General features: G+C 39.9%; 3 protein-coding genes across 8 annotated transcripts; 1 reads left to right on the top strand and 2 right to left on the bottom strand.

Annotated features, from left to right (window-relative positions):
* Window positions 1-342: 342 nt before the first annotated feature.
* Window positions 343-4,306, bottom strand: LOC130886992 (uncharacterized). Its single transcript, XM_057789260.1, is given in 4 exon segments — window positions 343-393; window positions 395-920; window positions 1,134-1,862; window positions 2,076-4,306. Coding segments are annotated over 4 exon segments (3,537 nt in total).
* Window positions 4,307-25,725: 21,419 nt separating this feature from the next.
* Window positions 25,726-36,645, bottom strand: LOC130886993 (NEDD4-binding protein 1-like). Its single transcript, XM_057789261.1, is given in 6 exon segments — window positions 25,726-26,572; window positions 26,575-27,904; window positions 30,994-31,024; window positions 33,692-33,724; window positions 33,816-33,845; window positions 36,578-36,645. Coding segments are annotated over 6 exon segments (1,842 nt in total). The 3' UTR covers window positions 25,726-26,222.
* An 11,627-nt stretch (window positions 36,646-48,272) lies between these two features.
* On the top strand, window positions 48,273-59,698 carry Mc2r (melanocortin 2 receptor). 6 transcript variants are annotated; one of them, XM_057788791.1, is made up of 5 exons: window positions 49,080-49,297; window positions 50,746-50,857; window positions 52,097-52,223; window positions 55,629-55,756; window positions 55,893-59,698. In XM_057788791.1, exons 4-5 carry the CDS (start codon window positions 55,690-55,692, stop codon window positions 56,879-56,881), a joined length of 1,056 nt encoding a protein of 351 aa, XP_057644774.1. In that variant the 5' UTR covers window positions 49,080-49,297; window positions 50,746-50,857; window positions 52,097-52,223; window positions 55,629-55,689; the 3' UTR covers window positions 56,882-59,698. The 6 variants fall into 6 exon arrangements, with proteins under 6 accessions (XP_057644775.1, XP_057644779.1, XP_057644774.1 ...); XM_057788792.1 differs by lacking the exons at window positions 49,080-49,297; window positions 50,746-50,857 and adding an exon at window positions 48,273-48,324; XM_057788790.1 differs by lacking the exon at window positions 50,746-50,857.
* The last annotated feature ends 4,826 nt before the right edge of the window (window positions 59,699-64,524 follow it).

A 64,524-nucleotide genomic window follows, 5' to 3' on the forward strand; every position in this document is an offset into this window, starting at 1 on the left:
AAAAAGGCTAAACATATTCACTTGTCAATTTTTCTACAAGTCTAAGAAAATAGTTTTAAAAACATAAAGTTGAAAATACACTCAAGAATAACTGCTGATACACAGTTCTGAAAAGGCAGAAAATGCACTTTCTTTTTACAGAAAAGGATAAATCTGTATTAGCAGCAAATTTTATACATAGAAGTAAAGCTGGCTTGAAAAATCCAGATTTGTGTAAGCATAAAAGACATTCCTTTCATTTGTTAGGAAATCCAGAGCAGCCCCGTTCACTTTGGAAGGCTTCTTCCCACCATGGTTATCCACAGTTGGCAGCTCACTCGGGTCCGCATCAGCCTTGGGCTCTCAGCCCAGACTTAGGTCCAACACGACGCCTGAAAGGACGTTTAGGTCCTTTCAGAACTGGCTGAGCTACCATGATCTTGTCAATCTTCTGTTTTTGCTCAGAATCATGGAAGGTCTTCAGCGGGGCCTCCCTCAGCTCTCTGGTCTCAGCAGAATATCTCTGTGCTGGCATGAGACCATTCTCCTGTATACCTGGAATGCTGGCCAGGGATGAGAAGTGGCGCTGCTGAGGAAGCCAAGGGCCTGAAGAGGCTCCCAGGTTCCCATATGGAGGCTGGTGCCTGGTGTTAGCTGCTTGGGTGTTACGGCTCCGGGAAAACCAGTCCACATTTGGCAGGGCACTGAGTAGAGGCTGCATGTCTCTAACAAAGCCCTCCTTTCCAAGGAATTCTTCTAGCCGAGGCCCCTTTCTTCCCAGAGGGTCATCGGGAACCATAAATATGTCCCCCACGAACGTGTACTGTAGCGATCTTTTGGCAAAAATTTCTCTCCAGGACACTGACTCATTCACAAACTCTCTGAAGTTATCATTGCTTACAACGACACCCCCAGTCTGGTCTGCTAAGTGTAGTAGGAACCTGTCATCATGAGAAGCAATTCGTTCTCCAAAGGCCCTCCTGGAAGGAATTAAAAATAACAATCGAAGCTCCTGGAGCTGGGTCAAGAAGTGCTGTTCTGTGACATTAGGATTGCGCCTTGTTCTCCACTGAGGCACAAACACAGTGATATTTCTGTGTCCAAGCTTCCAAAAATATTCAACGGCAATTGCTATTCCACGGCAACTAAAAAACTTTTTCAGACCATGGGAAAATGCGACATTACATCCGTCTATAACAATATGTTTCAAATCTTTTCTGCCGGGTTCATTTTTTAATTCCAGCTTGTATGGTTTTTTCAGCATCTCTCTAAATCTCTGAACCCCCGTAACTAGGGATTCAGTTTGATGCCCAGACTTAGGCCCAACATTAGACCTGAAAGAACGTTCACGTTCATTCAGAATTGGCTGAGCTACCATGATCTCATCGATCTTCTGTTTTTGCTCAGAATCAGGGAAGATCTTCAGTGGGGCCTCCCTCAGCTCAGTGGTCTCAGCAGAATATCTCTGTGCTGGCATGAGACCATTCTCCTGTATACCCGGAATGCTGGCCAGGGATGAGAAGTGGCGCTGCTGAGGAAGCCAAGGGCCTGAAGAGGCTCCCAGGTTCCCATATGGAAGCTGGTGCCTGGTGTTAGCTGCTTGGGTGTTACGGCTCCGGGAAAACCAGTCCACATTTGGCAGGGCACTGAGTAGAGGCTGCATGTCTCTAACAAAGCCCTCCTTTCCAAGGAATTCTTCTAGCCGAGGCCCCTTTCTTCCCAGAGGGTCATCGGGAACCATAAATATGTCCCCCACGAAAGTGTATTGAAGTAACCTTTTGACAATAATTTCTCTCCAGGACATTGATTCATTCACAAACTCTCTGAAGTTATCATTGCTTACAATGACACCCCCAGTCTGGTCTGCTAAGTGTAGTTGGAACCTGTCATCATGAGAGGCAATTCGTTCTCCAAACACCATCTTGGAAGGAGTTAATGCTAGTATTCCAAGCTCCAGGAGCTGGGTCAAGAAGTGCTGTTCTGTGACATTAGGATTGCGCCTTGTTCTCCACTGAGGCACAAACACAGTGATATTTCTGTGTCCAAGCTTCCAAAAATATTCAACGACAATTGCTATTCCACGGCAACTAAAAAACTTTTTCAGACCATGGGAAAATGCGACATTACACCCATCTATAACAATGTGTTTCAAATCTTCTCTGCCGGGTTCATTTTTTAATTCCAGCTTGTATGGTTTTTTCAGCATCTCTCTAAATCTCTGAACCCCCGTAACTAGGGATTCAGTATGATGTCCAGACTTAGGTCCAACATCATGCCTGAAAGAACATTCACGTTCATTCAGAATTGGCTGAGCTACCATGATCTCATCGATCTTCTGTTTTTGCTCAGAATCAGGGAAGATCTTCAGCAGGGCCTCCCTCAGCTCGCTGGTCTCAGCAGAATATCTCTGTGCTGGCATGAGAAATTTTTTCTCTCTACCCGGAATGCTGGCCAGGTATGAGAAGTGGCGCTGCTGAGGAAGCCAAGGGCCTGAAGAGGCTCCCAGGTTCCCACATGGAGGCTGGTGCCTGGTGTAGGCTACATGAGTGTTATGACTCCGGGAAAACCAGTCCACATTTGGCAGGGCACTGAGTAGAGGCTGCATGTCTCTAACAAAGCCGTCCTTTCCAAGGAATTCTTCTAGCCGAGGCCCCTTTCTTCCCAGAGGGTTGTCGGAAACCATAAATATGTCCCCCACGAACCTGTGCTGAAGCAATCTTTTGGAAATAATTTCTCTCCAGGACACTGACTCATTCACAAACTCTCTGAAGTTATCATTGCTTACAATGACACCCCCAGTCTGGTCTGCTAAGTGTAGTAGGAACCTGTCAACATGAGAGGCAATTCGTTCTCCAAACACCATCCTGGAAGGAGTTAATGCTAGTATTCCAAGCTCCTGGAGCTGGGTCAAGAAGTGCTGTTCTGTGACATTAGGATTGCACCTTGTTCTCCACTGAGGCACAAACACAGTGATATTTCTGTGTCCAAGCTTCCAAAAATATTCAACGGCAATTGCTATTCCACGGCAACTAAAAAACTTTTTCAGACCATGGGAAAATGCGACATTACATCCATCTATAACAATATGTTTTAAATCTTCTCTGCCGGGTTCATTTTTTAATTCCAGCTTGTATGGTTTTTTCAGCATCTCTCTAAATCTCTGAACCCCCATAACTAGGGATTCAGTATGATGTCCAGACTTAGGTCCAACATCACGCCTGAAAGAACATTCACGTTCATTCAGAATTGGCTGAGCTACCATGATCTCATCGATCTTCTGTTTTTGCTCAGAATCAGGGAAGATCTTCAGCAGGGCCTCCCTCAGCTCGCTGGTCTCAGCAGAATATCTCTGTGCTGGCATGAGATATTTTTTCTCTCTACCCAGAATGCTAGTCAGGGATGAGAAGTGGCGCTGCTGAGGAAGCCAAGGGCCTGAAGAGGCTCCCAGGTTCCCATATGGAGGCTGGTGCCTGGTGGTAGCTGCTTGGGTGTTACGGCTCCGGGAAAACCAGTCCACATTTGGCAGGGCACTGAGTAGAGGCGGCATGTCTCTAACAAAGGCCTCCTTTCCAAGGAGTTCTTCTAGCCGAGGCCCCTTTCTTGCCAGAGGGTCATTGGGAACCATAAATATGTCCCCCACGAAAATGTATTGAAGTAACCTTTTGGCAATAATTTCTTTCCACGACACTGACTCATTCACAAACTCTCTGAAATTATCACTGCTTACAATGACACCCCCAGTCTGGTCTGCTAAATGTAGTATGAACCTGTCAACCTGAGAAGAAATTCGTTCTCCAAAGACCGTCCTGGACAGAGTAAAAGGTGACATTCGAAGCTCCTGGAGCTGGGTCAAGAAGTGCTGTTCTGTGACATCAGGATTGCGCCTTGTTCTCCACTGAGGCACAAACACAGTGATATTTCTGTGTCCAATCTTCCAAAAATATTCAATGGCAATTGCTATTCCACAGCAACTAAACAAGTCACTGCCGTTTGAGGTATATGGTTTAGAGTCTGTAAATGGGAACTGGGGAATTTTTTCTTCAATATTTTGCTCTGTGTGACTCTGTGTGTTCTTGGAAGTGGAATCTCCTGTGAGGTCATTTGTGCTGCCCCCAACACCTGCACTTCTGCTCTGAGCAGCATCTGGACACACAGAGCAAGGGGCACAAGCACTGTGTCCTTGGAGCCTTTGGTTCTCTTTCTCAATTTCCTCCGGGAGCAATAATGGTTGTGTAGAAGGCCCATCCATCTGGATGACGACTTCCTTAACAAACCCTTCAGAATTGCCCATGTTACTAAAGAATTTTACAGCGATGATATACGTCATTTCTTCTGTGCAGACACTCATATTTTGTTAATGTCTGCACCAACTTGACTTCCTGTATCAAATTGAAATGCCTGCACAAGTGAAAAAGAACAGGTAGGTCAACACATTTATCCAGTTCAGCTCATAATTGACCCTTGTCAGTCAATAAAATCAATTGGCCAGAACTAGTATTCAATGTTACTATTGACATGATTGTAGGAGAGAACTGGCAGCACTGATTATACTCAGTGTGTTATGGAAAGAACAAAAGAACATGATGTTTGCACAGGATGAGATGGGGCAGTCAGTCTGGGAGGTGATGGAGGTCTGATGGCAGGTTGATAAGATGAAATACATCATTTATATGTATAAAATGACCACAGAAGGAATCAAAAAGAGAAAAGGGAGAATTTTGGAGTCTGGTACATAATGAGCACACTGTTTCTGCAATAGACAGGAAATGCAGTGTCCTTTAGAAAAAAAAAGTGGTGTGAAAAGCAAAGGCTGGCAAGGCCAGGTAAGTGCATCAGGATTACACAGCTTCCCAGGCTCGTATCTGTGATTCACAAGCACACCGTCCCGCCTCCTTAGACTGTCTCGTCAGTCCCTGCTTAATCCCCACTCTTTCTAGACACCAAATGTAAGCTTTTACCATTTCCCTCCTTCTAATCATGATTACTTTTTAAGATCTATATGTTTCATAAAATACTATACACCCTTCATAATTTAAGCAATAAAAGAAAGACATCTACACACAAGGCAGATGGAAGAGTAGGTACTTTGACATTTGAATCCCACAAATATACATACTTTGAATATAGTACCGTCTTAGTATTCGGCCATGCTGCACTGATAAAATGATGACGTAAAGCAACTTATGGAAGAAGAGACTTCCTTATGTCAGCTACAGATTAAAGTCTACCATCAAGGGAAGTCAAAGCAGAAACTTAACACAGGAGTCTGGAGAAGAAACTGAAATCAGAGAGTGTAGAGCAATGCTGAAGATCCAGAAGGCAAGGAAGCCAGCTCGCCATTGGCTCTTACCTCAACCTCAGTCTGAAATGACGATCCTGCCTCCAAGAGCCACAGCATGAGACTGTGTATGGAGAACTGTTTTTTCTGGATTTATAGTCCTCTCTAGGGCTGGTATGAAAGGAGTGTACCACCCTATTTTATGGAAAATAGTGTGGCTACTGCGATTAAAGGTGCGTATGATTGTGTTACTGGGAATAAAGGTGCGTGTTACCATCATCTGGTCTGGAAGGCTGACCAGTGGGACTGTTTTCCTCTCAGAAGAGATAGGGAAGGATACTACATAGTCATCAAAAAAAATATTTACCAAGACGACATTTCAGTTTTTAACATCTATGCCTCAAACACAAGGGAACTCATATTTGTAAGAGAAACACTACTGAAGCTTAAATCACATATTTACCCTCACATACTGATCGTAGGAGACATCAATACCCCTCTCTCACCAATAAACAATGATCCAAACATGAATGAGTAGATAGATAGGTAGACTGACAGATATAATCGACAACAGAAACAAGAAAAAGCATACAGACTCATGGAAATTGAACAGCTCTCTACTGAATAAAAAATGAGTCAAGACAGAAAACTAAAAAACTGAAGACTTTTTTGAATTGAAAGTAAATGAATAACCAAACTGTGGGAGACAGTAATGGTGGTTCTAAGAGTTTATGAGTTCGTAACACTAATTACCTACATAAAAAAACCTGGAGAGATCTCATACTACCAACTTGATAAAACAACTGAAACCTCTCTAACAAAATGAGGAAATCACATTACAAAAAGTAAATGGCAAGAAAAAAATCAAATCCAGGTCTGGAATCAACAAAATAGAAACAAAGAAAGCAACGCAGCCAATGAAACAAAGATTTGGTTCTTTAAGAAAATCAAAAGGATAGGCAAAACCTTGTCCAAATTAACTCAAGAGGAGAGAATATCCAAATTAAAAAAAAAATAAGAAATGAAAAGAGATATAATAGACATCAAGAAAATCCAGGGGACTAAATAAAGAGGCCATAGTTTAAAAACCTGTATTCTATCTATTTTGAAAAACTAAAAGCAAGGTGAAGCATGATGAATAAAAACTTAAGGTCAGGAATTTGGGGTTCAACCTGAAGATCTAACAAGTAAAGCAGCCAGCCAGTCACTGGCTCTTACCTCGACCTCAGACTGAAATGGCGATCCTGCCTCCAGGAACCTCAGCATGAGACTGTGTGTCAGAGCTGTTTCCCCTGTCTTATATTCTTCTCTAGTGCTGGGAATAAGGGCGTGTACTACAGTGATTAAAGGCTTGTCCCACCCGATTTCTATGCTAACAAGTGTGGCTACTGGGATTAAACCTGTGTGTCATTGTGTTACTGGGATTAAAGGTGTGTGTTACTATAATCTGGTCTGGAAGGTTGACCAGTGGGACCATTTTACTCTCAGAAGAGATAGGGAAAGATACTAAATAGTCATCAAAAGAAAATTTCACCAAGATGGCATTTCAATTCTTAACAGCTATGCCTCAAACACAAGGGAACCCATATCAATGACAGAAAAAATAATGGAGCTAAATCACATATTGACCCTCACACATTGATAATGGGAACCATCAATACCCCTCGCTCACCAATAAAACATCATCTGGTCTGGTAGGCTGACCTGTGGTACCGTTTTACTCTCAGAAGATATAGATAAGGATACTACATAATTACCAAAAGAGAAATTCACCAAGATGACCTTTCAATTCTTAACATCCATGCCTCAAACACTATTAATCTCTATACCTCACATGGCTCATGCTTGTGACCTCATTTTGTACACATCCTGCTCCCTGTACGTTGGCTGGCAACTCCTCTGACTCCACACTTTCTCATCCCATCATTTTCGGTTGGCTTTTTTTTACCTTCCCTTATTCTATTTAGCTATTGGCCAGTTAACTTGTTTAAAAAAACCAATCACAATGACATATATTTACACTGTATACCGAAAGATTATTCCGCAGAGCACACACACACACACAGAGAAACAGAGACAGAGAGAGACGCTTCAAAGTAACATCCTACAGAAGGGTCTCTTTCCTGAGTACCAGGTACAGTACTCAGATTCATCATTCCCTGTCTTTTTATGCCATTCCCGTATCTCATAGCCACTTCTGCACTATAACTGACTTGCAGGGTTTTCTCTCTGCACACTGTCCTATCAACATATTCATTTACCAAAGAAATCCTTTTGATAAATATACTGCCCCATGCTCAGTATCAGGATTCCATATATGATAAATGAAAATTCTCTGTGCTTCCTTCATTGTTTTCTCAACAGAATATCTTTAAATTCTAGTTCAGAGACTTCAGATAGCAGGAGGTCGGTTACAAAATGCTGAATACAAAAGCTTTCGATTATGTATGAACACGCTGTGGGAATCCTAAGGCCACTGCAGTCAGGAAAACAGGAAGGCAAACTGCAGATCTTCACTCTCCCTCCTTTCCTCCAAATCCAATCCCCAGCCCCATCTCCAGCTCCTTAGCAAACTACCTGCTGGGGTCTTCTCTTCCTCTCCCATGTTTCCCTCCAACCCTCCTCCACACTCACCCTGTTACCCTAGCCCCCAACCCCAGCAGGTATATCCTGGAAGCCAGACAGTCAAGTCTGCCAGAGAAGCAGGTAGGCCAGCAGAGCAGAAAGAAGAGCCCCACATCTTAACTCTCCCTCCTCACCTCCATATCCAATCCTAGTCTCCTCCCCAGTTCTGTAACAACCAGCTACTGTGCCTCTCCTCACACTTGACCCCCATTCCCAGGGAACTACACAGATCCTTGTGACACACACAGATCCTGCCTACCGCACACAGACTTCCTCTCAAGACTATCCCATCTCTAAGTACCGTCTCCCCGAAGTAAAAATATATTTTTCTCAAAATCCCCAGTGACTCAATCTAGTAGGATCCCACACAGCCAACACACCCTCCTAAGAATCAAAGAGAGCAATAGAAATCAAGGGCTGAAACACGCACCCAACAAGGACAAGAGTAGATATCAGCACCTAGAATCACAGCTAACTCAAGCCAAGATAACTATCTGCCCATTCAAAAATATGAATCAATAACAGTCAGGACAGTATATCTGCACTAGAGCCCACTCACTCTTCCACAGTCGGTGTTGAAAATTGCAACATGGCTGAAGCATAAGACAAAGACCTTAAGACAGCCTTTATAAATATGATAGAAGTCTTTAAGAGGAAATGAATGAGTCCCTTAAATAAATATATGCAAATACAAATGACAACTAAAGGAATTGAGTGAAACAGATCATTGCCTGAAAGTGGAAATAGAATTAATAAGGGAAACCAAACTTAGGAAAATACGGAAATGAAAACTTTAGGAATTCAAACAGGAACCTCAGAGGCAAGCTTCATGAACACAACACAAGAGATGAAAGAAAGAGTCTAGGGCCATGAAGACACGATAGAAGAATCAAATACGTTGTAGGAGGCCGCTCGTTTGTTCCCAGTCTCTTCAACCAGAAATAGACACACAGAAACTATCTTATTTGATCACTGCCTCGACAATCACTTAAGTGTATTTGTGCCTTCCTCTGATACCTTAAATTAACCCATTTCTACTAGTTTGTATTTTACCACAAGGTTCGTGGAATACTGGCAAGGTTCCATCTAGCAGATTGCTTCTTTTCCCTCTGGCAGCTACATGGCTTCTCCTTGACTCTGACTCTGCCTACTCTCTCTCTGTCTCTCTCTCTGTCTCTCTCTCTGTCTCTGTCTCTCTCTCTCTCTCTCTCTCTCTCTATATATATATATATATATATATATATATATATATATATAAAATATCTATCTATCTTCCAGCCTGGCTATATTCTGGTAAGCCATTGGCAAAAGCAGTTTCTTTATTCATTTTCCAATAAAAGCAACACGTATGCAGAAGGACTTCCCTCACCATAATTACCTCAGTCAAAGAAAATGTTAAAATTTAAAAATCCTGGGACAAACCTCCAGACAGCAGATTCCATGCCTGGGAATGTAGGCATGGCTGTAGGCTGGTGGCTGACTGTAGATCTTCATCTCTCCCTTGTTCCTCCAGGCACAATCCCCCAGTCTCACCCCAATTCTACAACAGAATAGCAGCTACAGGCCTTTCTACCCACTGCCCTCATATCCTATGGATTCCATAGATCTTCCACCCCTAAGCTCCCTCCCACAATTTGTTGCTTCATCCCAGTCCTCAACTCCACCAAGTACTCCCTACAAACACACCAGCATAGGAGGCCAGGATAACAGGAGACAGAAATCAAGGAATAGAACACCCACCAAACAAAGACCAGATATCAGCACCAGTAATTAACCCCAGCCTGGATGCATAGATGCCAGTGTAAAAAACAAGTCACTGCCATATCTCTCCACCACAACCTCATAACCGTACCACAGCAGGAGCTGATTTTTCAACACAGCTGAACCACATGAAAGGAACCTTAAAGTCACCCATATAAAGATGATAGAGAACTTTAAAGAGAAAATTAATAAATCTGTGAAAGAGATCCAGAAGGTGCAAACACTAGGAAGAAATGAATAAATCTTGAAGCACGATTAATAAAAGCTCAGGGTCAGAAAATAGGGTCCAATCTGAAGATCTAAAAGTAAGGAAAACAGTCAGCCACTCACTCTTACCTTGAAATCAGTCTCCAGTGGCGATCCTGCCTCCAGAAACCTCAGCACGAGACTGTGTGTGGAGAACTCTTCCCCCTTCCCAGATTTATATTCCTCTCTAGGGCTGGGATTAAAGGATTGTACCACCCCATTTTATGGAAATTACTGTGGCTCCTCGGATTAAAGGTGTGTGTCATTGTGTTACTGGGATTAAAGGTGTGTGATACCATAATCTGGTCTGGAAGGCTGACCAGTGGGACCATTTTACTTTCAGAAGAAATAGGGAAGTCATAGTCATCAAAAGAAAAATTCACCAAGATGACAGTGTAATTCTTAATATCTATACCTCAAACACAAGGGAAGCCACATTGTAGTGACACCCTGCTGAAGTTTAAAACACATATTGACCCTCACACACTGAAAGTGGGAAACACCAGTACTCCTTTCTGACCATGAAGCAATCATCCAGACATAAATGGGTAAGTAGATTGATAGATATATACATAGATAGATATATAGATAATATTGACAACAGAAACATGAAAGTGCTTACAAACTCATGGAAATTGAAAAGCTCTATATTGAATAAAAAATGAGTCAAGACAGAAATAAAATTTTTAAAAAAAATTGAAGACTTTCTCAAATTGAATGTAACTGTGGGACCAAATTGTGGGGCACAATAAAAGGGGTTCTAAGAGTTTACAAGTTCATAGCACTCAGTGCCTACATAAAAGACCTGGAGAGATTTCATACTATCAACTTGACAGAACAACTGAAAACTCTAAAAGAAAAAGAAGAAATCACATTCAAAAGGAGTAGATGGCAAGAAATATCAAATCCAAGGCTGAAATCAACAAAATAGAAACAAAGAAAACAATATAGTCAATGAAACAGAGATTTGATTCTTTGAGAAAATCAACGAAATAGGCAAACCGTTGCCCATATTAACTCAAGAGCAGGGACAGAATATCCAGACTAAAAAAATCAAGAAGGAAAAAAGGAATATAACAGACATGATTGAAATACAGAGGATGAAATCCAGAAGGCATATTTTAAAAACCTGAACTCTATCAATTTTGAAAATCTAAAAGAAAGGTGAAGCACAATTAATAAAAACTCAGGGGCAGAAAATGGGGTTCAACCTGAAGTTCCAAAAAGAAAAACAGTCATCCAACCACTGGCTCTTACCTCGACCTCAGTCTGAAATGGCAATCCTGCCTCCAGGAACATCAGCATGAGACCTTGTGTTGAGAACTGTTTGTTTCTGTCTTATATTCATCTCTAGGTCTGGGAGAAAGGCATGCACCACCATGATTAAAGGAATGTACCCCCTGATATCTATGGCAACTCATGGGGCTACTGTAAACGTGCATATCAGGTGACTACTGGAATTAAAGTCTGTTTCATTGTGGCTACTGGGATTAAAGGTTTGTGTTCAAGTGGCTACTGGATTTACACAAGTGTGTTACCATAATAACCTGGTCTGTAAGGCTGACCAATGGAACTGTTTACTCTCAGATTTTTAGGCAGTCTTTATTTCTTAAAAAACAATTGAAATGCCACTTCAGAAAGGGATTCTTTCCTCAATAGATACCACTTAATAAAATTAAATAATGATCAGGTAAGCAATATGCATACACCTATAACCCCTTGTGAAATAGATAAATAAATAATAAATAGATGAATAAATAAAAGTCCCCCAATAAAAAAAGAAAGAAGAAAGAAAACAAGGAGTTCCTTTGTTTCACTGGCCTGCCTGCACCAAGCAAGGTAGGCGCTTTGTTTACGAACTACCCAACCAGCACAGAGATCTGCTCTCGGCACCAGGAGAGCCATCATTGGGGTGAGTTTGTGACCCGCGGCAGCAGCCTGGGACAGGGAACTAAGAAGTTCCTCATCCCCCCTATCCTTCCTGGGCTCCCTGCAGGGACTCTACTCCCCGCATACCGCCTCTCTCTTCCTATCCCACCCAGCTTGCATCCAGAACCCTCCTCCCTTCTGCCCCCTTCCCTTTTTCAGGCACATAACAACACTCAGCTCAGCCTGTCTGGGAGTTGGGGGCGAATCCTCAGGGCAAGCAGACGGGCAGGAGTTCCTTTGTTACTCTGGCCTGCCTGCACCAAGCAAGGTAGGCGCTTTGTTTATGAACTACCCAACCAGCACGGAGAGCTAATCTCGGCACCAGGAGAGCCATCATTGGGCACGGAGATCTGATATTGTCACCAGGAGAGACATCACTGGAGCACCAGGAGAACCATCACTGGGGAGTACCATTACTGGGAAGGTACATCAGTAGGCAAGGAGACCTGATCCTCTAAAAGAAGATCCATAGGAGAGCATTTGGAGGAAGAGATGGGCAGGCACCAATGCAAGATTTCACCCAACAATCTGAAAAATAATATGAAACCACCAGAATCCAGCGACCTCACAACAGGAGGACATGAACACCTTAATCATGAAGAAGTAGAAAAAATTGACTTTATGAAAGTGATTGACGCCCTTAAACAGCATGTAAAAAATGCCCTTATAGAAATGGATAAGAAGTATAACAGAAAGTTTGAAGAATTGAGTAAATCAATGAATGATACCCTAGGAAACCAAGGAAAAACAATCAAACAGATAATGGAAACAGTTCAAGACTTGAAAACTGAAATGGAGGCAAAGAAGAAAATACAAACAGAAGGCCGGCTGGACATGGAAAATCTAGGTAAACGAATAGAGACTACAGAAACAAGCATAACCAACAGAATACAAGAGATAGAAGAAAGAATCTCAGATTATGAAGATACCATAGAGAAAATAAACACGCTGATCAAAGAAAACAGCAAGGCCAACAAACTCTCATCACAAAACATTCAGGAAATATGGGACACAATAAAAAGACCAAACCTAAGAATAATAGGAGTAGAAGAAGGAGAAGAAGAAGCACAGCTCAACGGTCCAGAAAATATATTTAATAAAATTATAGAAGAAAACTTTCCCAACCTAAAGAAAGATATACCTATGAAGGTTCAAGAACCATACAGAACACCGAATAGGCTGGATCAAAAAAAAAAAAAAAAAACCAACATCCCCTTGCCATATAATAATCAAAACACAAAGCATACAGAATAAAGAAAGAATATTAAGAGCTGCAAAGGAAAAAGGCCAATTTACTTATAAATGTAAACCTATCAGACTTACACCTGACTTCTCTATGGAAACCATGAAAGCCAGAAGGTCCTGGATAGATGTACTGCAGAAACTAAGAGACCGTGGATGCAAGCCCAAACTACTATACCCAGCCAAGCTTTCGTTCACTATAAATGGAGAAAACAAAATTTTCTAGGATAAAAACAAATTTAAACAATACGTAGCCACAAATCCAGCCTTACAGAAAGTAATAGAAGGAAAATCACTAACCAAGGAGTCCAACAATGACCACAATAACTCAGACATCTAGAGACCCTTCACCAGCACAACTCAAAGAAGGGAAACACACAAAATCTACTACTAAAAAAGTGACCAGAGTTAACAATCACTGGTCATTAATATCACTTAATGTCAATGGACTCAACTCACCTATAAAAAGGCACAGACTAAGAGATTGGATACGAAAACAGGATCCAACATTCTGCTGTTTACAAGAAACACACCTCAACCACAAAGACAGGCACCTACTCAGAGTAAGGGTTGGGATAAGGCTTATCAAGTAAATGGACCTAAGAAACAAGCAGGTGTGGCCATACTAATTTCTAACAAAGTTGACTTCAAACTTAAATCAATCAGGAGAGATGGAGAGGGACATTTTCTACTCATAACAGGAACAATTCATCAGGATAAAGTCTGAATCCTGAATATCTATGCCCCTAATATAAAAGCACCAACGTACGTAAAAGAAAAATTGCTAAAACTCAAGGTAGCCATCAAACCGCACACATTAATAGTAGGAGACTTTAACACTTCTCTCTCACCAATGGACAAGTCAATTAGACAGAAACCTAACAGAGAAATAAGAGAATTAATGGAGGTAATGAATCAAATGGACTTAACAGACATCTGTAGAATATTCCACCCAAATAGGACAGAATATACCTTCTTCTCTGCAGCTCATGGAACCTTCTCGAAAATTGACCACATACTCGGTAACAAAGCAAACATCCACAGTTATAAAAAAAAATATTAGTAACCACCTGTATCTTATCAGATCACCATGGATTAAAGCTAGAATTCAACAACAATGCTACCCCCAGAAAGTCTACAAACTCATGGAAACTGAACAGTCAACTACTGAACCATACCTGGATTAAGGAAGAAATAAAGAAAGAAATTAAAGTCTTCCTTGAATTCAATGAAAATAAAGAAACAACATACTCAAACCTATGGGACACTATGAAAGCAGTCCTGAGAGGAAAGTTCATAGCACTAAGTGCCCACTTAAAGAAAACAGAGAAAGCACACATTGGAGACTTAACAGCCCACCTGAAAGCTCTAGAAAAAAAAGAAGCAGACTCACCTAGGAGGAGTAGAAGACTGGAAATAATCAAACTGAGGGCTGAAATCAACAAAATAGAAACACAGAAAACAGTCCAAAGAATCAATGAAACAAAAAGCTGGTTCCTGGAGAAAATCAACAAGATTGATAAACCCCTATCCAAACTAATCAAACGGCAGAGAGAGAATTTGCAAATTAATAAGATCAGAAATGAAAAGGGGGACATAACCACAGACACAGAGGAAATTCAGAGAATCATTAGATCTTACTATGAAAGCCTGTATGCCACAAAACTGGAAAATGTAAAAGAAATGGACACTTTTTTAGATAAATACCATATACCAAAGTTAAACCAGGACCAGGTGAACAACCTAAATAGACCTGTTAGTCGCAAAAAATTAGAAGCTGTTATCAAAAACCTCCCTTTCAAAAAAAGTCCAGGACCATATGGTTTCAATGCGGAATTCTACCAGAACTTCCAAGAAGACCTAATACCTATATTCCTTAATGTATTTCACAATATAGAAACAGAAAAGTCATTGCCAAATTCCTTTTATGAAGCTACAGTAACTCTGATACCAAAACCACACAAAGACTCAACCAAGAAAGAGAATTACAGGCCAATCTCACTCATGAACATTGACGCAAAAATCCTCAACAAAATACTGGCAAACAGAATCCAAGAACACATTAGAAAAATTATCCATTATGATCAAGTAGGCTTCATCCCAGAGATGCAGGGCTGGTTTAACATACGCAAATCTATCAATGTAATCCATCATATAAATAAACTGAAAGAAAAAAACCATATGATCATTTCATTAGATGCTGAAAAAGCATTTGACAAAATTCAACATCCCTTTATGATAAAAGTCTTGGAGAGATTAGGGATACAAGGGTCATACCTAAATATAATTAAAGCTATTTACAGCAAGCCGACAGCTAACATCAAATTAAACGGAGAGAAACTTAAAGCCATCCCACTAAAATCAGGAACACGCCAAGGCTGTCCACTCTCTCCATTCCTTGGGCACCTGAGGATAGGGAACCTGAAATGAACCTATCCTATAGCCATACTGATGAATATCTCACATATCACCATAGAACCTTCATCTAGCGATGGATGGAGATAGAGACAGAGACCCACACTGGAGCACCAGACTGAGCTCCCAAGGTCCTAATGAGGAGCAGAAGGAGGGAGAACATGAACAAGGAAGTCAGGACCACGAGGGGTGCACCCACCCACTGAGACAGTGGGGCCGATCTACTGGGAGCTCACCAAGGCCAGCTGGACTGTGACTGAAAAAGCATGGGATAAAACCGGACTCTCTGAACATGGCGGACAATGAGAGCTGACAAGAGGCCAAGGACAATGGCACGGGATTTTGATCCTACTTCATGTTCTGGCTTTGTGGGAGCCTAGACAGTTTGGATGTTCACTTTCCTAGACCTGGATGGAGGGGGGAGGACCTTGGGCTTTCCATAGGGCAGGGAACCCTGACTGCTCTTGGGACTAGAGAGGGAGGAGAAGAGGAGTGGGGGGAGGGGAGAGGGGCGGGAGGAGGGGGAGGGAAATGGGAGGCGGGGAGGAGGCGTAAAATTTTTTTCAATAAAATAATAATAATAATAATAAAAATAAAAAAATAAAAAGAAAGAAGACAAGGACAGCACAGTATTTTACCAGACTTTCAAGGAATAGTTAGCAATAATACTCCTTAAATTTGTTTTTATGTTTATAAAACATAGCTCAGTTTGTTTTATAATGTCACAGTTATTTTAATACCCAAACCACATAAAGACCCCCCAAATTATAGATAATTTTTTCCTATGAACATCAATGCAAAAATTCTCAATAAATATTTTCAAACTGAATCTAAGAACACATCCAAAGATTATCCACTATTAGCAAATAGTCCTCATCCTAGAGACTCTAGGATGACTCAACATAAGAAAATCAGTAAATACAATTCACCATCTTAAAAAAACTAAAAGAAAAAACCCACATGATCATATCTCTTGGTGCAGAAAAGGCCTTTAACAAAATCCAACACACCTTCATGATAAAAGTCCTGAAGAGATTCGAGATAAAAGGGATATATTTGCCTCAACAAAATAAAGACAGTGTATGGAAAGCCCATAGCTAAAATCAAATTAAATGGAGATAACATTTAATAAAAGCAATTCCACTAAAGTCAGAAAAAAGGCAAGATTGTCCTCTACATACTTTTTCAATATAGTAATTGAAGTTGTTGAGCCCTAAAACCCCACCAAGGAGGAGGTCGCACCAAGAGACACTCTCAGCACAGTTGATGCAATAGCAAGAGGAATTTTTATTCTGCTGCCGCGGCAGAGATCCCTCAGCCTCGAGAGGAGAAGGACCCCTGCTTTCTCTATTACAGGCTCTTTTAAAGAAAAAAAAAACACAATATCAAGGAGGGGGTAGTACAAAATCAAAAGGGAGATTCCAGAAATCATTTGTCAACTATTTTGACTAGTTCATTTAATGGTCAGCTAACTCTAATTGATCAATGCTATAGCAGTTACTGGGTTGGGTAAACAAGGAGGAACACTTTTGGGTTATCTGCAGGTCATCTCACCCCAGTTCCAGAGTCTGGGTCTATTGAAGAAAGACACAAAGGGGATGGAAAGTACTCAAAGATCCAGTGCACATTTGGTTGGTTCCCAGGGTCCCCTGATTCCCAGGAAGTGTGGTGCAGTAATACTAAGGTGCCCCCAAAATCTTTCAAAGTGTTAACTGGAGCAATAAGACAAACAAGGAAGATCAAGGGTAAACAAATTGTAAAGGAAGACATCCTAACATTTTATAACTTCCACTGACCCACAATTCTTTTCTGTGTTAGTCACATGGCTTGGTACTTTTTCAGTGAGGCATTCTCATCTTGCTTCCTCTGTGTCTAGGTGATGAATGCAGACTGAGCCTTTCCTCTTGACTGGTTCTCCTGTTCTCATCACCCCAACTATACTTCCTGCCTGTATTGACCGATCAGTGTTTTAGTAAAACAGTAGGAGTTACAAATCTTTACAGGATACAATATATTGTCCTGAAGGTGATCCCCCCTTTTTTTCAAAAAAACTCAGAATACAATTTCTTTTGTTTAGCTTTCTTCCTAACCATTATTCATAACTATGTATAATCAACTCTCTAAACAAACAAATAAAGCATCTAAATCCATTTGGGTTAATTTGGGTGTAGAATTCTGGGCTGATTTCTGCTGGGGGCCATGATAATCTTATGGAGACCTAAAAATACTAGAATTATGCTTAAATCCTGAGCAGAATGTTCTGTGAGGCTTGTTCATCTAAGCCAGCAGTCTTGAGGCTGTTCTGTATGTTGAACTCAGACATCTGGGTCATTAGCTCTTATCAGAAATTTCTCAGGGGGTCTTCCCTGACCAAACCTGATTTTTCTTAACCAAGAATGAATCCACACCCTCTCATTTCCTGTAGAAACAATAGCAAAACCTCTACTCCAAAGTTACATATCTTTTGACTTAAAGTTTGAAATCAAGGTGATTTCAAAATATATTTGTTGGATGAATCCAGCAACATTTATAATCAAATGTCTTTTAGCACCTGTTGCTTCTTTTTCAATGATCAAGCATTCAAAGACAACACAATAACATAATATCCAGATTTTCTGTGTATTTCCCATCTTTATGTAGCTTTATTTTAAACTCTATTTCTTTTATTTTTAATATTTTGCTTTTTGAGACAGTTTTTTTCTGTGTATTTTTGGCTGTTCTAAAATTCAATCTGTGAACCAGGTTGTACTTAAACTCACAGAGATCCACCTCTCTCTGCCTTCCAAGTGCTAAAATTAAAGGTGTATGCCATAACACCTTGAACTCACAGAGATCTGTCTGCTTCTGCCTCCCAAGTGTTGGGATTAAAGGTGTGTGCCACAACACCCAATTATTCTTCTTTTTTCTTATTTTGTTTTAATGACCTTTATCCTTTTTCTTTTATCTCCCTAGCCTACATACATTTTAAAACACACTCTAAACTGTTTAGAGGTTTTCTTCATGTGAATCTGTATTTACTGTGTAGCTCTCATTTTCTGACCACATAAGTCTTTAATTTGCTAAGCGATAAGGATAGACTAAAGTCATGGCTTTGATTGCTGGCACATTCCTTAGCTTTCTGAGATTCTAGCCTCATGGCAGAGGTACCAGCCTGAGTCGTGTTTATTGCCACAACTCTATTGCATTTCAAGGAGAATTAACAACTGAAGCAAAAAAAAAAAAAAAAAGAATTGACTATTGTTGAAGAGAAATTACAGGAGACACATGTGGATAGGATGAATCCAAATCATAATTATGTTCTAGTCATATTGACTTCCATTGACTTCCAGTATTTCTCCTATAGGAATTTCAGTGCTGAAGGACAATATTATCTTAGAATGGATCTTTTTACCACATAAACCAAGTAAAAAATTAAAAATTTATGTGGAAAATATCTTTGAATTAAATATAAAAGGTAAACTGAACAAACAGAAAAGGATGGAAAATACCCCCAATAAATAGATTGCACAATGCTTATTAACCTTGAATTTTCTTAATGCTAATGAGAAAGGAACAACAGCAGCAGAGAGGCATTAGATAAGGGAAAAAAACTTATGAATTAAATCAACTGGCATATTTCAAGGATGTGTTGACTTCAAAATGGAAACCATGAGATGTGCTATATTGGGGATGGGGTTTTGCTGTTGTTTACACTGGAGAAAAAAATTATGGATACCATCAAAATTGATAAAGATTCACTTTGAAAAGAAGAAACCTCTTGAAAAAGAGAAATGACAGCTCATACACAATGGTGACAATAATACACATGGTAAGGAAAGCATATAGGGTTGGGGCAGGGTTTTGCTCTTACCTTTACAGGAAAATATACATCATCAAAAATTAAAGAGACCCTGGATATTTGAAGGGTGACAGAAGGTAAAATAACTATTCGCTAAGGATCATCTAGAAAACAAAATATGGATTATGAATCCAGGGCTGGATATACATACATTTACACATGCACACACATACATACACATTAATATATTCAGCTGTTTGGGGGGTTGGACAATGGCTCTGTACTTCTCTAAATCCAAGCTGGTTGTTAAAAGGTACATTCAGAGTTTCTGTCTCATATCAGGAGCCATCTGGTATGGAACAGAAGGAAGATTCTAGGAAAATTTTACTTTCTGTATTTCTATTTTGTCTATATTGTATTCTACGTTGAATTATGTTTATATGAATAATGTTTAAGTTTCTACAATGAACAACAGATTCTCCTGAAGATCATTTTCGTACTGTATTCTTTGAAGTTTCCAGGAAAAGATGGGGCCTCACAGCAACAACTCCACCTGGTTGAGATGACTATGTGGTGCTGATAGTGCTACCAAAAGATGAGACTTTTGTGTACCAGCTTCCAAAATGGTGCACCTTCTCATGACGTTCTGACTAGAACTCCAAATAAGAACTTTGTGGGGGAAAACCCTATCGATTACTTGGAAATTGTTTGCAACTATACTAGACAGTAACTTTGAAACTTAACTATAACTTTACTTTTGCAGGTCCCATTAAGAGAACATCACCGCATGACAACAGGAAGCAATTCTAGAGGATAATGCCCCTTAACTCCCCCAAAAATTTGTCCTTTGGGTTTGGAACACGGTTCAAGGGTGGTTGATTGTTATTTAAACTAGATAGAGGGTTGGGGTGAAAACTATATTCATTCTTTTAAAAAGGGAAAATAATAGTGGGTAATAGAGTGAATACTTGGGAGCTATCGGTTTTGGATACTTTACATTGGTATAGTTTTTATATATTGATACAAGTTCAAATTATATATGTTCTTTTGTTTACATTATTTGTTCATATGTACAAATGTATTCTGTCAGATTTATGTATGAACGCTTCTACCTCTGTTTAGGACATTTTGTATATTGTTACAACTTTTAGGATATATTTTCATATTGTATTATATATTACTCCTACATCTGATCAAGATACTTATAGATTGTTTACATTTTGAGGTCATTGTTCTCATTTGTTGCATTTTTGTTTACAGATTATTTAATATTCTGACATGAAGCTTTAGTGTTTAAGTTATACAGGCATTAAATATGATAGGTCAATAGTTGTTCATGTTTGTTGTACATACAGTCAAATCAATTAGGTTCTTTAGATACATAGAGATTGTATTCTGTCTAGATAGGTGATCTTCAACCACTTCAGGGATCTGTAGAACATAGCATTTAAATACCCTAGGGTTCGATTGACATGAGACATGATTGCTCCTGACAGCACCAATTTATTCCTGAGAGAATGTTGAGACCAAAGACACTCCACTCGGAGTTTGTTTTCTTCTTGGCACTGTTGGCTTATTGACAAGAAACTGCCCATACCTCAACTACTGACAAAGTACATGGTATCTGGAAATAGATAAGCAGGACACAAGGAAAAAGACTGTTAAATCTTGCCAAGACAGGGTAAGATGGTAATGAAAAATATTCTGCCTCTGAAAATGGTCTGTCAGAACCCTAGGACTTAGCCAAAGTTGGTTGCTTCAACATTGCAAATGAGACTTTGGGTGATTGCTCAAGTAGCTAATTGTCTCCATCCTATATTGCTTGCTTTGGAAGCTGCTTGATTGTAGTTCCTGCCTGTTCAAGTAATATTATCTCCATTCTCAGGCCTTCTATGAGGTTGAAGATTATATAGTCATAGTAACTGTCCTCTTATGATCTAGCTAAGACGTGTCCTGTATAAGACTTAGACTTCTTAGGATATAATATTTATTAAAACATTTAGCATATGTTCCTTGCTTAATACTGTTTATGCTGGTTGTAATTCTAATCATACTTGATATCTGTTCCTAGTGTATACAGTTTTGTATTGGGTGTGGAACTCTCTGATTTAAATGAAAAAGGAAGAGGCTATGGGAGCACATTCTGCTCCTTCAGTTAATAGCCTTTAAGATACCAGCCCACTTAAACACGGACTCTTACACTGAAAAAACAGCTGTAAAGTATGCGCTCCCTCTCTTTCTTCAGGCTCTCATTTCCAGCTGCTAGAATCTATTCCTGTTCCCCATTCATTCAGAGGACTGTGGTCTAGGACATTAATCTGTAAATTTCCCCAAAATAAATAACTCTTTATTATTCATAATTATGAACTAGTGTGGGATTACTTTGTTACTGCAGTCATCAAAGGATATTGAACATATCCTTAAGTGTCTTTCAGCCATTTCAGATTCTTCTGCTATGACTTCTTTGTTTAGCTCTCTACCACACTTTTCAATTGGATTATTTGGAATTTTGATGTCAAATTTCTTGAGTTCTTTCTATATTTTGGTGATCAGTCCTCTGTCTGATGTGGGGTTGGTGGAGATATTTTCTCACTCAGTAGGCTGCCTTTTTGACTTGACTGTGTCCTTTGCTTCACAGAAGCTTCTCAGGTTCAGGAGGTCTCATTTATTTATCGTTGCTGTCACTGTCTGTGCTCCTGGTATTTATTTAGGAAGTAGTCTCCTGTATACATGCATGCAAGGCTACTCACCACTTTCTCATCTATCAGGTTCAGTATGGTTGGATTTATATTAAGGTCTTTAACCCATTTGGACTTGAGTTTTGTGCATGGGCTAGATATGGATCTATTTGCATTCTTCTACATGTTGACATCCAGTTATGTCACCACCATTTGTTGAAGATGTGTTCTTTTATTCATTCTATATTTTTTAGCTTCTTTGGTTTCAAAGGTGTGTGGATTAAATCTGGTCTTTGGTTCGATAAGATTGGTCAACTTATCTGTTTTTATGCCAATACAAAGCTTTTGTCATTACTGTAGCTCTATAATAGAGCTTATGTCAGAGATAGTGATGGCTCCAGAAGTTCCTTTATTGTACAGGATTGTTTTGGCTCTCCTGGGTTTTTTGTATTTCTTCTCCTACCCTGCCTTATTACTCCCACAACATTTAATGATTCTTGTTCCATTTTCTGCTTTTAACACTTTATACCACTGTGTTCAATCTTCCTTGCCTTGAAACTTTGCTTCGTAATGAATTTTATGGGGACTTTTATGGGGACTACAAACAGAATACATAGATTCCACCTATCATCAACAAATTATAGACAGCGTGTGACATTTGTCTTTTTAACTCTTTTCAGGTAACTCACTTGGAATGATTATTCCCAACTTTAACTCCAATTTTTATAATTTCATTTATAACACATAAATAATATTCCTTTGTGTAAATGTACAACATTTTCACTCTCCAGACATCAGTTGATGACCATCTGGCTTTGGAATGGAGCACCAATAAACAAGGAGGAGAAATTATCTCTACAGTAGGATATTGAGTCCTTTGGGTGGACGCCCAAGGGTGGTACAGTAAGGTCATGTGGTGAATCTGGTTTAGCTTTTTGAGGAAGCTCCACAGTGATTTCCATAGTGATTGCACTACTCACACTCCCACCAGCAATGGGCACGCAGTCATGTCCACCAAATCCTTGTCAGGATTCCTGATCATATTTTTATCTTGCCCATTCTGTTAGGTGAAGCTGAAATCTCAAAGTAGTTTAATTGCTTTGACTTGATGGCTAAGAACAGTTAAAAACTGAACATTTTTTTAAAAAAGAATTTCTCAGTCATTTGTACTTCTTTATAAAACTCCCTTTTTAGTGCATGTTTTCAGCTACTTTCTCTATATACTTTATATATATACTTTCATCTACATAACACGTATGTGACTGGCATCTGAATTTGGCATTGGGAAGAGAGCACCAATGAACAAGGAGAAACAATTATCTCTACAGCAGGATATCGAGTCCTCGGGTGGATGACTAAGGAATATACTGGTATGTCATGTGGTGAATCTGTTCTAGCTTTTTGAGGAATGTCCACAGTGATTTCCATGGTGACTGCACTACTTCACGCTCCTACCAGCAATGGACACGCATTTGCCACCCCCACATCCTTGTCAACATTCTCCACTACATTTTTTATCCTACCAATTAAGTTAGGTGAAGTTGAAATCTCAAAGTAGTTTAATTAGCTAAGGAAAGTTGAAAACTGAACATTTAAAAAGCATGCATTTCTCAGTCATTTGTACCTCTTCTTGTTAGAACTCCTTTTTTACTGCGTGTGTTTGGGTATTTTGTCTATATGTATGTCTCTGTACCATGTATGTGACTGGCACCTGAAGAGGTCAGAGAAGTGTACCAGATCCATGCCTCAATTTTAATTGAATTGTAGTTTTTCTTGTTTAATTTCTTTAGTTCTTTGTCTTTTTTACATATCTACCCACTGTCAGATGCACACCTAGTACACCTTATGGAATGAGACAATAAGGCGCTGTTGCTGACGAAACTGCATACTTGACTCACTGAACCTGCTGAGATGAAGCTGATCCTTACCTGGAGCCTCAACTCCACTGATTAGCTTCCATGATGCTAGAAGGGGCCATGAAACTACTGCAGGAGAAAAGTCATCACTTTGACCCAGCTCTGGATCCTGTGAACACAGTCATTACCACCTGGCAACACAGGTCCACGGGGGCAGTAAGGACAAGTGACACGGGAATGAACAACTACCTGCTGACTCGATTTAAAGTCCACTGTTGAAGTTGGACCGCATACCTGGTGTGTTACAGCTCTGAGAGGAAAGGTTTTCCCAGGTGAAGTATTGTAGCTCTGAGAGTGAAGTTTCCCCACTGCAAGTGTTAATGTCCTGAAAGGAAGGTATCCTGGAAGTGGGAGCCAAGCAAAGTCATAGCTCACAACAAATCTCACACAAGAGATTCATTTTTAGGGAAAAACCCCAGGATGACAGGTACCTTTGCTCAGCCAGAAGCAGCAGAAAACTGAGAAGACAGGGTTTATGTATGGTTTCTTGTAGTTGAAGATTTCCAGGGTAGGGTTGATTGGTGGGTTTTCAATTGCTGAGCTTAGCCAATTGCACCTGGAGGGGATGGGTCTGGCTGTTTGGGAGTTCTGTGGACAGAGCCTGGCATTTCGGGGCCTTTAGGGATGGGGTCTGGCCACTCATGTGTACCTCGAGGTGCTTACACCTGGCATCAGCGGCAGGGGCAAGACGCATCACAGACTCTAGGGAAGAACCTACTACAGCTATTCTGTTAAATAGGCGTACTATTTAACCAATTTCTAACAACTTAACATTACACTCGTAGATTAGCTCACCTCTCAACCCTCATCAGAGAAGCCTCTTTTTGCAGTAGATGGCAATGAACACGGAGACCTCCAGCTCCTCAAGAGACAGAGAAGAAAAGGAAGAACTCTCATCTCTAAATCGGTCAATGATATCACAACCTGCTCTTCCAAGACTCGGAGATCATTGTGGAAGAGAGGACAGAGAGATTGTAAGAGATGGCAAACATGGATTACAACAAGGAAACCATGTTTTTCAGAAACAACAGGGAAGTGGTTCAGATTACTTCACAGCCCTTGTGATTCATGGGAACTGCACATGCTCAAAGTGGACAAAATCCCAGCACTAAGGAATTTTCATGAAGTTGCAACTTCAGTTAAAGTGCTTAGAGCAATCTATAGCTGTGGGGAGAGAAGAGTCAGTTTTAAGGATGTGGTCCCTGCTGGGTAAAACATCTGACCTGTCAATCACACCTGATAGTATCTTGGCAGTACAGATTGGACTTGATGGGTCAAGTAAGACAGCAAGGAGCATGCAAGAGGGAAGTGTTGTTAAATCCTTGAGGAATCATGAGGAAAGGTGAATATAATCAAAAATTGTGTGTGAGATTCTGACAGGCATGGTTTTCAATGAAAAAAAACTTGAAAGATGGTTCCACCTAGAACTATATCAATGTCCAATATCTGATTTATAACTGTATAGCTGTTTATAGATGCTAAAAGTCATAAATTATAACAGGGCCATATACTTGTACATATTCTTAATTATTTTAGTATATTCTCATTATTTTAGTATCAGATATTAAAGTAAACAAAAGCAAAGTCTTAGAATTTTAAAATTGTTTTCTTTACTCAGATGTGATTTAGTGGTAAGAGCACTGGCTACTCTTAGAAATGACCAGATTTGGGTTTCCAGCATCACATGGTGACTAACAATGATCTGTCCAGAACCAGGGAATCCAATGCCTTCTTATGACCCTCACAGTACCAGACACATGTGCAGTACACTTACACACCTGCAGGAAAAAATTAATATTTTTAAATTATTTTCCTTATGTCATGGCTCTTTCCAGTATAGCATATGTTGATAAGTAACCTTTATAATCATTTCCCAACTTCTAGTTTTGGCTCTTACATTTTGTATGATAAGCAATGATAACCTGTGAATCTGGGCTTTTGAATGGCAATATGGAGCAGAACCCTCTATGACCCATATTGTTTTTAGGGAGAGCACAAAGTTGAGTGGTGACACACTGTTTATTTGATTTCATTTAGAAAAGACAAAATTTATTCACTTATCAATTTACTTCAGCTCTAAGGAAAGTTTTAAAAACAAAGTTGAAAGTACACTCAAGAGGAACAGCTAATACACAGTTCTGAAAAGGCAGAAAATGTGCTTTCCTTTTACACAAAAGGTTAAATCTGTATTAGCAGCAAATTTTATACATAGAAATAAAGATGGCTTCGAAACTCCAGATTTGTGTAAAAATAAAACACATCTCTTCCTTTTCTTAGGAAATCCAGAGCAGCCCCGTTCACTCTGGAAGGCTTCTTCCCACTACGGTTGTCAGCAGTTGGCAACTCCGCATCAGCCTTGGGCTCTCAGCCCAGCCTTAGTTCAACACCAGGTCAGAAAGCACGATCAGGTCCTTCAGGTATGGCTGAGCTGCCAGGATCTCGTAAGTCTTCAGATTTTGCTCAGAGTCAGGGAAAATCTTCAGCAGGGTCTCCCTCAGCTCACTGGTCTCTGCAGAAGATCTCTGTTCTGGCATGAGATGGTTCTGATGTATACCAGGAACGGTGGTCAGGGTTGTGAAGCGGGGCTGCTGAGGAAGCCAAGGGCGTAAAGAGGTTCCCTGGTTTTGATATGTAGGCTGGTACCTGGCGATGGCTATTTGGGTGTTTTGATTCCGGGCGAACATGTTCACATTTGGCAGGGCCCTGAGTAGAGGCTGCATGTCTCCAGAAAGCCCTCCTTTCTAAGGAATTCTTTTATCCGAAGCCCGTTTCTTCCCAGAGGGTCGTCGGGAACCATAAATATGTTCCCCACGAACGTGTACTGAAGCAATCTTTTGGCAACAATTTCTCCCCAGGACACTGACTCATTCACAAACTCTCTGAAGTTATCATTGCTTACAATGACACCCCCAGTCTTCTCTGCTAAGTGTAGTAAGAACCTGTCAACACGAGAATAAATTCGTTCTCCAAAGACTGTCCTGGAAGGAGTTAAACATACTATTCCAATCTCCTGGAGCTGGGTCAAGAAGTGCTGTTCTGTGGCAACAGGACTGGGCCATGTTAACGACTGCGGCACAAACACAGTGATGTCTCTATGGCCAAGCTCCCAAAAATATTCAACGGCAATTGCTATTCCACGGCAACTAAGGAACTTTTTCAGACCATGGTTAAATGCGACATTACATCCATCTATAATAATATGCTTTAAATCTGTTCTGCCGGGTTCATTTTTTAATTCCAGCTTGTATGGTAATTTCAGCATCGCTCTAAATCTCTGAACCCCCGTAACGACAGAATCACTATGATCAGAGGCTCCTGTGAATCCTGCATCAGAATCTGAAGGTAAGAACTGGGGCATTGGCAGCGGTGGAGAATGCTGGGAATAATGTGGCTTAGGCTGAGTGGAGCTGTGTTGGCCAGAAGGTTTCTCACAGGCAGCTTGCACATTACTGGGAAGTGAGGGTTCAGCTTGCTGTCGCAAGACACTGTCGGGAAAAGCTGGGCCTGTCTGGTCGTCTGTCTCTCCCGTTGAAAGGAAGCTGTCTTTAGGACTGGAAGAGGCAAAAGTCAGTGAGAAGCCTTCGTTCTCAAGTTCCGTATCACCACTGTCCTCGTCTGAGCCCCACATTTCATGTTTCTGTTCCGCGTTTGAGGTATATGGTTTAGAGTCTGTAAATGGAAACTGGGAAACATTTTCTTCCATATTTTGCTCTGTGTGACTCTGTGTGTTCTTGGAAGTGGAATCTCCTGTGAGGTCATTTGTGCTGCCCCCAACACCTGCACTTCTGCTCTGAGCAGCATCTGGACACACAGAGCAAGGGGCACAAGCACTGTGTCCTTGGAGCCTTTGGTTCTCTTTCTCAATTTCCTCCGGGAGCAATAATGGCTGTGTAGAAGGCCCATCCTTCCCAATGACGACTTCCTTAGCAATCTCTTCGGAACTCTCCATGTTACTAAAGAATTTTACAGCGATGGTTTACTTCGTTTCTTCTGTGCAGACTCTGATATTTTGTAAATGTTCTGCACCAACTTGACTTCCGGTATCAAGTTGATTTGCCTGCACAAGTGAAAAAGAACAGGTAGGTTGTCACACATAACCAGTTCAGCTCAGAATTGACCCTTGTCAGTTAATAAAAACCAATTGGCCAGAACTAGTTTACAATGTTTCTAATGACATGATTGTAAGAGAACTGGCAGCATTGATTATACTCAGTGTGTTATGGAAAGCACAGAAGAACATGATATTTGCACAGGATGAGATGGGCAGTCAGTCTGGGAGGTGATGGAGGTCTGAGGAAAGGTTGATAAGATCAAATACATCATTTATATGTATAAAATTACCACAGAAGGAATCAAAAAGAGAAAAGGGAGAACTTAGAAATGGAGTCTGGTAGGTGATGTGCACACTGTTTCTGTAATAGACACAAAATGCAGTGTCCTTTAGCAAAAAAAGCAGAGTGAAAAGCAAAGGCTGGGAAGGCCGGGTAAGTGCATCAGGGTGGCACAGCTTCCCAGGCTCCTATCGGTGATTCACAAGCACACCGTCTGCCTCCTTAGACTGTCCTGTCAGTCTCTGCCATAGGTTACTATTCCCGTCATCTCTCTCTGCTCCATTTCCATTCTTTCTAGACCCCAAATGTAGGCTTTTACCATTTCTCTCCTTCTAGTCATGATTACTTTTTTAAATTATATTTGTTTCATGACATACTATATATCCTTTATAATTTAAGAAATATAAGAAGTAATCCTTACACAAGGTAGATGGAAGAGTAGGTACTCTGACATCTGAATTCCACAAATATACATACTTTCAATATAGTACCATCTTAGTATGGCTCCATGCTGTGCTGATAAAATGCTGACCTAAAGCAACTTATGGAAGAAAAGGCTTCCTTATGTCAGTTTACAGATTGAAGTCTACCATCAAGGGAAGCCATAGCAGAAAGTCAACAGGAATCTGAAGAAACTGAAAACAAAGGGTGTGGGGCAATGCTGAAGATCCAGAAGGCAAGGCAGCCAGCTCGCCACTGACTCTTACCTCAACCTCAGTCTGAAATGGCGATCCTGCCTCCAGGAACCTCAGCATGAGGCTGTGTGTGGAGAACTGTTTCCTCCCAATTTATATTCCTCTCTATGGCTGGGATTAAAGGAGTGTACCACCATATTTTATGGAAATTACTATGGCAACTGGAATTAAAAGGTATCTGTCATTGTGTTACTGGGATTAAAGGTGTGTGTTACCATAATCTGGTCTGGAAGGCTGACCAATGGGACCATTTTACTCTCAGCAGAGATAGGGAAGGATACTAAATAGTCAAAAGAAAATTTCACCAAGATGAAATTTCAACTCCTAACATCTCTACCTCAAACCCAAGGGAAGCCATATTTGTAAGAGTAACACTATGGATCTTAAACCCTCACACACTGATCTTGGCAAACATCAATACCCCTCTCCAACCATGAACAATCATACAGACATAAATCGGTAGTACCATAGATAGATATCGACAACAGAAACAAAAAGCTTCCAAACTCATGAAACTTGAACAGCTCTCTACTGAATGAAAAAGGCGTCAAGGCAGAAATAAAATTAAAAAATGAAGACTTTCTAAAATTGAAGGTAAAAGAATAACCAAACAGTGAGACATGTTATAAGTGGTTCTAAGAGGTTAGAAGTTCACAGCACTAAGTGCCTTCAAAGAACTTGAGAGATCTCATACTAACAATTTTGACATAATAACTGAAAGTTCTAGAACAAAAAAGAAATCACATTCAAAACGATTAGATGGCAAGAAATGATCAAAGTCTGAAATCAACAAACCAGAAACAAAGAATATAGCCAATGAAACAAAGATTTGGGTCTTTGTGATGATCAAAAATGTAGGCAAACCCTTAAATTAACTCATGAGAGAGAGAATATCTACATTAACACATTCGGAAATTAAAAGAGGTATAACGGGCACAGAGGAAATTCAGAGAACAAGAGTGAGAGGTCATGCTTTAAAAACCTGTACTCCCTCAGTTTTGAAAATCGAAAAGAAAGGTGAAGCACAACTAGTAAAAACTCTGGGTCAAAAATTGGGGTTCAACAAAAAGATTCAAAAAGCAAAACAGACAGCCAGCAACTGGCTCTTACCTCGACCTCAGTCTGAAATGGTGATCCTGCCTCCAGGAACCTCAGCATGAGACTGTGTTGAAAGCTGTTTCCTCTCTAGGGCTAGTAATAAAGTCATGTACTACAGTGATTAAAGGCGTGTACCACCCGACTTCTATGCAAACTAGTGTAGCTACAGGGATTAAAGGTGTGTATCATTGGTTTACTGGGATTAAAGGTCTGTGTTTCCATAATCTTGTCTGGAAAGATGACCAGTGGTATCGTTTTACTCTCATAAAAGATGTGGATAGATACTACATAATCATGGAAAGAATTTTACCAAGATGACATTTCAATTCTTAACATCTATGCCTCAAACAAAAGGGATCCCATGTTTGTAAGAGTATCACTACCGAGTTTCAATCACAATGTGACCATCAAATGCTGATAGTAGTGAACATCAATACTCCTCTCTCACCAATAAATGACATCCAGATATAAATGAATATATAAATAGATAGATAATATGGACAGATAGATAATATCGACAACAGAAACAAGAGAAATCTAACAAACTCAGGAAAATTGAACAGCTCTCTACTGTATGAAAAAATGACTGAAGACAGAAATAAAATAAAATTGAAGATTTTCTAAAATTGAAGGTAAATGAAAAACCAAACAGTGGGACACATTAGAAGTGGTTCTGAGATTTTACAGGTTCATAACACTAAGTGCCTACATAGAAGAACTGGAGAGATCTCATACTAATAACTTACAGAACAAGTGAAATTTCTAGAACAAAAAGAACCAATTCAAAAGGAGTAATTGTCAAGAAATATCAAATCCAATCTGGAATCAACAAAATAGAAACAAAGAGAACAATACAGTAAGTGAAACAAAGATTTGGTTCGTTGAGACCATCATCAAGGTAGGCAAACCCTTATCCAAATTAACTCATGAGAAAGAATATCCACATTAACACAATCAGAAATTAAAAAGGAATATATAACAGATACGAAGGAAATCCAGAGGACGAAGTCAAGAGGGCATACCTTAAAATCCTGTACTCTCAATTTTGATAATCTAAAAGAAAGGTGAAGTACAATTAGTAAAAACACCAGGTCAAAATTGGGATTCAACCAAAGATCCAAAATGCAAAGCATCCAGCCAGCCACTGACTCGTACCTCGACCACAGTCTGAAATGGTGATCCTGTCTTTTAGGAACCTTTTCATAAGATTCTGTGTTAGATCTATTTCCTCCTGTCTTATATACCTCTCTAGGGCTGGGATTAAAGGCCTTCATCATTTCAATTAAAGGCATGTACCACCTGGTTTCTATGCCAACTAGTCATTGTTAATGTCATTATGACTACTGGGATTAAAGGTGGGTGTCATTGTGGCATCTGATTTAAATGTGTTTACCATAACCTGGTCTATAAGATGGCCAGTGGGGACTGTTTTACTCTCAGATTTTTAGGTAGTCTTTATTTCTTAAAATACAATTGAAATGTCACTAGGCAAAGGGATTTTTTATAGATACAACTTAATAAAGTTAAATCATGATCAGGTAAGCAATTTTACATAGTCCTATTAACCCTTGTGAAACAGGTGCAGTCAATAAATGTCTCCCAACCAAAAAAGAAAAAAAGAAAGAAAAATAAGAAAAAAAAAACAGGGCAGCACAGAATTCTACCTGAGTTTCATGGAAGAGTTAGCAAAAATAATCAAATTACCCTACAAAATAGAAAGTTTGTTTTTATTTTCATAAATATAGCTCATTTTGTTTGAAGAGGTCACTGTTACCCTAATACCCAAACCACATAAAGACCCCCCAAGAAAGAATTATAGAGAATTATAGATATGTTTATCCTATGAACATAGATGCAAAAATTCTCAACAAAATATTTTCTAACTTAGTCTAAAATCATATCAAAAAGACCATCCATTATTATCAAACACTCTTCATGCCAGGGACTCAGGGATGGCTCAATATAAGAAAACCAGTAAATACAATTCACCATCTAAACAAACTGAAAGAAAAAACCATATGATTGTCTCTAGATGCAGAAAAGGCCTTTAACAAAATCCAACACATCGTCATGATAAGTCTTGGAGAGATTAGAGATAAAAGAGATATACCTCAACATAATAGAGGCAGTCTACTGCAAGCCCATAGCTAAAATCAAATTAAATGAAGAGAGCATTTAATAAAAGCAATTCCCCTAAAGTCAGAAAAAGGATAAGGTTGTCCAGTCTCTATAATTTATATAGTAATTGAATAATTTCTCAGGGCATCTTCGTTAATCAAACACATTTTTTTTAACCAAGAAGAAATCCAAAACCTCTCATTTCCTGTTGGAACAAAAGCAAAAGCAGTTCCCCACAGTAACATATCTTCCGACTTAAATTTTGAACTCAAGACATTTTCAAAAATGTATGTTAACCCACTCAGATGCACACCTAGTACACCTTACAGAATGAGACAATAAGACCCTGTTGCTGACGAATTGCATACTTGACTCACTGAGCCTGTAGACATGCAGCTGGTCCTCACCTAGAGCCTCAATTCCACTGATTAGCTTCCATGGTGTGGGAGGGGGCCATGGAACTACTGCAGGAGAAAAGTTATCACCACTTTGACCCAGCTCTGGATCCTGTGAACACAGTCATTACCACCTGGCAACACAGGTCCACGGGGGCAGTAAGGACAAGTGACACGGGAATGAACAACTACCTGCTGGCTCGATTTAAGGTCCGCTGTTGGAGTAGGACCCCGTACCTGGTGTGTTAAAGCTCTGAGAGGAAAGGTTTTCCCAGGTGAAGTATTGTAGCTCTGAGAGTGAAGTTTCCCCACTGCAAGTGTTAATGTTCTGAAAGGAAGGTATCCCGGAGGTGGGAGCTAAGCAAAGTCATAGCTCACAACAAATCTCACACAAGAGATTCATTTGTAGGGAAAAAATCCGGGATGGTGGGTACCTTTGCTCAGGTCAGAAGCAGCAGAAAACTGGGCGGAGGACAGGGTTTTTGTACGGTTTCTTGCAGTTGAAGATTTCCAGGGTGGGGATTGATTGGTGGGTTTTCAATTGCTGAGCTTAGCCACCTGCACCTGGAGGGGATGGGTCCGGCTGTTAGGATATTATGTGGACAGAGCCTGGCATTTCGGGGTCTTTAGGGATGGGGTCTGGCCACTCATGTGTACCTCGAGGTGCTTACACCTGGCATCAGCGGCAGGGGCAAGACGCATCACAGACTCTAGGGAAGAACCTACTGCAGTTATTCTGTTAAATAGGCGTACTATTTAACCAATTTCTAACGACTTAACATTACACTCGTAGATTAGCTCACCTCTCAACCCTCATCAGAGAAGCCTCTTTTTGCAGTAGATGGCAATGAACCAAACAGTGGGACACATTAAAAGTGCTTCTAAGACTTTACAGGTTCATAGCACGAAGTACCTACATAGAAGACCTGGAGAGATCTCATACTAACAACTTGCCGAACAACTGAAATTTCTACAACAAAAATGAGATCACATTCAAAAGGAGTAATTGTCAAGAAACATCAAATCCAATCTGGAATCAACAAAATAGAAATAAAGAGAACAATACAGTAGGTGAAACAAAGATTTGGTTCGTTGAGGTAATCAACAAGGTAGGCAAACCCTTATCTAAATTCACTCATGAGAAAGAATATCCACATTAACACAATCAGAAATTAAGAGGGGTATATAACAGACACGAAGGGAATACCTTAAAAACCTGTACTCTCTCAATTTTGATAACCTAAAAGAAAGGTGAAGCACAATTAACAAAAACACCAGGTCAAATATTGGGGTTCAACCAAAGATCCAAAATGCCAGCCACTGACTCTTACCTCGACCACAGTCTGAAGTGGTGATCCTGCCTTTAGGAACCTTAGCAAAAGACTGTGTGTTAGAGCTGTTTCCTCCTGTCTTATATACCTCTCTAGGGCTGGGATTAAAGGTGTTCACTATTTCGATTAAAGGCATGTACCACCTGGTTTCTATGCCAACTAGTCATTGTTAATGTCATTATGACTACTGGGATTAAAGGTGGGTGTCATTGTGGCACCTGATTTAAATGTGTGTTTACCATAACCTGGTCTGTAAGGCTGGCCAGTGGGACTGTTTTACTCTCAGATTTTTAGGTAGTCTTTATTTTTTAAAATACAATTGAAATACCACTAGGCAAAGGGATTTTTTTTATAGATACAACTTAATAAGTTAAATCATGATCAGGTAAGCAATTTACATAGTCCTATTAACCCTTGTGAAACAGGTGCAGTCATTAAATCTCCCAACCCCCCCCCAAAAAAAAAAAAAAAGAAAAGAAAAGAAGGAAGATAAAAGAAAACCAGGGCAGCACAGAATTCTACCTGAGTTTCATGGAAGAGTTGGCAAAAATAATCAAATTACCCTACAAAATAGAAACAGTTTGTTTTTATTTTCATAAATATAACTCATTTTGTTTGAAGAGGTCACAGTTACCCTAATACCCAAACCACATAAAGACTCCCCCCAAGAAAGAGAATTATAGATATGTTTATCCTATGAACATAGATGCAAAAATTCTCAACAAAATATTTTCTAACTTAATCTAAAATCATATCAAAAAGACCATCCATTATTATCAAACACTCTTCATGCCAGGGACTCAGGGATGGCTCAATATAAGAAAACCAGTAAATACAATTCACCATCTAAACAAACTGAAAGAAAAAAACCATATGATTGTCTCTCTAGATGCAGAAAAGGCCTTTAACAAAATCCAACACATCGTCATGATAAAAGTCCTGGAGAGATTAGAGATAAAAAAAAAAAATGATATACCTCAACATAATAGAGGCAGTCTACTGCAAGCCCATAGCTAAAATCAAATTAAATGGAGAGAGCCTTTACTAAAAGCAATTCCGCTAAAGTCAGAAAAAAGACAAGTTTGTCCAGTTTCTACATATTTATTCTATATAGTAATTGAAACGTTAACTGAAACAATAAGTCAAACAAGGGAGATCAAGAGTACAGAAATTAAAAAGAAGTCCTAGTATCTTTATTTCAAGAAATAAAATGATAGTATATGTAAGTGTCCTGAAAAATTCCACTAGGAAATTTCTAGAGCTGACAAATACTTTCAGCAACCTGGCACAACACAAAATTAACTCACAATAATCAGCAACTGTTGACTGAGGTTTCTGTCCCACCAAGTTACACAGCTGTGGTCCATAAAAACACACAGAGGATTACATTAATTATAAACTGGTTCCCCTTTTTGCTCAGGCTTCTTATTAACTCTTATAATTTACATTAACACATAATTCTTTTCTATGTTAGTTGTGTGGCTTGGATCCTTTAATCAGTTAGGCATTCTCATCTTTCTTTCTCATGTCTGGGTGATGACTGCAGACTGAGCCTTTCCTCTTCCCAGAATTCTCCTGTTCTCATCACCCCACCTGTCCTTCCTACCTGAATGTCCTGGCTATCCTTCCTGCCTGTTTACTGGTGATTCAGCATTTTATTAAAACAGTGACACATTTTTACAGGGTTCAACAACCACAGGAGTTCCCCTTTTGTTTTTTGCAAAACAAAATCTCAGAATCTAATCTCCTTTGTTTAGCTTCCTCCTGACCTGTATACATAACAACTTGTTACTACCACTCTAAACATAGAAAAAAATCCATGCTTCAATTCTTGGAAATGTGGGTGTAGTTTTCTAAGCTACTTCCTGCTGATTGGATGCACTGGTAATCTTATGGGGACCTAAAGAAAATTTAGAATTATGGCCAAATCCTGACTAGAATATTCTTGGAGGCTTGATCATTTCAATCAGCAGTCTTGAAGCTGTTCTGGATGTAAAACTCAGACTTCTGGGCCATCTGCTCCTATCAGAGATTTCTCAGGTGTTCTTTTTTGATCAAACATGATTTTTTCATAACAACGAATAAATCTACAACCTCTCATTCCCTGTGGAAACAAAAGCAAAAGCTGTTTCCCAAAGTAACATATCTTTCAACTTAAATTTTGAACTCAAGGCATTTTCAAAATTTATATGTTGGATTAATCCAGCAACATTTATAATCAAATGTCTTTTAGCAGCTGTTGCTTCTTCTTAAGCCATCAAGCAATTCAAAGACAACACAATAACATACAGTACCCAGATGCTTTGTGTAGAATCCTTTTTTATGGGGCTCTATTTTAAATACTATTTCTTTTATTTCTATATTTAATATTGGTTTTTTGAGACAAGGTTTTTCTGAATATCTTTGGCTGTCGTGGAACTCACTATGTAGATCAGGCTGACCTTGAACTCACAGAAATATGCCTGCCTCTGCAACCCAAGTGCTGGGATTAAAGGTTTGTGCCACCACACGTAACTACTCTTTCTCTTTCTCTTTCTTTTTAAAGACATTATCCTTTTTCTTTTTTTTCCATATTTTAAAACACACTGTAAAATATTCAGAAGCTTGTTTCTCTGAATCTATCCTTACTGTATAGCTCTCATTTTCTGGCCACACGAGTCTTTAATTTGCTAAGCAATATGGCTAGGAAGAAAGCCATGAATTTGATGGTGTAACAGCCCCATTCTTAGATTTCTTAGAGTCTAGCCTCCTGGAGGAGATACTTGCAGGTGCCCTCTTTATTGCCACAATTCTGTGGAGTTCCAAGGTCCCTGTTACCACCAAAGACCATGCTGTCAGCTATTCATCAACACCATTTAATTTGTGGTAGAGGCTCTTAAAAGGGCAACAAGGTTTTTGCAGCTAAATCTGAAGCAGAAAGCCTCTCTTCAATGAGATGTGCTTGCCTCTAGCAAATAGAGCCCACCTGTGATAATGCTGCCACCAAGAAGCCAAGCACGGGATAAAATGTGTATATAGATGCACATGTGTATGTATGTGTATATATATATATATATATGCATATGTAAATGTACATATATAGGAATTCTAAATAAAAGTGTCAAATAATCATCATATCTCTTCACCAAATGAAGATTTCAGAAACAATGATATGTTACACTGAATGAGTTGTTGGCCAAAGGGGTCAAATGGGAACCCACACACAACACAGGATGTTGCCAAGATTGTATGCTGCTCTCCAAAACGTGATAGGAAGCTGTCTCTGCTTATAATAATAATAATAATAATAATAATAATAATAATAATAATAATACTATATAATGAATATAGTTGAACAAATGTCCTTGTGGTATAACTGAGCATCTTTTGGGTATATGCTCAAGATTTGTTTTGTTGAGTCCATAGTAGGGTGGTTTACAATTTGCTGAGAAACCACCATACTGATTTCCAAAGTGGTTGTACAAGTTTGCATACCCAGCAGCAATGGAAGAGTGTTCCCCTTACTCCATATCCTCTCCAACATAAGCTGTCATTGGTGTTTTTAATCTTAGCCATTCTGACTGGAGTAAGATGATATCATGGAATAATTTTGAATTGTATTTCCCTAATGGCTAAGGATAATGAACATTTCCTTAAGTGTTTTTCAGCCGTTTAAGATTCTTCTGTTGTGAATTCTCTGTTTAGTTCTGGACGATACTATTTAACAGGTTTATTTGGAATTTTGATGTCTAATTTCTTGAGTTATTTCTATATTTTGGAAATCAGTCCTCTGTCTGATGTGAGGTTGGTGGAGATCTTTTCCTACTCAGCAGGCTGCATTATTGTCTTATTGTCTGTGTCTATTGCTTTGCAGTTCTCAGTTTCAGGAAATCCTATTTATTTTTCGTTGATGTCAGTGTCTGTGTTACTGGTGTTATATTTAGAAAGTGGTCTCTGGAACCCATGCATTGACGGCTAATTCTCATTTTTTTTCTATCAGGTTTAGTATGGTCAGATTTATATTGAGTTCTTTAATCCATCTGGACTTGAGTTTTGTCATGGGGATCTATTTGCGTTTTTCTACATATCGACATCCAGTTATGTCACCACCATTTGTTGAAGATGCTTTCCTTTTTCCATTGTATATTTTTTGCTTCTTTGTCAAAAACCAGGTGTTCATATGTTTGTGGATTAATATCTGGATCTTCGATTCAATTGTATTGGTTAATCTCTCTGTTCTTATGCCAATAACAAGCATTTTTCATTACCATTGTTCTACTATAGAGCTTATGTCAGAAATGGTGATGCCTCCAGCAGTTCCTTTATTATACAGGATTGTTTTGGCTATCCTGGGTTTTTTTTTGTATTTCTTCTCCTACATTGCCCTTTACCCCCACCCCATTTAATGTTTCTTGTTCCGTTTTTCCTTTTTAACTCTTTACACCACCTTGTTCTATCTTCTTTCCTTAAACCTTCATTCTTAATGATTTTCTGACTTCTAGGGGGATTCCAAACAGAATACATATGTCAGAAGATTCCAGCTAATATCCACAAATGATAGGAAGTGTGTGACAATTGCCTTTCTAGGTCTCAGGTACCTCACTCAGAATGACTGTTCCCAATTTTAACGCAAATTTTCATAATTTCATTTTTAACACATGAATAATATTCCTTTGTGTAATGTACACATTTTCACTATACATTCATCAGTTGATGGCCATCTGGCATTGGGAATAGAGAATCCATGAACAAGGTGGAACAATTATCTCTACAGCAGGCTATCAAGTCCTTAGGTGGATGACTAAAGAATAAACCGATAGGTCATGTGGTGAAACTGTTCTAGCTTTTTGAGGAATCTCCACAGTGATTTCCATAGTAATTGCACTACTCCCACCAGCAATAGCCATGCAGTCACCACCCCTAGATCCTTGTCAACATTCTCCATCATATTTTTATCTTACCAATTTTGTTAGGTGAAGATGAAATCTCCAAGTAGTTTAATTTGCATTGCCTTGATGGCTAAGGATAGTTTAAAACTGAACATTTAAAACAGATGAATTTCTCAATCATTTGTACTTCTTTTCTTTAGATCTCATTTTTTACTGCATGTGTTCGAGTATTTTGTCTATGTGTACATCTACATACCATGTATGTGACTAACATCTGAAGAGGCCAGGAAGTGTACCAAATCTATGCCTCAATTTTAATTAAATTGTTTGTGGCTTTTGTTGTTTAGTCTCTTTAGTTCTTTGTATATTCTAGATACTAACCCTCTGTCAGATTCACACCTCGTACACCTTACAGAATGTGATAATAAGACCCTGTTGCTGAAGAAATTGTCACTTGACTCACAGACCTGGGGAGATGAATATGATAGAGGTCCTTAAAGAGGAAATGAATGAGTCCCTTAAATAAATCTATGCAAATACAAATGAGCAATGAAAGGAAATGAGTAAAACAGATCATTGCCTGAAGGTGGTGGAAATAAATCAATATGGAAAAGCTAAACGGAGGCAAATGTGGAAATGAAAACTTTAGAAACTCAAACAGGAACCTCAGAGGCAAGCCTCACAAACAGAATACAAGAGATGAAAGAAAGAATCTAGGATCTTGAAGACAAGATAGAAGAAACACATATGTTGTAGGAGGCCGCTCATTTGTTCTCGACCACTTAGACTAAAAATAATCACACAGACACTATATTATTTGAATCACTCTTTGGCCAATCACTTAAGCATATTTCCAGCTTACTTTTATATCTTAAATTTACCCATTTCTATTAGTTTATATTTTACCACAAGGTTCATGGCCTACTGCAAGGTTCTATCTAGAGCTCGCTTATTTCCCTTATGGAGGCTACATGGCTTCTCCTTGACTCTGCCCTCTCTCTCTCTCTCTCTCTCTCTCTCTATACATATATATATATATATATATATATATGTATGTATGTATATGTATATCTTCCAACCTGGCTATATTCTGGTAAGCCATTGGCAAAAGCAGCTTCTTTATTCATTAAACAATAAAAGCAACACATATGCAGGACTCCCCACACCATCATTACCTCAGTCAAAGAAAACATTAAATCTTTAAAAATCCTGGGAAAAAACTCCAGACAGCAGATTCCTTGCCTGGGAATGTAGGCATGACTATAGGCTGGTAGGCTGACTATAGATCTTCATCTCTCCCTTGTTCCTCCAGACACAATCCCCCAGTCTCACCTCCAATTCTACAATAGAATAGCAGCTACAGTCCTTCCTATCCCCTGCCCCCATCACCTGTGGATCCCACAGATCTTCCACTCCTAAGCTCCCTTCCCCAATTTGTTGCTTCATCCCCATCTCCAACTCCACCAAGTACTCCCTACCAACACACTAGCTTAGCAGGCCAAGGAAACAGGAGACAGAAGTCAAGAAATAAAGCACCCACCCTAACAAAGTCCAGATATCAACACCTATAATTAAGCTCAGCCCAGATGCATAGATCCCAGTGGGAAAAAAAGGACCTAACACCTAACAGTCACTGCCATTCTCTCCACCACAACCTCATAAACCTACCACAACAGGCCCTGATTATTCAACACACCTGAAGCACAAGGAAAGAACCTAAAAAACACCTGTATTAAGATGATAGAGTTCTATAAAGAGAAAATTAATAAATCTATTAAAGAGATCCAGAAAAGTGCAAACACTAGGATGAAATTAATAAATCTTGAAGCACAAAAAATAAAAGCACAGGTTCAGAAATTGGGGTTCAACCTGAAGATCCAAAAAGCAAGGCAACTAACTAGCCACTGGCTCTTACTTCAACCTCAGTCTGAAATGGTGATCCTGCCTCCAGGAACCTCAGTATGAGACTGTGTGTGGAGAACTGTTTCCTCCCGATTTATATTCCTCTCTAGAGGTGGGATTAAAGGAGTTTACCCCCTATTTTATGGAAGTTACTGTGGCTACTGGGATTAAAGGTGTGTATCATTGGCTTACTGGAATTAAAGGTGTGTTTCCATAATCTGATCTGGAAGGCTCACCAGAGGGACCGTTTTACTCTCAGAAAAGATAGGGATGGATACTACTAGTCATCAAAAGAAAAATTCACCAAGATGACATTTCAATGTGTAATGGCTGCAGATTGAGTCTTTCCTATTCCCAGAGTTCTCCTGTTCTTACTACCCCACCTGTACTTCCTGCCTGTTTACTGACCAATCAGCATTTTATTAAAACAATATAAGTGATAAACTGTAGATGGAACAGCGGGCTGCGTTACTGCCGCCAAGCTCCTGGCCACCTGGCTAACTTATGCCCCGAAATAACAACACACAAATTGCAATCCACAGGGTTTCATCCTCTGTGAAAACAAAGGAAGAATCTCTTTTCCAAAGTATCATATCCTTAGATCCAAATTCTGAAGTCAAGGTATTTTCAAAATATCTATCTTGGATTAGTTCAGCAGCATTTATAAACAAATATCTTTTAGCAGCTGTTGCTCCTTCCTCAGCATTCAAACAATTCAAAGAGAGCATAATAGCAGACAGTATCAAGATTCTCTGTGTATTATCCATCTTTGTGTGTCTTTATTTTAACCTCTATTTGTTTATTTTTACTTTAATTTTTTGAGACAGGTTCTCTGTATATCTTTGACCTGGAATAACTCTGTAGACCAGGCTGTCCTTGAACTCTCAGAGATCCATCTGTCTCTGCCTCCCAGGCATTGGGATTAAAGGTATGTACCACCACACCCAACTACTCTTTCCTTTTTTTTTTACTTTAAGAACTTTAACTTTTAGCCTGCATACATTCTTAACACACTGTAAATCATTTAGAGGTTTTGTTTTTGAATCTCTCTTTACTGTATCTCTCTTTCTTTTTCTGACCACATGAGCCTTTAAATTACTGAGCAATATGGGTAGGATTAAAGCCGTGGCTTTGCTGGCTGGATCCAGCCCATTCCTTAGCTTTCTGTGATTTCAGCCTTGTGGCTGAGGTACTAGCTGTAGCCATTTTTATTGCCACAACTCTATGGCATTTCAAGGTCCTTGCCAGCAAGCAAGCTGAAGCATTCTGCTCACAGACCACAGCCAGTTGGACCGCCTGCCTGAAAGAGTCAGAGTTTGCCCTGGCAGGATGGCCCAGAAAGCCAGCATTTTAAAACGGCACAGCTTTTTTCCTGCTATGGCTGAAAACCGAAAAACATGTGTTCAGCTTTTCATCAACGCCATTTAAGTGTTTTGTGGCAGGATCTCTTAAAAGAGCTGCAGTGTTTTGCAGCTAAAGCTGAGTCAGGAAGCCTCTCTTAGATGAGAGCACTTGCTTGTCTCTAGCAAGTAGAGCAGACCCGAGAAATTGTTGCTACCAAGAAAACATGCTTCACTCTATTCTTTCCCAAGCTTTCTCAAGCTTTCTGTGGATTCAGTTATCCACCTCTGGGTGCCATTTATATTACATCCAAAATAACAACACACAAATTGTATTCTTTTAAACATTGCTTGGCCCATTAGCTCTAGCCTCTTACTGGCTAACTCTCACATCTTGATTAATCCATATCTATTTTTGTGTGTAGCACCACGAGGTGGTGGCTTACTGGGAAGATTCGAGCCTACGTCCATCTTGGGTCAGAGCTTCATCGTGTCTGCCCTGAAGAGGAGAGGCATGGCATCTGCATCACTTCCCTTCTTCCCAACATTCTGTTCTGTCTACTCCACCCACCTATGTTCAGACCTATCAAACCAAGCAGTTTCTTTATTAATTAACCAATGAAAGCAACACCTACATCAATAAATCTTTACAGCATACAAGACTATTGACCCACAGGAGTTCCCCCTTGTTTTTCAAAACAAAACTCAGAATCTAATCTCCTTTATTTAGCTTTCTTCCTGACCATTATCCATAACAACTTATAACCAATGCTCTAAACACTGAAAAACATTTATAATCCATTTTGGGGGAATTGGGTGTAGTTTTCTAGGATACTTCCTGTTGATTGGGGGCACTGATAATCTTATGGGGTCCTAAAGAAAATTTAGAATTATGGTCAAATCCTGACTGGAATATTCTGTGAGTCTTGATCACCTCAGCCTGCATTCTTGAGGCTGTTCTAGATGTAGAACTCAGACATCTGTGCCATTTGCTCCTATCAGAGGTTTCTCAGGGGGTCTTTCTTGATCAAACATGATTTTTCTTAGCCCCAAATGAATCCACAGCTTCTCATTTCCTGTGGAAACAAAAGCAAAACCTCTTCCCCAAAGTAAAATGTCTTTTAACTTAAATTTAGAAGTCAAGGTGTTTTCAAAATATATATGTTAGATTAATCCAGCAACATTTATTTATAATCAAATGTCTTTTAGCAGCTCTTGCTTCTTCTTCAAGCAATTCAAATACAACACCATAGCATACAATATCCAGATTCTTTGTGTAGTTTCCATCTTTTTGAGGTTCTATTTAAACTATATTTCTTTTATTTTTATTTTTAATTTTGTTTTTTGAGACAGGGTTTCTCTGTGTATCTTTGGCTGTCCTGGCACTCACTCTATAGACCAAGCTGTCTTTGAACTCACAGAGATCTGCCTGCCTCTGCCTCCCAAGTGCTGGGATTAAAGGTGTGTGACACCACACCCAACTACTCTCTCTCTCTCTCTCTCTTTTAAGGACTTTATCCTTTTTCTTTTCTCTCCCAAGCTTACATATATTTTTAAACACACTGAAAACCATTTAGTATAGCTCTCATTTTCTGGCCATGTGAGTCTTTAGTTTGCTAAGTGATATAGCTAGGGTTAAAGCTGTAGCTTTGATGGCTGCTTCCAGTCCATTCTTTAGTTTCTGAGAGTCCAGCCTCATGGCAGAAGTACTTGCAGGAGTCATGTTTATTGTCACAACTCTGAAGTTTCAAGGTCCCTGCCACCACCAAGAAGCATTCTGTCAGCTATTTATCAACATCATCTAAGTACTTTGTTGTAGAGCCTCTTAAAAGGACTGCAAAGTTTTTACAGCTAAATCTAAATCAGGAAACCTCTCTTCAATGAGACATGCTTGCCTCTAGCAAATAGAGCCCACCCAAGAAAATGCTGCTCCAAGAAGCCAAGTAGGGGCTAAAATGTCTATATAGATACACATACATATATAATCATACATATATATAGGCATTCTAAATAAAATTGTCAAATAATCATCATCTCTCATCACCAAATGAAGCTTTCAGAACCAGTAATATGTTACACTGAATTGAGTTGTTGACCAAATAGGTTCCATGGGAACCCCCACACAACACAGGATGTTACCTAGATTATATGCTGCTCTTCACAAACTGATAGCAAGGCATCTTTGCTAAAGACAGCACCCATACAACTCATTGAACATAGTGAGCTTGTGCCTACATTGAGCCTTCACCCCAATGTTCTAGTGACTTTGGTACAGGAAGGTAGCAAAAGAGAAATGTAAACACCAACCCAGCCACAAAACTTTTGCTCTACAAACTTCAGTGCCTGCAAACTATGCTAAGGCAATGGTGGCATGAAGCTTGTGGGTGTAACTAGCCAATGTCTTATTTGATTTGATGTCCACTCCACAAAAGTGAACCCATTCCTGACGCTGCTTGGGTGACCAAGAACCTGAGACTAGATAGCACAGAAACCTAGGGTAAAACCAAATATTGCTGTTCTACTAAAAGTAAATAGCAATGCAATGACTCCTAATGGCATTCTGCTATATTGCTAGGTCAGTGTCTTACTCAGCCATGATCAGAGAAGCTTCCTCCTGCAGCAGATGAGGACAAATATAGAGACCCAAAAGTTGACAGTGTGCAGAGATTGAAACTCTTTATAACATTCAACCCAAAATGGGATGCCTCTATCAAATCTCCACCCTTTGTGCTCACAGAACTTTGCAGTAGGGGAGACAAAAAGAGTATAAAAGCCAGAGGGGATGGAGGACACCAAGAAATCAAGGCCTTCTACACACAGTAGGGCTGATGTACATATGACCTCTCAGAGACTGAAGTGGCACTCGCAGGAGATATATTATGTGAGGGAAAAAAAATCAATTTTTCAAAGAAGTAAAAAATAAAATAAAAATAAATGAATGAATAAAATCCAAACAATATTTTAAAAACTAAAAATAGCTTTACTAGAAAAAGTGAAGTCCTCACTGCCGAGAAGAAAAGGTGACTGTGCAGGGTGAAGAATCATTTGATTGCTATCTATTATAACCAGTTTATCACATATGTGCATATCAAAACATTATCTTGATAGAATGAGAGAGATAATACTTCAGCCAACATTACATGCTGCTAGACAACCACTACCCCTGCTCCAGCACCAGGAAAGTGTTATATCTTTTGGAGCTATTGGCCAAAGAGATCTTTTTCTACCTTCTACAACTTGAAAGTAAGGAGATACCACATATACATGGCATAGAACATGGAGAAATCTAGCTGGTAGTCAACTGGAAACTACTTTACCCTACTGGCTAGTGTTTATAATGCTGTAATATGCTCTACGTGCTTCCTGAAGGGCAAAAGGAATCATCCGCACCCGGTTATGAACCCTTTGAGCCACAATATCAGCCTGCACACAGTAAATGCCCACTGACAGCCCAAATGTTAAAAGAGTAACCAACCACTTTTTAACTGGATTTTTTTAAGGCCCGCTCCATGAAATGGAATGCATACCTGATATTGTAATTGAGGCTAAGAACCTGAGACTAGCTAGATCATGGTCCCTAGGGGAAATCCTACTACTATTATTCTGATAAATGAACATAGCAATAAAGCAACTTGTAACAGCATGTTGCTACATCCGCAAATTAGCGAATTCCTCAAATTTCCTCTGAGAAGCTTCTTGTAGTAGATGGCAATTCACAGAGATACACAATCGAACAACACGCAGAGAGTGAGAGACTTTGTAGTACTCAGCCCCAAATAAGATCCCTTTATCACACCCTCCCCGCAAGGCTTTCAGATCCCTGCAGAAGAGGGGGCAAAAAAGTTATAAGAACCAGAGCAGCCGGGCGGTGGTGGCACACGCCTTTAATCCCAGCACTTGGGAGGCAGAGACAGGTGGATCTCTGTGAGTTTGAGGCCAGCCTGATCTACAAGAGCTAGTTCCAGTTCAGGAACCAAAAGCTACGGAGAAACCCTGTCTCAAAAAAATTTATAAATAAATAAATAGATAAATAAATAAATAAATAAATAAATAAATGAACCAGAGCAGTGACAGACTTTAAGGAGACGGTATTTTTCCATACAGAGCAGGACAACATGCACAAGATTTTCTTTTCTACGCAGGCAGCTATGAAGCTATCAGGGAGTAACTGCCCATGTGAACAAAACTTGTCACCTTTCCTTGACCAATTACAACCTCTGCCTGGGGCCCTGAAAAGACATCATGAGACAGTGCTCCTCGTACACCTTCTGTTTACTTTGACCTGGTCCCTAACATCTATTAACGGTTTATTCCCGCCAAGGACAGAGCATTGGGTTATACATTAGACAAAACACCTGGCACAGATTTGTATTTTCTAGAATTTTTCAAAGCACAAACCAGAGACATGCTTTTATTTTATTTATTTTTTTTTTAGAAAAAGAAACAACACGGATTTGCAGGGAGCACGGAGGATAAGGGATAGGAAAGAATATGACCAAAAAAACTGCAGCATGAATTCTCAAAGAATAAATAAACACATAAGAAGCAGGTAGAAATTTTTAACACTCGTAATTCTTATTTTAAATATTTGCTTTTATTTTTAATTGTGTATCTGTACACATTCACGACCACTAAACCACATCTCCAGCCCTATTTTAAAAACAAAACTTAAGTCTGAAAGGTTTGTGTCTGGTTTTACCTTCCCACTTGCCATTCTTTCCTTCAGCACACCCCATGAAGTTTCCACCTCTTACCTCCACTCCCCCTCCTTTTCTTATCCCTACAGTATATCCTCCACAAGCAGCCAAAGAAACACTTTGAATCACCCCCTTTCTAAAGGCCGAGAGCTTCTTCTCATCCTTAGAACAAAATCAGAAATGCTTATCATGGTCTCTGCCACATCATAATATTCGGTAAAGTTTGCCTCACACTTATTGCAAAAGATTTGAAAATCTGATGCTGGGGATCAAACTCAGAACCTTGAATATGTCGGGCAAGCATCACTGAATCGTATCCCCAGGCCCTGTGCTATGAAGACAAAATGCCCACATATGTAAAACCTAAGAGTAATGACCACAGCGAGAACATAGAAAACACTACATACATTATTGTTGGCTCAACAGTATATTTCAGCATAAACATATGTTAGTTACATTCCTATCCCCAGGATTCTGTCCACTGTTAAAATAGCACGCCCCCCCCCCCCATCTTCCACCTCTCCCTTTGTCCCACTGGCTCTTGTTGTAGTCCTTCTCTATTTTCTACTCCTCTTTTTCTTTTCCACGAGGAAACTATTAACTTTGAATAGGGTGGTGGGAAAATCAGCATGCAGGAATGCCGTGATGTCCTTCCTGCCTTTCTCTTGTTCAGTCCCATCTTGAGAGTGAACAGGTAATAATTAGAAGTTTAATTTATAAGTAAAATAGTGATGCCATTGTAGCCCTGGTCATGGAGCTCAGCTATCAGCATCTCAGTCTATACATCCAGCTCCAACCAAATCGTGACCCAGTCCACACTTAAAATTCAAGGTGGACTTAGGCATGTGCCTCCAGGCAGAGCACAGACCTAGAATTTGTGGGGCCCAGGGTTCAATCTCTGACACACACATGGACACACACTTCTCGGTGATGTGGCTTTTATCAAAAGCAGTCCTTCCCCGAAGACCTTGGCAAACAGAAAATAACATTGTAGTCCCCCAAACCGAACAATTTTGCTTTGAATGATGAACCATTAGTAGTGGTTTTCAGGACAGTTTTAGGCAAAGAAGAACTAGCAACACAGAAAACTTTGGGGTTTCTTTTTTATCTTATCCTAAGCCCCATCAGGCGCCCTTGAGCACACAAGTCCCTTTGCTCCCTTGTTTGTCTTATGAAATATTAATGATGGGTTATTTTCTTAATCTCAATGAGGTTAAGGAGTCAAATGTTGACAACATGGAGCTCTTGGGAGGTTCATTTGCAACTTTAAAACAATTGTTCCTCCAGAACAATTCCCTGAAAATTCCAACTTATTAATTCCTTCTTGAATAATTAAACGCAATTCTAAAATAACATTTAAAATGAAAAAGATTACAATTCCACAATCTGCTATAGACATTTTCAGGAACACTCAAAAGAATCTCCCCTCTCTAGAGCCAGGAATCCTGCCTTCATCAGATTCTTTCCTTCGGCCTCTCCAGCTCTGGGTTACCAGAAGTACGCAGTTCACTTCAAGTGACATTTACTCAAGGTTATGACAACAAGTAGCTGTCTCCCAGTGATGCATATGTTCCGGCCTTTCCTGGTCCAAGAATCATTTGCTTGCTTGTCTTCAAAGCTCAAGCGTCATTTGCTTCCTCTTCTTCAAAGCTCATTCCTTCTCGGTCATCTTGGCCAGAGAGATCCTCCTTCAGAGCTGAAGGTAAGTACATCTTGTACAAATTTCTTATCTCCTTTCGTGCTTTGGACCGTGACTAGAACAGCTAAGAACATACATAAGAAAACGTTACATCACAATGCTTCCAAGGCCTCTTAACTATGGTATTACATCCTTCTTAAGTAGCTTATTTTTAATTAAAATATAAAAATAAAGTCTATTACTGCCTCATCTACCTGAAACTTCCCGCCTATGAATGAATTTATTGATTTCTCTGTTGGTCTTTAAATGATTACCAAACTCCACCCAAGAGTTACAACATGGTTTCACTAGTGGAGCAAGAGATGAGAAGAAAATCATTCCCTTTCACCTCTTCCTGAATGATCCTTTCTATGTTTAAAAACAGGAGAGTTTTTCTGCCAAAAGACCAGGGAGTTAGCACATGATGGCTCCCTGCTGCTCGGAGCAATGCAACCACGGTGACAATGCATACCTCCTCTGCTTTCCAGTCCTTCTCTAGCTTGGGGCAGCTCCTTGAGGCACAGCATAAATAAGAGTTAAGCATATTCATTGCCAGATGTTCCCCAAAGTGATAATCACTCGGAACATGCATACACTCTCACCGCTTTGCTTGCTTGGCTGTAACGCAATATACAAAGTCCAAAAGGGATGAGAACAGGAACGGGTACACAGAGCTGCTGAGAGCAAGACCTTGAGCAAGACTAAAGAAGGGACCTCCTTCCCTGCTATCCCAGGAGGAGTGAAGGGTTTCTGCTCACTCATTCACAGGTTGAGCAACACTGTTACACTGTTTCCTAAATTCCTATGCGCTGCCCTAGTTGCAAGTCTAAGTTTTTGAGTGGGGCCCCAGAGCCCCCAGAACGAGAACATATTGCTGAAATGAAACCTCACATCAGCCCCTACAAGGAAACGAGACTGTGAGATTGCAGAGAGCCACCAGCCTTTGTGGGGGGATCACCCTCAGGCCAGGGGCAGGACAAGGGAGGGCAGAAACTGGGTGAGTAGCTTCAAAAGACAATTGCCTCTCAGTGACTTCCGCATCTCTCCTATCAGAGAAAGAGATTTGCTTCTCATATCCTTATCACAACTTAAGACAGCTTTTTCGTTCTTTCTTTTTCTTTCTGAGGAGCCCATGGAGACATCTCATTATTATCTCTAGTAATATTTAATTTAACTAACTTTAACGGCATCTTTCTAAGCAGAGTTACTTGGCATTCTTTTCTCTACTTCAAGATTTTTTGCTTTGTGCTGTGTGGGCTTAAGACTAGCAGAGTAGACCTTATCGACAGGAACACTTGTGAGCTGGCAATTTGCAGAAGTCTGAGATCTGCCTGAAAGTAGCTGAAGGGCTCTGTGTGCAAGGTACAGAGAGGCACAGAAGCAAGACTTCAGTGGTATTGCTGGGTCTTGAGGTAGATTATTTTATAATTTTCTGAGAAATCACTATACTGATTTTCAAAGTGGCTGTACAAGTTTGCACTACCACCAACAACGGATGAGTGTTCCCCTTATCCCACATCCTCTCTAGCAAAAAAAAAAAAAAATGATATATAATGCCTAGTACTTACTGATTAGAACAATACAGTGATCTGTTTGGAATATTTCAGAGATGCCACCCTCAGACTCGCTACGTAGCTGCAGATAGCCTTGAACTTTACATCCTCTTACCTCCACATCCAGCTGCTAGGATTACAGGTGTGCATCATCAAGTCCAGTTTAAGTGGGGTGAGGGAGGGGAATCACCACTTTGAGCATGCTAGGCAAAGACTTTACTAACTGAGCTACATTCTTGCCTCAGTCCCCAGTTGTTCTAAAAATGAAATTTTATTTTGGAAACAAGAAAGACTCATGAAGAATAATAGCCTTTCTAAGAGGATTATTGTGTACATTTTGCTCATTTGCAAGCTGCAAAGTTAATTTTCACGTTACTCCTAAAGTTAGTTTCTTCATAATGCTATTTTTGCATACATAGAAGTTATGCATGTTTATGGGAAACAATGTGATGATTTGATACATGCAATACATTGTAAGCAGTGCTCAAACTTGAATAATTAGCATGTATATCAACTTAAATATTTATGATTTCTCTGGGGTGAGAACATTGAAAATTGGTTGCAAGATTGCATTAGTGGGGAAGCTGCAGAGTGGGTGGGAAAGGAGGGCCCAACAATCAGAGGTGACAAGCCCCAGATCCTATAACAAAATCCTCAAACACCTGAACAGAGTGTACCAAGATATAGAATCCTGCTGATTTCCTAGATGTTCCAATGGAGAAATATTCCCCACTGTTTCTAAATACACAGGTGCCCCAGCTCTCCAAATGCCTCCAGGCCCCCTAATGTCCATTGTCTCCAAATGCCCCCAAAGTCCCCTTCCCTGCAGGTCTACAAACACCTCCATGACCCCAAGTGAACCCTGGTTTCCATGTTTACCCATGTCCCTCAGATCCACCTTGTCTCCCAGCTCTGGCTCTCCAAGTCCCTTCAGGGCCTCAACTTCCCCTCAAGGCTTCAAGCAATGAGCAGAGTGAGCACACCAAGTTCACCAAGGAACGAAGGTGAGAGCTGAAAGCAAATTTCGAGATTTTGCAAGTTTCCCACATATAAGCAACATATAGAGCTGGGGGAAAAACCTGGCTTGAAGGAGTACCAGATCCAGGTGTGGTTTAAGAACCAGAGGGCTGGATACTCTCAGGTGCATCCCCCAAGAGCCGGGAAAGTGAACCAGAACAAGTGAACAAGTGCTCATGTTCCTGTCAATGCCCCTGCCACTGGTCGTTCTGGGTGCCCAGGTCTACTAGATGTTAGGTCTCTCCCTCCATACAGCTCCTCTAGTATTTCCCCAGACCTTCTCCAATTTTGATGGAGTCTAAGGAAGTTCTGGGTGTGGTGTTGACTTCCCAAACCTAGGCTTCAGCAACCACTAGTCCATTTCCATAAAGAAAAGCCACAAACCCAGTTCAGTCTGTTGCATTTGAAGACACAACAGTCTCAGTTCCAGCAATAAGACCTAGTACCAGCCAAAGCTCTATTACCCCCATCCCCTTATATATCCAGCAGCAGCTCACGCTCCCACCAAAGCTGCAGCTTGCATCCACAACCATACAACCACAGCCCTCCATGGAGATGCAAGTTTAGAAAAACAAATATATATTCAAAATCTGTACTTATAGTTCTTTTGGAACATACTATTGACAATAATAACACTGATATATAGTCACCTTACCATACAATAAAACACCAGAACATGGCCCTCTGTCTAACTATAATGTATCACAGATCCCCTTGACCAAGCTGTCTTCATTGACGTCCCTACGCCACTGTTCTACTACCAACTTTGCTGAGATCAACCTTTTCAGATTCTACATAAGAGTGGCATCAAATGTACTTATGAAATTTTAAATTTCTACATATGCTTATGTATGTATTTTCTGAAACTTCTATAGTAGTGGGTTTCCACGCAGCTTTTTCAAACGTCTTCTTTGTACTTAGCCCTCCTCCATGCCTTCCTCTATTCTGCCCTCCCTTTCCTCACTCATTTAGCCTTTCTTGCTCCACCACTCCCCTGTATCCCTTTATAGAAAAAGGCTCTATCTCTCCTCTCTTTAAATCCCCTCCTTACTAATCTCCTGACTTCTATATTATTCTGAATAGAATACATACTAGCTGAAGATTCAAAGTTAAAATCCTCAAATGAGAGAAAATGTGTAAAGTTCATGTTTCTGGATTACCTTAAATGATTGTTTCCCATTTCATTCATTCGTTCATAAGAGGCATAATTCTATTTTTCTTAACAGTTAAATTCAATTTCATTGTGCAAATGTTCTACATATTCTTAAAATCCATTCACCAGCTGATGGGCATCTTAGCTGTCTTCATTTCTTGGATGTTGTAAAGAGAGCAGCAGCAAACCTGGATGAGCAGGTGTGTCTGTGGTGGGATTTAGCTTTATTAGAGAATAAGCCTCAGTGGTATCGCTGAGTTGTGTGGTAGGGATAGTTCTGGCTTGACTTTTATAGTGACTGTACCAGTTTGCACTCTTACAAGTGAAGAATAAGTGTTCTCCTTTTCCCATATTCGTATCAGCACCCGTCATCATAATTTGGGGTTTGTTTACTTGATCTTAGACATTCTGACTGGCGTAATATAAATTCTCAATGTAGTTTTGCATTTCCATGATTGCTAAGGATGTTGAACATTTTTTTAAAAAGTGTTTCTCAGTCATTTTTTTTAATCTTTTGACAACTCTCTGGCACCATGCCCCATTTTTAAGCTGGCTTGTTTGTTTTTTTAATGTTTAGGATATTTTAGGTCTTTGTTGTATTCTATGTACTAATATATACAAACACATATATAAAGAAATTAAATGGAGTTACCCCATAAAGGGTCACTGGATATCACATGCTAACAAATAAAAAGTCCAGTGTCAGGAATAGATTACCTCTTTTTGGAATTGTTGGGTAATATGGTCCCCCCAAATGTTAAAAGTTATTGCCATTGCTATTGGCTAGCCTCAAAATTTGAGAGTAAGAGTTTTATACTGAAGACACCATCTATGTGAGTCATCAGAATATGGAGAAATCAAGCTGGTGCTCACCTGGAACTTTCATGCTTACGAGAAAGCTTTCATGGTGCTATAAGGCACTTTCTACACTACTAGAGGAGAAAAAATAATCATAAATTTGCCAAGATGTGAAATTTACAAGGTACAATAATGACCAGTCAGCATTGGAAGACATGCCCACTAGTGCAATAGTGGCATGGATGTCATAGCACTAACCAACCACTTTCTGATTAGATTTAAAGCCTGCTCCACTGTACAATGAAACCCATACTGGCACCATTAAGCAAGCCAAAAACTTATGCTAAACAAGGCATAGGCCCTAGAGGAGAACCTACTGCTATTACTTTGCTAAGCAAGCATAGTATCAAACCATCTCCTGATGTACCCATAGATTACTGCATCTCTCAACTCTCAAAGGAGAAGCTTCTGTTTTCAATAGATGGAGACCTATAACTGATCAAAGTGCAGAGAATGAGAAACTAGCGAATATTCATCTCTACATAGGACATCTGTATCATACATACCCCTCCTTTCAAGGCTCAGGGATCACTGTGGAAGAGGAAGTAGAAAGATTGAAAAAGCCAGTGGCAGTGAATGACTACAGGGGAACAGTGTTTTTCAGACACAACAGGGCAGTTGCACATTTGAACTCTTAGTAATTATGATAGCACTCATATGACATACAAAAGCTCATGCCAGACAAAAGCCTAACATGGAGAAGGAGGTTGTATGTGACATTCCACCCCTACTTGAGGAGCTATTGACAACTGATAACTACCGGGGGTTGGGGAGAGTCAGTTTTCTTTAAGGATGTGTCTCCAGTAGGTCAGCTAATGGTCCAGTAGAAGGCCATATATTCAAGAGTACCCGGGGAGCACAAATTGTGCTTACTAGTTTGTTTTGGTTTGGTTTGGTTTGGTTTGGTTTTAATCAAGAGGTGGACCCAAGGTTGTATGGGTCTAGAAGAAGAGATGGATCTGGGAGGGGTTGGGGGAAAGGAGTGAATGTGATCAAAATGTGTTGAACTAAATTCAAAGTCCCAATTTTAAAATGAGAAAGAAGAAAGAAAAATGTTGAAAATTTCCACTTCATTGGTAATTTCAAAACTTGTCCTTAGCCTGTTTTTCAAACTTTACAGGCAAAGGCGGAGTGGGTTGGCGGGGGGGGGGGGCTTATAGGAAGAGTTTTTGGTAGCACACCTGATAATAGTGCCTTCAAGGTAATCAGCTGCTCAATATAAATAGTAATGAGGCTGTAAAATACATAAATCATGAAGCTTCAAGTCAGGAACTCATCACGCTTTATTGTAGCCAAAGCCACAATGGTAGAAAAACCACCCCCGTGCCTATTACATCAGCCCTGCCAGCCCTACAGGTCAGCTTGCTTACCCCACTCACTATAGTAGACAGCAATACACGACTTCATTTTGGCTTCTTGGCCAATACAAACACATCGACTCCACACGGGACACAAATAAATCGAATTAGAAGTCAAGTCAGGTGGAAGCTTGCTCAACTTCCATCACAGCTGTCAGTGGTCTTATGTCTAATAAGAATCAACTAAGAGCAAAAATGAAGTAGTTGAGGATCTGAGATGCTGAGAGAAGCCCTACTTCACTCAAAGGTAATTCCGGAAAGCCTCACCCCAACCCTAACAGGCACACACTCTTTTCCTCAGTTTAGCCTAGCATATCTGCCAGCCTGCACAAGCCACTTCAGTTCTGTTCCTAGGAGCCCACACTGGCTCTGTGTCTTAGTTACGGTTTCTATTACTATGAAGAGACACTATGACCACAGTAACACTTATAAAGGAAGACATTCAATTGGGCTGGCTTACAGTTCAGAAGTCCAGTCCATTATTATCACGGCAGTGAACATGGCAGCATGCAGGAAGACATGGAACTAGCTACATCTTGATCAGAAGGCAACAGGAAATGGACTGAGACTATGGGTGGTATCTTGAGCATCTGTGAGAACTTAAAGCCTGCCTCCGCAGTGACACACTTCCTCCAACAAGACCACACCTACTCCAACAAGGCCACACCTCCTAATAGTGCCTCTCCCTATAAGCTTATGGGGGGTCAATTACATTCAAACTACCAGACTCTGTAAGGTGTGAGAGCACAACAGTCAGCAGTCAGAACCTGAATGCCTGATAAGAAGACACAATCAGCTACACAGTACAAGAAAATCCAGTTGATCTCCAAAAGAGCAATAAATGAGAAGCCTCTAGACCACAGAGGAATCGCTACATACTTTGGCTGACCTGTCCTTAGAAAGATCTAAAGAAGCCTAAAAAGCACAGAATCTTATTTGGGGGGATACTTTGAGACATTATGAAAATTATTGGACGTCACCAGAGATGCCAATCACCCCAAGAGTTCCATGCTTGCTTTCTGTTTCTTTGGCTTCGGGTCTTGCTGTTTCTTTGAGACAATTCTCTTTCTGCTGCTCAGGCTGGTGTTGAAATCCTCAGTTCAAGAGATCTTCCCACTCTGGCTTCCTGAGTAGTTGGGACTATGACAGGTGCACAGCCCTAAGCCCAGGTTCTAACAGCTTTTGAAATTGAAGTAATAATGTTTACACTACGCGAATCGATTAACACCTTTATGGTCAGGCTGTGACCCAGAAAGATAAAGGGATGAAAAAGAAAGGATCTACAGGTCACATCAATTCACAGAGCCCATCACGACCTTCAAGTAAGAGAAGACTGTGCGTTTTCCTCTTTCTCCTTACACATCTTCCTTTCATTCTTCTCTCACCCAGGGGGCTACTGGCATTCACTCTCGTCTATTCTACACAACTGCATTCATGAGGGTAAAATGGAATGGAGAGAGAGCAAAGGACAACTTTTCATTATCTCAGAGCACAAAATTCCACTGTAAATATTACTCGTAAGTCGGCTAATATGTGGGTGTAGTAAAACGTTTTATTTACATTACCACGGTGTAACAGTTTATGAAAGGAATATAGCTTTTATTCTGCAGTCTTTCTGCAATGTGTGTTTTCATGTGTTCTCTTTAACTTCAGATCTTCCCTCACAAAGAAATATTCTGAAGAATCCATCAAGATTTCTGTCTGGTCAAGTCCAAGCATCATCCCTGTCTTATCCCCCAGCAGGAAAAATGAAACATATTATCAGTCCATATGAACACACCAACGACACAGCAAGAAACAATTCCGATTGCCCGGATGTAGTTTTGCCAGAAGAGATATTTTTCACAATCTCCATCATTGGTGTTCTGGAGAACCTGATCGTCCTCCTGGCTGTGATCAAGAATAAGAATCTCCAGTCCCCCATGTACTTTTTTATCTGCAGCTTGGCCATTTCTGACATGTTGGGCAGTCTGTACAAGATATTGGAAAACATCCTGATCATGTTAAGGAACCGGGGTTATCTCAAGCCTCGTGGCAATTTTGAAAGTACAGCCGATGACATCATTGACTGCTTGTTCATCCTCTCTTTGCTGGGCTCCATCTTCAGCCTGTCTGTGATTGCTGCCGATCGCTACATCACCATCTTCCATGCCCTGCAATACCACAGCATTGTGACCATGCGCCGCACCATCATCACCCTAGCAGTAATCTGGGTATTCTGCACGGGGAGCGGCATCGCCATGGTGATCTTCTCCCACCACATCCCCACCGTTCTCACCTTCACGTCACTCTTCCCTTTGATGCTAGTTTTCATCCTGTGTCTCTACATTCATATGTTCTTACTTGCCCGCTCCCATGCTAGGAAGATCTCTGCTCTTCCTAGAGCCAACATGAAAGGTGCCATCACACTGACTATCCTTCTTGGGGTCTTCATCTTCTGTTGGGCCCCCTTTGTCCTCCATGTCCTCTTAATGACCTTCTGCCCGAATAACCCTTACTGTGTTTGCTACATGTCTCTTTTCCAGATCAATGGCATGTTGATTATGTGTAATGCAGTCATTGACCCCTTTATATATGCCTTTCGGAGTCCAGAGCTCAGAGATGCATTCAAAAAGATGCTCTCCTGCAGCAGGTATCAGTAGAACTTTTGACCCCTGATTTGAATATTGTAAAAGGGCCAAATGGCATGACAATCTGACAAGTGCTGATGCTTCTGGCCAGCATCTTTCTTTAATAGAGGGGGACCACACATAGCTGGCTTCCTGCAGCTGCAAACTTTATAGTGCACCTAGAGAGATGAAATTATGGGCTGAAAAGAACAATATACAATGTAACATAGCAATGCAAATGTGAGGACTTTGGTTTAAGCGATTATTTGTTCTAGTGTGGGTACCTGGCAAAATTGTCCTAGGAAGCCTTTCCAAGTTGGAAGCCATGGCAACCAATTCTCTAAGTTAAAGTACTTTTTAAACATCTAACTAACTAACTGTGTTGGTTAGGTTTCTATTTCTGTGGCAAATACGCACATTTAATCAACTTTGAAAAAGGAAAGATTTATTTTGTCTCATAAATTGAGAGGTTTTGGTTCTTGGTACCTGGCTGTTGGTTGGGCCTATGGTGAAGCAGCTCATCATGATGGAATCATGTATTAAAACAACTCATGGCAGCCAGAAACCCATGGTTAAGAAGAAAAGATGGGTGTTTGATAGTCTTCTTTGATGGTAAAATCTCAATAAACTGAGATTTACCACCAGACCCCACCTCTTAAAGGCTGTTTTCTGGTGGCAGCTAACTAAAGACCAAGTCTTTAACACATGAGGGTCACTTACCTAAACCATAATAGAGAGTGCCTCAGTTCAGAAACTACAGTGTTCTTGTAAGACAAATATGCTAATTAATCACCACCGCTAAATAGCCCATCTCTCGTGTAGTCAGCTTTTAAATTTCCAAGAATAAATGACTCTTCTTTGCTCAGTCAGGATTCCGCTCACTCTTCAAATCTCTCCCTACTTCCATTTCCTCAAACTTTCAAAGCAAAAATCTCTCAAAGGGGAGAATTCACATATTAACCCATTTGAGTCCTATTCAGGAATATATAATGTACACTGTATTAGGGAAGGGAAGGAAAGAGAGATATAAGGAGAGAGGGAGAGAGAGAGAGAGAGAGAGAGAGAGAGAGAGAGAGAGAGAGAGAGAGAGAGAATATATCAGAGTCAGAATCATGTTTTTGAGTATGGGGTAACTAAGACCAAAACATTTCAAGCATCATGCTATTACTAGAGACTCAAGCCAAGGACATGATATGATGAAAAAGAATCTCTTTTTCTTCATAAGCAAGTTCAAAATGTAGGCACATAAAATCATTGAACATTGTATTCTGCATGAAGTAATAGATGTCCAATATTGAAACGTGGCATTCTAAATAGTAGTAAAAGAAAAAAGCTTTCAAGTTCAACCATTAATAACACAGTTAAAGAAGAAGCTCAGAGCATAGGAGGTTGCAGTGCAAGTCCTTGCTAAACTGGAGAGAACTATCGGTGATAGAAGGATCCAGGGGCTTCTCTAGTCTCCCTGAATTCTCAGCATCTTCTGGGAGAGACAGCTTCTTGCCTTCTGTCTCCAAATCCTGTTGTATTAAAGTTTCTGGGGAAACCAAAGAAAAGACATGGGGTAGAAAAAGTATGATTTATAAGGGTTGAGGATGTGCCAGAAGAGAGGAAAGTAGAGAAAGTCATATTCAAGAGGGGAGAAGTGCTTATATGCTGAGCTGGGGAAATGTGGGACATGGCCGGCCAGAGACATGGCCTTTCTCAAAGACTGGCATGATCAACACAGCTAAGTATAACTCGTGTCTGATTTCCACATGGCTTTCCAGTAGTGAGAATTTCTGTTTCCCACTGATACTTTATTGCACTGTATGAATTCATACTTTGTTCTTTTGTTACTGTCTGCTACCTAGGTTTACCCGAATTGCTAATCATACTAGTAATGCTTCTATGAACATTCCTGTGTGTGAATATGCAAAATAGTTTCTCCAGAATATATTCATTAAATAGGCACGCTTCAACTTAACCAGAGAATTGAAAACTGTTTTTCCAAAATGGTTATGCCAACCACATTCTCCTTACTGGGGTGCAAAAATTCCAGTAGGCCTGTATCTTCACCAGTTCCTTATGCCCTCAAAGTCTTGGTAATGTGACAGATATCTGATGCCCATCTTTGACTGCTCACGAAAGTGAGTAGATTTGATATTGTTTGTGTTTCATGAACTCTTGCTCATGCATTTCATTGGTCTGTCTTGGAGATTCCTAGGTGAACTTGACAGGTATTTGTAAGTAGAACCCTTATTCTCCCTGTCTTTTCCTGGCTGGAGTCTATGACAGTGGTGACAGGGAGCAGAGATTGAGGGATTCTTCGTGTTTTTCCTAAATTTAAGTAGAAATACAACTTCGAGTTTTTCCAATATGGTTATTTTTTTTTTTTGAAAGTTGTGTTCTACTAAATTGAAGACATTCTTTCCTTACATTGTTTCCTAACAATGCTTTTATCATAAATGATCATCGACCTTTTAATGCATCCTCAGTAACAGCCGATCATTTGCTAAATCATTAGTGGAGTAAATAACATTAAAAGATTTTTTTAAAATTGACCAACCTTTACAAACTACAAATAGTGTGATATTATATAAATTGTAAATAAAGTTAAAATATGTCATTCGACAAGACTTATTCTGAATCATACTTTTATATATTCAAAGATTTTATACTAATATGATTTAGTAAATATTTTTGAATGGACGATAATGGATTGTATAAAAGAAAAGGCAATAATTATGGAAGAAAAGGTTATGAATTTGAGAGCAAGTGGAAAGAACATGGAAGGAGTTGTAAGGAGTAAGGGAGGGATAGAAATGATGTCAATACAGTACTTATGTATAAAATTCTCAGAAAAAAATAAAAATTTATATAAAAAAACTAAAATTCAAGGTCTACTCTTTCCATAAATATATTTTTATTATAAGAAAAAGGAAGAGACTCTATTTGTTCTGTTTATATGACTACTTCTTAACCTATAATTAGAGAAAGGGTTTTCATCTATTTGGTAATGATCCATATCAGTGGGAGATTTTTTATCTGAAGGTGCCAACCTCTGCTTATCTGGCCATTAAAGGAGTAACAAACAACTGACTTGCCAACACATGAGGAAAAAAAAAGTTTTCTTTTACTAGTGTAAGTACGTGTTTGCTTAATAGCTAAAACTTTGGCTAGTTTGTTGGGCATGCCTCCCAAAGCTTATGCTATCTACATACCTTGTTTGAATGTAACTCTTCAAATTCCTGTATCAGTTTGGCTGGGAGCTACTGTGTCCATTAACCACAAGAGGCACAGACAAGAGTCCCAGTAGGGAATGCACCTGCACAGGTCTCCTTCAGTCACCAAGATCTCTGGCATCAGACTGCCAGCAAGGGCTAAAAGACACAATGGTGATACGAAAGCTAAAGAGCCTCAATACTGAGAGGTTCTGGAGCAAGCATAGGTGAAGCCAGAGCATAGTGACAGCTAACATGAACTGGAACAAGGGGCACAGGTCACTTGAAGTTAGAGGCAAATGCTTGACAGAAAGGCAAGAAGCCAGTGGGTCAGACAGAGTTGTCTCTAAATTTTAGCGTCTAAAAAGTTCTTATCTGCAGCCTCAGGCTGGAGCCCTTTAGGCGCAGTGTAAGATTTGAAACTGTGTCAAAGGAGACAGAAGAAAGTTGAACTTGTATTTGAGATTGGATGTTCAGGTAGCATGAGGCTATTGGCATTCTCCTCTCCCTGGTATCCTGAAAGTTCATTTTTCTTTGCACGCTCTAATAGCTCAGATTCAGATTTTAACCATTTTCTGCAAAATTCTGCTGAAACAAGGAGAAGGAGGTATAGTAGATTTTTTTAAAGATCAAAGATCAAGAACACCCTCCAGAATAGTATTTTATCTTCTGTTTGAGTTATTAAGAAATTTAACTAATCTAGCTATTTTTAACATATAAACTTTATTATAAATAACTTGCAAATAAAAAACACACTCAACAAAATTAATAAGACCCAAAGTCTCTACATCTCAGAGAACTTTTATACAGTTAGAATAGCTACTTGAAATAGAAGCTTCATAGCTTCACATTGGGGTTTACAATTTCCACTTTTGCATATATATATATATAAACTTAAACCTTTATCTGACATATATATAAAAAATATATATATAAAATGAAAAATCCATGACAGAGTTATAACTATGAATACAGTAAGTTTTACATGCTCTGTCTGGAAATGGTCTGTTGAAGCTGTACCACATCTTGAAGTAATGAGTTCTAAGCGCTCATATATAGCCTGTCACGAGTCTTCATTTTTATCTGTCCCTAATTTATCCTTTCTTTTTTTCTAGAGGATTTAACATGTGGGATTTTTTAAAAAAAGAGATAAAGACTTAAGTAGTAGGCCTTCCCAAATGCCGCTTCCCTATAAAAACCTGCATCTTTGATGATAACTAAACCCAAAAGAGTTGGGACAACATGAAGAAAATTATCCCCGTGGATAAGATGACTAAATAATTTGAGTGTGTCTAGACAAGAGCAAGAACTCCCTCTTATAGACATTAACAAAATTGGGAAAACACTGTGATAAGAGTTTATACTGTGATTAAGTAGTTAGTGTAGAGCAGAGATTCTCAACCTGTGGGTGGCGACCCCAATACTTTTCAAAGCGGTAGCAAAATTGCAGTTATAAAGTAACAACAAAATAACTTTATGGTTGGGGTCACCACAACACGTGGAACTGTACTAAAGGACAGCAAGGATTTGGAAGGTTGAGAACCACTGGTGAAGAGGAAACGGCCAAAACTCAAAGAAGTCACCATACTTTCACCATCTTACCTGTCCATTTGGGGCCTCACTCCGCAGTAACTTGTGACATCCCTTGCAAACATATACAGTCTAATTCCTAATGACCCATGGAGTTTTATCCTGATGGCCAATCTCAAGGAAGACAGATGGTGCTGTGCGTTCTGCCAATTAACAAGCTAGTGAGTGTGATGCTCGCTTATCTGTCTTGCTACAACCACACACAGTGGACACGTAAGACCAAGTAACTTCCCTTAGCTGTTGTAAAAGCTCTCCCAATCTATTTAGGGGAGGAATTCTCTCTCAGAATTTACCCACCCTTCCCACAGCGCCCCTCCTCCAGAATATTCTCTTTATGAAAACACATTTATAGCTATTCTCGTCTGCTAAACACTTTTACCACCAGGCATTTGGATAGTCAGCCTTGTTCCCATGGTGACACTTTGATGGTTCATGTGACTCTCCTTGTTTCCATTGGCTCTGCCCACCTCTTCCTTCTGATGCTTGTGGTGGGTGTCTGATTGGTCTGGGAAGAGTTGAAGGTCTCTGGCTGCAGCTGCTCTCCAAAGAGAGCTGAAGGCCTCCTGAGTTGTGATGTCAGCCATCAGCAGGCATGCTAAGGAGTGTCTTTCAGCCTTCTGTGGAGCCCCTTGTTTTCTGTTTGCAGCTGAAGGGCCCTAGCCCGGGTTGTCTTTGGTAGACCGCAACAGTAGTGTTAAAAGGAGAACGGTCCATAATAGCCCATCCGGGTCCACTTTGCCTTCCTTCTGGAAGGATGCTAACTTTTAATAGGTGACATGGTGGCCATGGCAGCTTATTCGGGATAGAATTGACATACACCCTGTGTGGTCCTTCTCCCCTCTCCTGTTCACACCTGTTCCCTTTTTTGGCAGGTGCCACCGCTCTCTAGAGTAGGAGGGACTAGCCTGTGGCTGACAGTGCTTGAACCCACCACCTCCTCCCGCAGCCCAAGAAACTTACAGGTAACCAGGCTTTCACTTTCATTGGAGCAATGAATTCTCCATTTCCCTGATGGATTCCTGGCCAGTTTTAGTTTGCAAACTTTTCTATTTTAGGTGTGTCTGGCCTGACCAACCAATTGGGGTTGGCCCTACCTGGTTTTCACCTTTATGAGTTGGGAGACTAATTCATTTCAGGGGTGATCACAACAGACCTCAGGTGAATCAAGGCAATACCCACAAAGTTCAGTGTGTGATCACAGCAATTGCCTGTTCTCTGCTCAATGCAAAAACCCTGAGAACCTTCTCCAGCAGCCACCTCATCGCTTCCACAGGAATTTACCCAACTCCTGTTCAGAGGACTCTCCCTTTTACCACTGTGGTTATCAAGGGCATTTAACTGAGAATAGCACAGTCAATAATCTATGCCCTTCCCTAGGAGCTGAGTCCGATCTGTAAAGTTGAAACCCACTGGAAGTGGCAAAAGTAGGCTTGGAAATCCATGGAGAACAAGTCAGAAAGCAGCACCCATTCATGGCCTCTGCTTCGGTTCTCAGTTCCATGTTTCTGGCCTACCCTGACTTCCTATGATGAATTATTACCTAGAACTATAGGATAAAGTAAATCCTTACCTCTCAAAATTGCTTTTGGTCGCCAAGGACTGATGGGGCACTTGGGCTTCCAAAGTTTCATCTGTATGGATAAGTGACAAAGAACCCTACATATGACAAAACAGATTATGTTCTTTATTGACACAAAAGTTACTTTTTCTGTACTGAAACATTGTCCAGTCTGGCCTCCAGTTTCTAGTCTACCAGACTCTGGTACTGACAGCAGTCTCTATCACACCTTTTAATCTGTATCAATAGAAACTCCTAACTTGCTGGACTTCTCACCTCTTCCAACGATCTCATGTCTAAATATCAACACAAATTTGCTTCCTCACATCTCCCCACTCTTGCTAACATACACCTCTGAAATCAGATTCCCATTTGTAAGAAGGTCCCATTCCACAAGAAAAGGTACATACCTGTGTTTACCTTTTAATCATGAAACTAAGTAGCTAATGCTTGAGGCGATGTCCAAGTTGAAATGTAATTGGTCAGTCATGTTTTTAAAAGAGGAAATTGAAACATGAAAGAAGTAGCTAGATGCCAAGACTATTTCAAGAAGGGATTAAGGATCAGAGATTTTGTATTGGACTTAAGAATGTGTGTAGGTAAGACAAAAACAACCTCTCTCACACACACATAATCACCTCTAACTCCAAGATAACATAGAGGTCTCAGAGGCACGTGCTATCAATATATCTAACAAGACTCTAAATAAAAACTCTCCATTTAATCAAGCAAACTGCCTTTCTTGTCCCAACCTGTCTCCTTGGTGATATTATAGCTTTTCTTCAAAAGCCCTTTATGTTAGTTCTTTCTGTTATGATCAACAGTGCAATAACCCCCCCCCCAAAAAAAGTACGATCTATACCAAGGAAATAAAAGTCTTGATACCCCCAACACCAAATCTTTTTTCCCTTTTCGAAGTAGACATGGTTTCTAGCTATTTTGTTTACATCTCAATTTCCTTTTTATTTAATCGTTTTAGAATTTCAAGCATACGTGTTATATTTGCATTATTTCTGCTCCTCTCTGGCCCCCCATCAACTCCTCTTGTACACTCCCTCTCAAATTCATGAGTTCATTGCTTGAATTAGTATTGCTACATTTATACATAACCTACTTGGATCCATCTAGTGTAGCTACTATGACTATGTGTTCAGAGACGATCTCTTTTTAATAAATAACTGATCAGGGGAACCCTACAAAATCAACACAGACTTGCCCCAAGTGTCATTCAGTTTGTCTACAATCTGACCACTTGACAATAGCAACTATCTAAAGACCTATTCAACAATAGAGGAATCAGATATCAATATGAAGAAGTACCACCAATG

Source organism: Chionomys nivalis, chromosome 14 (assembly GCF_950005125.1).
Source record: "Chionomys nivalis chromosome 14, mChiNiv1.1, whole genome shotgun sequence".
Taxonomy (NCBI): domain Eukaryota; kingdom Metazoa; phylum Chordata; class Mammalia; order Rodentia; family Cricetidae; genus Chionomys; species Chionomys nivalis.

Bases quoted from the DNA above. Each gene is read 5' to 3' on its own strand.
- Mc2r (XM_057788792.1), top strand. From the start codon at position 55,690: ATGGAGAGAGAGCAAAGGACAACTTTTCATTATCTCAGAGCACAAAAT. The intron at 55,757-55,892 runs GTAAGTCGGCTA...CTTTAACTTCAG, and splicing joins TTCCACTGTAAATATTACTC to ATCTTCCCTCACAAAGAAAT.